At 45.2% G+C, this 66,086-nt stretch overlaps 1 protein-coding gene and 1 long non-coding RNA gene across 9 annotated transcripts; both read left to right on the top strand.

Annotated features, from left to right (window-relative positions):
- Positions 1-7,478: 7,478 nt before the first annotated feature.
- Positions 7,479-56,587, top strand: ILDR2 (immunoglobulin like domain containing receptor 2). 8 transcript variants are annotated; one of them, XM_043509933.1, is made up of 10 exons: positions 7,479-8,083; positions 26,625-26,957; positions 28,313-28,432; positions 40,109-40,165; positions 43,002-43,148; positions 43,928-44,104; positions 50,617-50,733; positions 52,975-53,182; positions 53,942-54,608; positions 55,661-56,587. In XM_043509933.1, the coding sequence occupies exons 1-10, from the start codon at positions 8,038-8,040 to the stop codon at positions 55,694-55,696; spliced, it is 1,908 nt and encodes a 635-aa protein (XP_043365868.1). In that variant the 5' UTR covers positions 7,479-8,037; the 3' UTR covers positions 55,697-56,587. The 8 variants fall into 8 exon arrangements, with proteins under 8 accessions (XP_043365868.1, XP_038243601.1, XP_038243603.1 ...); XM_038387673.2 differs by having other exon boundaries at positions 7,533-8,083; positions 50,620-50,733; XM_038387672.2 differs by having other exon boundaries at positions 7,681-8,083; positions 50,620-50,733; positions 53,942-54,661.
- Positions 21,578-22,695, top strand: LOC122459139. The gene is made up of 2 exons (XR_006279620.1): positions 21,578-21,888; positions 22,561-22,695. It is a non-coding gene; the product is annotated as an uncharacterized LOC122459139 (long non-coding RNA).
- Positions 56,588-66,086: the final 9,499 nt, after the last annotated feature.

Raw genomic sequence — 66,086 nt, 5'->3', positions numbered from 1 at the left:
AATGGACACAAATCAGACGTCAAGAATTATAACATTCAAGAACCAGTCGGAGAACACTTCAATCTCTCTGGTCACTCGATTACAGACCTAAAAGTTGCAATATTACAACAAAAAAACTTCAAAAACAGTCTCCACTGAGAGACTGCTGAATTGGAATTAATTTGCAAACTGGACACCTTTACATTAGGCTTGAATAAAGACTGGGAGTGGATGTGTCATTAGCCAATGTAAAACTATTTCCCCATGTTTATTCCCCCCACACACTGTTCCTCACACGTTCTTGTCAACTGCTGGAAATGGCCCATCTTGATTATCACTACAAAAGGTTTTTTTTTCTCTCCTGCTGGTAATAGCTCACCTTAACTGATCACTCTCCTTATAGTATGCATGGTAACACCCATTGTTTCATGTTCTCTGTGTATATAAAATTGTCCTACTGTATTTTCCACTGCATGCATCCGATGAAATGGGCTGGAGCCCACGAAAGCTTATGCTCAAATAAATTTGTTAGTCTCTAAGGTGCCACAAGTACTCCTGTTCTTTATACTCTTTCCTTGAAAGTCTCTGTACTCCCCCATTCACATTTTAACTCAGATTAAAATACAAAAACAATGCAATCAATATTGTTTTGATCAGTTTTCTCTCACATTGGAGGACAGAGTGAGCTGCTCCCACATTGTGCTACTAATTTCTTCCTCTGTCAAAAGCTTGTGCCCTCCATTTGCCAAATTAGAATGAAATCTCAGAGTCCTATTGGACTCATTGCTAATCCTAGACATGTATGTAACAACAATAAAAAACATTACCTCAACCACCTTGTCTCTCTAACAACGATAAATACTTTCTTCCACTTCCAGCTCACTAGGACGCTGTGCCTCTTTGTCTCAGTGGAGGATCTATCTAAGCACAATGATTCATTCATTCATCACCTGCAGATTGAATTATTGCAGCTTGCTATATTTTGAGGCTGAAGGTGGAGGCTACCACGTAGGGCCACATCTTTGTCCCGGTTAAGTATGCTTTGCCCTACTGCAGCCACTGGCATGGGTTGTGTGATCAGTGTGTCCTTGCCCAGTGATATGTGGCTGATTTCCTTTCGGGGGCCGTTGCAGGTGCCACAATTTAGAGCATCCTTGAGGCCTGGCTCTGCACTTGGCATTAGGGGCTATTCTATGTTGCTGTGGGCCCTTTTTAATGTATTGTTTGTTTTTATTTTATGTCAGGGACCCAGATATTTTTGTGATGAGCAGTGTTTGAGCACCTCAAAATCATTCTGTAAATTAAATTAAAACAGGCTTAATTTTGTATCTTTTTTAACCCTTTAACTGTTGTGGAAAACTACCTATATTCTGGTTTAGTCCCTGGTACATCAACACTAAAGAGCTAGGAGTACTTGTGGCACCTTAGAGACTAACTAATTTATTTGAGCATAAGCTTTTGTGAGCTACAGCTCACTTCATCGGATGCATCCGATGAAAACTACCTATATTCTGGTTTAGTCCCTGGTACATCAACACTAAAGAGCTAGGAGTACTTGTGGCACCTTAGAGACTAACTAATTTATTTGAGCATAAGCTTTTGTGAGCTACAGCTCACTTCATCGGATGCATCCGATGAAGTGAGCTGTAGCTCACGAAAGTTTATGCTCAAATATATTTGTTAGTCTCTAAGGTGCCACAAGTACTCCTTTTCTTTTTGCGAATACAGACTAACACGGTTGCTACTCTGAAAACTAAAGAGCTAGAGAGGGAGTAAAGGAAAGAGACCTGTGCACAGAGCACATATTTTCATCCAACAAGGCTATGTCTTTCACAGGATTCTGCTATATTATTGTAGTGTTGTTACTACCAGTGCATTTTTGCATGTTCATTTCACTTCCTCTCTGAGCACATACAGTTCTTCTGTGTGCAACCTTGCCTTGCCAACCTTGTTTCTAAGAGGACGACGCCTGTCAGAAATCTCATGGCAGGGAGTGCTAGCCACTCCTGGACAAACCTTCTTCCTAGGGACAAATTAAAAATAATATGATGTGGGTAATTAAAAAAGACAGGGCTCCAAAAATGACATTCTGAAGAATGAGGGTGTTCCTAGAGAAAAATTGGAGGCAGTGTATCATCTTCAGGGTGTCTGATCATCAGACATTTTCCCCAGTGTCCTGTATAGCTACCTTCAGGAATTCACACCATTTAACAACTCACTTCTTTGCCTGTTAATTTCAACTATACATAGATATGAACCTGCTCTGCCTGCAGTTCTTACTATACCTACACACTTTCATAAAACTCTTTCTGCTCCTCTGTTGCAATTACACATACACCAGGGTTTTTATGTCCTGTATTGATATTCTGTGTGGCTTGAGTACAATGAAAAATAGTTTAAATAAGTATTGCACTGGGAACAGCCATCTTATGTCCGTATGTCTGTAGAGAAAAACAACTCACAGCTGTATTGCTGATCTGCAGCTGGCGTGTTATTTTAAGTGATAATCTTAAATTCCCACCTGAACAGCAGCAAAGAATCACTATGACTCTGGCATCTGAGAGAGAACTACAGGAAGGGTGGGATGGGGACGTTTATACAGAAAGGTAACTAGTAATTTGAACTACCCACGAAAGAGAGTGAATTTAAAAAAAAATCATATTATAAAACCTACAGTCTATTGTGCTGAGAATGTAGAGGTTTTCCACTGAATATATTGAATGCTTTGTTACTGCAAATGGCATACTTGGGAAACAGATTCAGTGTATCCACAGTACCCTCTCTCCTGAGTTTGAAGAGAAGTAAAACTTACAACTATTATGCCATTAGATGCAGCCAGGCAGCCCAGGAACACAAACGTGTACAAAGATGGTTCATGTACTTGATTAACATTTTGCTGTGAAGCTACCAGTGATCAAGGAGAGATTTCAATTTAATAGAAGAAACGAAAGAAAAGGGAGAAAGTTTCACAGTTTATGGCTGTCTGAACAGTGTGAATCTGATGGTATATTAAATAACACCTTTCGTGACATGCCAGTCTCTCGTCTATGTACTGAAGCAATATAACATTGTCTATTGGCGGAATCTGACCTTACATCCCAGAAGACTGTTGAAATCACAGTTTCTATGGAAATTGCTGCAAGGAGAAACTGAAGGGTTGAATGGATGTGCAAAAGGACATAAGAAAACTGTGGAATTTCCAAGCAAAATGTCAAGTTACCAGGAATGTTACCAAAGTGGATCTTTCAGAAGTGAAGTGCTGGTGTAAAGATGTCAGATGCTAGCAATGTGTTAAAAAGAGCTATGTAGAATATGTCTGTAACCAGAAGAAATGACTGCTAGAAAGACTGGTATTGGAAAATGAGGAAGGGGAGCGGAGAAATGGCTAACGAGGGTTAGTACACCCTGGGACTCAGAAAATAAATGAGCTTGTATATAGTAATTAATGTTCACATGACCTTGGGTGACTCCATTACTGAAAGGATAGTCATTTCAGATAGAGTTGCAGTATATTTTTATATGATATGGTGTATCATAGCATGACATTCTTCCACCTAAGTTTATCAGAATTGTGCTGGGGACAGGCACGGGAGAATTAATTAGTGTTCAGTATGGGGGACTGGAGCAAGCAAGGGAGAATTCCCTGGCTTAAATTGCCACTGTTTGTAATGAATAGTGAGAAACCATATGTGCTGGGCTGGGCTTGAAAAGGTCCTGCTAATTGTTCAGAAATTCATATAATGATACAAGTGAAACAGGCCTAACTGCAATGTGGCAGAAACATGCTTCTGATTTAGAGTTACCAGGCATCCGGTTTTCGACCAGAATGCCCAGTTGAAAAGGGACTCTGGTGGCTGCAGTCAGCACTGCTAACTGGGTCGCTAAAAGTCCAGTCAGTGGGGCTAAAGCAGGCTCCCTGTCTGCCCTGGCTCTGCATAGCTCATGGAAGCAGCTGGCATGTCTGTCTCTTAGGCTCAGGGGCAGCTACAGGGGCTCTGCGTGCCCACACCCCAAGAGCCAACTCCACAACTGCTATTGGTCAGGAACCGCAGCCAATGGGAGTACGGGGTGCACGTGCAGGCAGTGCACAGAGGCCCCTGGCCACCCTTGCGCCTAGGAGTTGGACATGCCAACAGCTTCCGGGAACTGCCTGAAGTAAGCACCACCCAGCCAGAGACCGCACCCTGAACCCCCTCCCACACCCCAACCCCCTGCCCCAGGTCAGACCCCCTCCCACACCCTAACTCCCTCCCAGAGTCTGCACCCCACACCCTCTTCTGCACCCCAACCCCCTGCCCCAGCCCTGAGCCCCTTTCTGCACTCTGAACCCCTCATTTCCAGCCCCATCCCGGGGCTTGCACCCCCTCCCGCACCCCAACCCCCTGTCCCAGCCTGGTGAAAGTGAGTGAGGGTGGGGGAGAGTGAGCAACGGAGGGGGAGGGGGGATGGAGTAAGCAGGGGCGGAGCCTTGGAGCCTTGGAGAAAGGCCTCAGGGAAGGGGCGAGACAGAGGGTGGTGCAAGAGTGTTTGATTTTGTGCGATTAGAAAGTTGGCAACCCTATACTGTTTTTAGGAACTGGACAAAATCAAAGTCATCACTGAAAAGTTAACTATTAAGCCAGGAAGCTAGCCTAAAAGTTGCAAGGGGAAGATAATACCATAGACTGCCAGACCAAAGGTCTAAGCAGATATGGAACATTACCTAAAGCAGGAGTATTGTCATCTGTCATGCATAATGAATTAGCATTTCTTGTCTAGTGAAAAAGGATGGCACCATCCAAATATGTGGACATTTTAAAGTGACTATAAATCCAGTGTTGCATCCAGAACAATAACACTTCCTTGTATTGAAAATCTCTTTCCTTCCTTAGTCGAGAGTCAAAAGTTTATTTAAACTGACTTATGCCAAGCTTACTTGAAAATACTTGTGAAGGAAAAAAAATTCAGGAGTGGCTAACACCAGTGACGCATAAGTGTACTGATCCCAATGTTTATCATCAGAGAGAACATCAACCACAGCCTTGTTCCAAGAGGCTATGGATCTGGGGTGAAATCTTGGTCTCACAAAGTCAATGGGAGCTTTGCCATTTAATTCAATGGGGCCAGAATTTCACCACAGATTTTGAGTGGATTGTCAGGAGTACAGTGAATGGAAAGTGACTGGAAAAAAGCTGATGTCAGTCAACGTAGCTCCATTTACTTAAATGGAACTACAATAATTTACACTAGATGGGGTCTGGTCCTGAATGAAAAATTCCACTCCATTTCCTTCTGTGTGCCTGCACAGAGGCAACAGAACTCTGAGAGATAGCATACTTAAGGAGAAATTCTATTCAAAGTACAAAGAATTTACAACTCTGGGGCAGAGACTTTTTGTTATATGCATATGTACAATGCTTAGCACAACGGGCCACAATCATTAATGTAGGATTCTAGGCACTATTACGATAATTAATTAAATAATAATAAGACCATATAATTAATTAATCACAGGATAAAAACAAGCATACATGTGGAAAGTACATTTTTGAAATCCCTATAATTCAACCACCTCCAAAGGATTTCTAATGGACCATCAAAAGACATACCTGCTGCCTAGAGATTATCTCCCAGCCTAATTTCGCATCCCTACCACCTTAACTGAGGCACTAGAGCTGTTAAAATAAATATTACAAAACATTTTTCATCATGGCAAATGTGTATTTTTTTCATACTGAAAACTGACTGAACTATTTTTGTTCAAACTTTTTTTTTTTAAATAAAGAGTCCTCTTGCCAAGAATAAAGATAGAACATTTCAATCTGAAAGGCAAACAAACAGGTGGAGTTTATAAGCAATTAGAAAATGCCCTATAGAATGAAGTGCTAATGCAATCCTAACTATTGGCATTGCAATGCACTCTGCCTATAGTACAGTGTACATACAGTCCAGAACTGTCCCAAGTTTTGGACCTGATGTGGCATAGGAAAATCAGAATACTTTATGTTTGAAGATCCAGACTAGGACAAAGTTGAAGGCCACTCCCTCTCCGATGTGGTTCATCAGCATCTACAGAATCAAAGTCTTAATAAAAAAACCCTAGCCCTTATGATTATGAATAAAAACTTCCAAGTGTCAACAAAGTGCAAATTGAAACTGTGCTGACTTGGTTGCAAACAGTAAGTTGGTACAGTGCAAGGTGCTGAGCACCCATCCAGCAGAGCACTTAAGCCCACACTTAACTTCAAACATATAAGTGGTCCCACTGACTATATCATCCTCTTCAGCTGTCACAGAACGTTCAAGAGCCTTAGGTACTAAATGTGTGAATGGGGCATTTTTTTTTTTTAATTTTTGGCTAGAACTCTTCACTTTCATCTTCCGTCATCTTCTGCTTCCACACCAGTAATGAGTCCACTCAGAAGTCTTTTTCTCTACTATATCATGCTGTAATGAAAACCCAGAACCCCACAACCCAGATATCATGCAGTGAGGGCTAGAAGACCTCCTGATCATCTGAAATTATAGTTGCTAGTCACAATGCCATGTTTTGGGTCAGAATTCACAGGATTTTAGTACAGTAATCTACACTCATTTTCTAAAAAAGAAAAGGAGTACGTGTGGCACCTTAGAGACTAACAAATTTATTAGAGCATAAGCTTTCGTGAGCTACAGCTCACTTCATCGGAAGTGAGCTGTAGCTCACGAAAGCTTATGCTCTAATAAATTTGTTAGTCTCTAAGGTGCCACACGTACTCCTTTTCTTTTTGCGAATACAGACTAACACGGCTGCTACTCTGAAACTCATTTTCTAGTTTATAAATTTTGTTAATTAAGGGGAGAAATATGTGTAGGGTTGGTATTTTGTGTGGCTTGGTATAGCATAAGGTGTGCAATTGAATGAGCCGATTTTCAAAGTTGTGCACGTAGCAAATGCAAGCACACTTAATTTTGTGTGCACAATTATCATAACTGTGAATGTAACATGAATAATTAACCATACAAGCCGCAAGTTGGGTGCATAGTAGGCCTGTTGCACATGCTGCTGAATTGCAGCAATTGCACACCCACATTAAATGTGCCTGATTGTTTGCAGACCTTTTTTGAAAACCAAACCAGCGTCTACCTTAAAATCTACCTTCAATTGGTGGCAGCCAACTTACATCTGTCTCTGTGTATGGGAAGATAGCTGAATGAAACAACAGCTTTCTTACGGATGTCCAGCTGGCATGTTACTGAATTTTATTTATTTTAGAGTCTACTTAAGTTTGGAAGTTAGCACATTTCAATTACACACATACAGACCATACAACATTGTGTGTGTGCGCTCCTCTGTTCTAGTCATACACACATAATGCTGTTTGCATGCTCCTCTGTTCTAGCTCTGTTCACACATACACAATGCTGTGCCTCTCCATGGTGTGTAGGCAGGCACAATGCTCCTTGATTCCTGTTATATACACATGCATTTTGTGCTGCTCAGTTCTATTTTCATGCATGCATTCTCTGCCCCTTAGATCTAGTTTGTCGCACACACACAGCCTCTCTCCTCAGCTTGCTCTTCTCTGTCTCTCACCCACTGTCTCGCTCCCTACCACTAGACACTAGATTGCTCAGTGGTGAACTCTTTTTTGCTCCTAGACAGCTTCAATGGACAGCCATGTGATTTAGAAACTCAGTTACCACAGGAGCCTGCAGTACGGGGGGGGGTGGTAAAAGGAGGAGGAGTGGAGCAAAAAGAAAAAAAAGAGCTTTCCTTCTGTTTGGGCTCAGTCTGTTGAAATTCAGCTTGCTAAGCAGAGGTTTCCAATCTCATCTGAGATTGATCTGGAGGTCACTGGGGGAGTGGAAACCTGGGACCTAAAAGTACCTTTCCTTTCGTCCCCAACACAGTGGTAGCTTCCATTCAGAAGTCTCTCCGATTCACACACTGGGTGGCTGCTGAGCCCCGCAGATAACGGTGAAGGGAACACTTAGGTGCCAGTTGATTCGTACCAGGAGGGCTCTTGATTTTTCTTTGTGGTTCCAGTTTTTTCTCCCCCTGTCTGTCTTTCTTTTCTGCATGGAAAGACAAGGACGATGGATGGATTCTTGGTAGGATGGATCGTTCTGCTGTGGGTAACAGGTAAGCCTTTGCCTACCACAAAGATGAATAACTTTTTGGATTCCATAGGGTGCCGCTTGTGTCTTTGCCTGGAGCCTGTGTGTGAAAGTCCTTGGCGACGCGGTGCAGTGGTGGGGGGAGGATTACATCTTGTGATGATGTGAGTGAGAGACATGCAGAGAAATGCAGGGTGAATGTGTGTTTGTCTCAGTTAGCAAAGTCTGGTGTGTTGTTTATCAGGGTCATGGAAGTTAGAGGCAGGAATGCATTGTTAGGTCACAGCAGTGCTGCTCCCTGCCAGCATTCCCTCTTTTACATATTCCGTCCCACCCCTAGCCTTCTCCCTCCCAATTTCAACATGGAATTCAAATGCAGCTGGGCTTTGGGTGTCGGGTGTTGAGGACGAATCAGGAAAATGGGGGTGATCACCTCCCGCTGGGAGGAAGGAGAAACCTGGGGGAGTCCTCACTGATATTTTCACAGTGGTTTGTATTCTTTGGCCAAAATCCAAGGTTTGAGAAGTCCCGTGGGGGCCTACAGGAGGTGATAGAGGTGAGAGTGATCTGGCAATATCTATGGGGAGAAGGCTTCTGATATCCTGAAAGCCCCACTGCATGCCTCCAAAAGACAGTGTTCACAGAGATTTGGGGCTTAAGGGTTAGACAGTGGTCCTAACACTGAAATGGTGCATGGCTAATGGGTCAGGGTGGCAGCTCTCTGCCTTCCAGGTGAGTGGGCCAGGGAGGTATTGCTCTCTTTCTGTTTCTTCCTGGCTAGGGGGCATCAGTTGCTCCCCACTTCCTCCTTCCCCTCAGGTTGGTATTGCTTCTGCTGCATCCCTCTCCCCTCCTCACTTTGAGCTGAGAGAATAAGAGGGAGATTGCTCCCTACCAGACAGTGTCAGATTGAGAAATTCCCTCTGAGGTTCCCTGTCTGGTAACTTTGGTCTGATGTGTCTGGCTGGGACCAGAGCAACACTCAGGCACTTCTGTCCTAGGGTGCTGAGGATGGTGCCACTGCGGATGACTGTTAACTGGGATGAGCAGGAATTGGGGTGTTTGGTGGCGAAGGATCGCCTCAGGGGGTTGGTGTGTGGGAGTATGAAAGGGAGGTACTGGGCCTGGGGGAGGAGACAGTGTGAACCCAGAGGAACAGATTGTCCTTGGCTGCTTCCCAGCAGACATGCCCACACTAGGGCCAGGAACAATTGTAGGAACTTTGGCAGTACACACCAGTCCAAAAGGGTGTGAAGGAGGCAAGGCTGCATCCACCTTCTGCACTGGTTCACAGAGGGGGCCAGGCCTGGTGTAGGGAGCACCCAAAGATGGGGCAGCCGGCATGTTTCCCCAGTGAACTGGGGAGGGACTATGACTGTGCAAGCCCTCTCCCAGCTTCACATGGGATGGGTGGCTCTTGCTTGTCCTCCTCAGGGAAGTGCTCAGTTGGCACAGTCTAGCCTACATAGAGCCAGTGGGAAACAGAACCTGAGAGCAATGGGGGAACGGGGCTCGAGAAGGGGCAGGGGAATGGGCAAGGGGAGAAACAGATAAAGAACAGACTGAAAATGGGGCTAGGAGCGAAGGCTAGTCAGGGAAGGAAAGGAGAAGGGAGAAACAGCAAGATGAGACTAACCGAATAGTCACATAACAAGCCATGAAAAAATAGCAGCCCCTTGTCAGTCACAGGGAGACGGTGCTGCCTCTGAAGGAGCCAGTGCAGGGAAAGGCAACTGCAGGAGCAGTAGGGAAAGGCCACCGTTGCCTGACCTAATCAGGGAAACTGAAGTAAAAAGAAAGACAAGAAAATTAGGTCAGAGAGAGAGGAGTCACATTTTTTTAATTTAAAATGCTTCTAGGTGGTTTCTGGTTTTCCAAAGTTTTCCCATGAAAGGGTCCTCAGACTTCCCACTACTACCCAGATTCATGATTCAGACAGCAAAATCAGCTTCACCTTACATCACCTCTGTCTCCCATAGCCTCCTATCTTCCCTCCCTTCCCCCTCCTTTTTCATTCTGAGTCACTTTAGTGCCAGTGCTTCCTACAGCTCCCTACCACGTCTCCATTGCATCAGTTGGGGCTCAGGCAGCTTCCAATCCTCCCCCTCCCCCTCTCTGGCTGCTGCCATAGTTTAACATTTCAATATGTGGGTTTAGAGCTCCTGCACTTCCAAAATTACCACTACACTAGTGCCTGTCTGCTTACAGTGGAGTACTTAAATCTGGCCCCACCATGCCCTGTCTAAAGGAGCCCCGACCTGGTAGTTAACAACATGGTATTAAATTTCCTCCCTTCTAGAAGAGCTTCCTATCTGGGCACGATCTGCTGGCTAACACCATGGAATAGATACATTTCCCCTTTCTAAAGGACCTGCAGATCAGGATATTCCAGCTGCTACCGTAAGAGTTTGCTGATATTTTTTCCTTCTCAAGGAGCTCCAGATCAGGACATTCCCAATGATCTAACACTGGGCCATTGACAAGTTCCCTTTTTTAAAGGAGCTTTTAAAGGGCACTGACTGCAGTTTGGAGCAAGTAAGACTGGTATGAAACAAGAGTTACTACTGCAGTAAGACAGCCTTCCCAGCTTGTCTGGTGCTTGATTTTCAGGATGTTACTGATTGGCGATGACTGCCAGTAGACAAAGGCCTTAAAACAGGCAACAGGTTAGCAGTTGCTGAGTGTGCCGATGGATATGAGGGCATCCTTTGTTGCTAAGAGAAAAGGAGTACTTGTGGCACCTTAGAGACTAACAAATTTATTAGAGCATAAGCTTTCGTGAGCTACAGCTCACTTCATCGGATGCATCCGATGAAGTGAGCTGTAGCTCACGAAAGCTTATGCTCTAATAAATTTGTTAGTCTCTAAGGTGCCACAAGTACTCCTTTTCTTTTTGCGAATACAGACTAACACGGCTGCTACTCTGAAATTTGTTGCTAAGCTCGACTCTGTGAATGAGTTTAATATCAGCTTTCTTCTCTCCTGCCGTCCATCCACTGTCTCCCAGTGCTTGTTCAGGTCCTCTGTGTCTCCTCTCAGTGGGGAGAAAGCAAAGGGATGTGTGTGAGAGTGTGTGGAGGAGAGAGACTCACTGATTGACAAACATGGATGCAGGCTTTAGTTCTCCCCACTGGCCAAGCGGAGGAATTAAAGGTCTGTATCAAGATAATGAATTCCAATTCAGCCAAATCAGCAAATTCATTCTCTGGAAAAAGAGAGTGGGAGTGGGGGAAGGAGAGAGAAGGGCAAAAGAAAGAGGGGGTGAGACAGAGAGGAAGCAGAGAGACAAACATAAGAGAGAAACAGATTCTCGCCCCCTCTACTCTCCACCTCCTTCCTTTAGGTGGGCTGAGAAATTTCAAATCAGTACTCACAGTTCCTTTCCTCCCAGCAGCTAATTCCTCTCTGTCCTTTGTTTGCCTTTCATTTTCGGCCCCTGCATTTATCTTTTGTTTGGTTCTGTGCATTGTGATTTCTTACTGCAATTTCAAAAAATCCTGTGTCAATTCCAGTGGGTTTGGTTGGCTTTTTCCTCCCCCCTAAGTGCCTGACAGCTGGTGTTTTAGTGACAGCACTGAAAGAATAAAGTTTCTTGTTTATTCTTTGACTGAAGGTGGTACTGAGGATATTCTCCCCACATTCTGGAAGGACAAGTACAATTTGTTGAACACCTGTGAGCTCATTAGCAAAGTTTGGCCCAGGGACTGTAAACCGGTTGGCTGTCACTGGGTTATGGAGTTAGCATCCTGCAGTCAGATTTGTTTCTTTTATTATTTTAAGTGAATTTGGTGCCGGTGAAAGGTGCAGCCTTGGAGACTGAGGTCCTCCATTGATCTATGGAACAGGCATGACATAGGCAGCAGCAGAGCAAAGGGACTACGTCTAGGAGGGCGTCCAAACTAAGTACTTGATCTTCAGCTCCCTGTAAGATCATGGCACTGCTGTCCCTTAATGCTACCCTACAAGGACAGTGGAGGATTCACCTAACATGGAGGAATCCTTGGATGGTATAAAGCCACTATTAGCTGGCTTTACTTTCTCCGCTTCTCCAACTCCAACTGGGTGGGTGTGCTACGGCTCCTTGAGAGTGGGCAGTGCTGGATTGGCCCCAAGGGAACTGCTCTAGCTGCTGTAAGTTAGAGCAGCACTCTAGCCAGCTTTGCCTTCCCCCACTCAGCTGTGCCAAGCATGAGCTAGGTGCAGCTGGGTACTGACCTGTGTGCGTTTTCTTACCTATTATTCCCAGCAGGTTGCATGTGAGTAGTGCTAGCACTGATGGATGTACTAATGCACTTAAGAACTCAGTCAGAATAGCAGTCATGGATGGCCATTCAGTTCTAGGGCTCCTGGTTGGGACTGACATTTATTGGCAATTCTGAAAGTGGTTTCTGTGATGTAGGGTTGCCAACATTGTATTTCAAAAATAAGGGACTGTTTTCTTAGCACCCTCGCCTCTCCCTCTTCCCGATATTATTATTATCATTATTAGTATCATAAGCACCACTCATCTACATTCACCAAAGGTATTTCTTGCTCCTTTTTGCAGCACTCAGCAACTCCCAATCTTGCTGCACAGAGAAGAAAAAATAAAGGACATCCCTTGTAATAAATGACTGTTGGCAACCCTACTGTGATGGTGAGCTGAGACCACATAGCAGATGCCATGAAACTATTATAAGATGGTAGTGACTTTCAGTCAGTAATGGGATGGGTGATATTTGATCTCGTGAGTAAAACTGTATTAAAGTTTCACTTGAACATATACCCATGGGTTTGAGGAATATAACAAAGGGGCAGCAGTGTGAAGTTGTTAGGAGTGAATGTCATGTGATCCGGAGAGTTTAATGAGGTGGGTGGGTTATTGATGAGAGGGTGACCTCTGATGGATCCCTGACTCTTGTAAAAGGCCTGGGGTAATCCTGAACATTGCAGGGATTGTTCAAGCTCGTGCTGCAGTGCAGCCCACCAGTGAAGTCAGGAGCATGGAGTATCCATGGAGCCACATCAGAGTGAATGGGAAAGATCAAGGAAAAGGCCAGTGTCTACTGCCATTTGTTAGGTTGAAGAATCAAGATTAGATTCTAGGCCAAATGTTTTCATAGTGGGGATCCATGGCCTGGGACTCATGGTTTACACAGTTTGTGCCTTCTTCTTCCCATTTTCCTTCTTTTTCTTTTGAGTTTAGTGGTGATTTGGCTGTGGCTCTCGCTTTGTCCATGGAATAGGTATAGCAGCAGTACATGCTTCCCCACACTACTCCACCAATGTACCTCAGATCTGGCCTGGAAGATCACCTCTAGAGCTAAAAGTATTGTTCAGTCTCTATGACCTATTCAAACTTTGGTCTCTTGCTAACTAACAAGGTTGACACTTATTGCCCATAGTAAGGACACCAGTCCACTGGGCATGGACTGAGGCCACAGTTCATTTCCCCTAAGTCACTTACCAGCCATCAATCAGATAGTAATGACTTTTGGAAGGTTCTTAATTGGACTGGATTCAAACCAGCAATCAAGAGGTGAAAGTCTCTATATGACATTCCAAATCCCTTTACTTATGTACTCACTGGCTCTCATCTTCTTTACTCATGGAATTTTAGGGCCAGAAGGGACCATCGTGCTCATCTAGTCTGATTGCAGGCCATAGAAACTCACCCACTCACTCACCTGTAATACATCTCTAGCCTCTGGCTGAGTTACTGAAGGCCTCAAGTCATGATTTAAAGATGTCAAGTTACAGAGAATTCACCATTTACACTAGTTCAAACCAGTAAGTGACCCATGCCCCAGGCTGCAGAGGAAGGTGAAAAAAAACCCCAGGGTCTTTGTCAAGCTGACCTGGGAAAAAATTCTTCCTAACTCCAAATATGGTGGTCAGTTACCAGATACCTAGGAAAAAATTCTTCTAGTAACTCAGAGCCCTCCCCATCTAGTGTCTCATCTGCAGCCATTGAAGATATTTGCTACTGCCCAGTTGCAGGCCATATGCCATTGTAAGTAATCTCATTATACTATCCCCTCCATTAACGCTATCAAGCTCAGTCTTGAAACAAGTTAAGTTTTTTACCCCCACTGCTCCCTTGCGAGGCTGTTCTAGAACTTCGCTCCTCGGATGATTAGCAACTCTTATCTAATTTCAAATCTAAAGTTATTGATGGCCATTTGTTCTTGTGCCAACATGGGCCCTTACCTTAAATAAATCCTCTTCCTCCCTGGTGTTTATCCCTCTGATGTATTTGTAGAGAGCAATTATATCTCCCCCCAGCCTTCGTTCTGTTAGGCTAAATAAGCCAAGCTCCTTAAGTCTCCTCTCATAAGGTAGGTTTTCCATTCCTCTGAACATCCTAGTAGCTCTTCTCTGTACCAGTTCCAGTTTGAATTTATCTTTCTTAAACACGGGATACCAAAATTGCAAACATTATTCCAGATGAGGTCTCACCAGTGCCTTGTATAAAGGTAATAATGCTCCCCTATTTCTACTGGAAATACATCCTAATGCATCTTGGACTTACATTAGCCCTTTTCATGGCTCATAATCATTCTGCGATCAACCAATCCACCAAGGTCTTTCTTGTTGTCTGTTGCTTCAAAATGAATTGTCCCCTACTTATAGCAAAAATTCTTATTGTTGGTCCCTAAATGCATGATCTTGCACTTTGCACTATTAAATTTCATCCCATTTCTATTACTCTAATTTTCAAGATTGTTCAAATCTTCTTACATGATATTCTAATATTCTATATTCTAATATCCATGGTCCTCCTCTGTGTTGGCAATACCTCCCAACTTTACGCTATCTGCAAATTTTATTTGCTCACTCCCACTTTTTGTGCCAAGGTCAGTAATGACAATGTTAAATAAAATTGGTCCCAAGACTGATCTTTGAGGAACTCCACTAGTAATCTCCCTTCCACCTGACAGTTCACCTTTCAGCATGACCCATTGTCGTCTCCCCTTCAACCAGTTCCTTAACCACCTTTTGAATCTCATATTCATCTGCATCTTCTCCAATGTAACTAATATTTCCCATGTGGAGCTGTATCAAATGCTTTATTAAGATACAGGTTATCTTCTCAAAGAAAGAGCTCAGGTTGTCTGGCATAATCTGCCTTTTGTAACACCATGTTGTATATGATCCCAATTAATGTTTACCTCTATGTCCTTAACCACTTTCTCTTTCAAAATTTGTTGTAAGACCTTGCATACAGTTGAGATCAAACTAACAGGCCTATAATTTCCTAGTTCACTTTTTTCCTCTTTCTTAAATATAGTTACTATATTTGCAAACCTCCAGTCATAGGGTATGACAGATGCCTTAAAAATCCTTGCTGTTGAGCTTGCAATTTAATGTGCCAATTCCTTTAATATTGTTGGATGCAGATTATCCGGGCCCCTGATTTGGTCCCATTAAGCAGTTTGAGTTTGGCTTCCACCTTAGATATGGTAGTTTGTACTTCCATATCCTTTTTCCCATTATCCACCCTGCCACTGTCCATAAGCTCCTCATTACTATTATTACAAACGGAGGCAAAGTATTTGTTTAGGTGTTAGGACACACTGAGATTCTCTTTAATGTCCACGCCATCCTCAGTGCTTAGCGTCCTGCTTCCTCTTTCCTTGTTTTCTTTGTATTTATGTCTAAAGAACCATTTACTATTGGTTTGAATTTCCTTTGCAAGGTCCAACTCTGCTTGGCTTTTGGCAAGTCTCACATTTTCCCTATACTTTCTGACCTCCAAAAGGTAGCTTTCCTTGCTGATCCCTCCCTTCTTCCATTCCTTGTAGGCTTTCTCATAACCTCTTTGAGATGCTTGTTTTATCCAGTTTGGTCTGCATTTCTTCCCTACAAAATCCCCCTTTGCTTGGGAATGCAAGCTCCAGATAGTTTCTGCAGTTTTGACTTAAAATAATTTCAAGCCTCTGCCACCTTTGCATTCAGATCCTTAAGTGTTTCAGTCTAGTCCACTTCCCTAATTAATTCCCTTAATTTTGTAAAGTTTGCCCTTTGAAATCAAGGACCCTAGTTGCAGACTTATTTTTGTTTATCCTTCTATTTAGTTTAAACTGAATTAACTCATGCTCACTCAGACCAAGGCTGCCCTTTACAACCAGTTCTTCTATGAGATCCTCGCTACTTACCAACACCAAATCTAAAATGACATCACCTTTTGTTGGTTTGGTGACTATTTGATGAAGAAATCTGATGACTTTAACATACAGGAATACTGGGGCCTTACCATTATTAGTCGCAGTTGTCCTCCAGTCTGTACAGGGAAATTAAAGTTTCCCATAATCACACAATCCCCAGTAGTATTTATTTCATTAGAAATATTAAAGAGGTCTCTATCTATATCCAAATCAGATCTATAAGATTTGTAGCAGGCCCCAAGCACTATCCTAGTGGAGCCTCTGTTTCCTTTCTTCCCCAAAGTGATTTTGACCAAACAGATTCCATTTTATTCATTCCATCACATCCTCTGTTGTTCCTTTCTCCATTGTTGTATCCTCTCTTAATTGATTTTCCTCCTGCTCAATATTAGAATCTGGCATGGAGATTTCTTGAGCCTCTCCCCCAAATTACTAGTTTAAAGCTCTTTTAATCAGTGGTGCCAACCTCCTGGAAGTCTGTTTCCCCCTATTCACGCAGAGTCCATCCCATGAGAAACAGTCCTCTGTCTGTGAATGCCTCCCAGTGGTCGAACATCCCATAGCCTTCCTTATAGCACCATTGCCTGAGCCAGCTGTTGGTCATCATAAACGTTCATATACTCCACTTTCCTTCTCTCAGAACCCAGGTTCCTGGGCCTCCTGATTTAAATTTTTATAGAGATTTTCCTAAGCCGTTTAGTTCAGAGTCCAAGGACTCCTGATTTCATACATACATAATCATCTTTCTCTCATATGCACAAAGTTATGTAAAACCGAGGAATGCTGGTTCTATGGTTTCATAGCATTAGCCATACTAATCAGACAATTGGTGGTGTGGGCCCTATAAGTACCTTGACAGACCTCTGTGCATGGTCACCTGGTGACCTTAAGAATAAAGTTCATTTTATTCTTTAATCAGTTTGGACTAATCGCCTCTCTTACAATAAATGACTGCTAAACGGATGCAGCCAGGACCCTCTTAAATTCTACTGATGTGTTTGATTCAGACATTGCTTGCAAATGTAAGTGCCTCAGCTTACCTTTACATTATGTAATCACTTCCTGTAAATTTTCTTTAATCACTATTAAAGTGATTGGTTATCTCTTGTGTCTATTGCAGATTGCATAGTACAGGAGTGAGTACATGCAGTTCATAATTTAGAACCCTAGAGGGAGTTTAGAAAGGAATCAGCGGGAAAAGAGGAATACTGTACAGTATTGCAAGCCCCAAACATAGAAAAATTCATTCCCTCTCTAGACACAATCAGTTGCTCATGACTAAACCTTTCATCATTTTTAAAACCTCCATCATGTTTCTTTTTCCTCTTCTCTCTAAACAGCCCAGGTTTCTGTACTTCACCTTCATACACACATGAACTGCTTTCTGTCCTCATGATTCTTTCAAATTCAGCCACATTTCTTGGAGGTGAGGAAACTTAAACTGGTAGCTGCATCTGGATTATTGCTGCACCATTGATGTAGCCACCATCATGTTTTCACTGTGTTTTAATGGAACCTAGCAATCAGATATCTTTTTTTAGATGGCTACTGCTGAAGCAGAAGCAGCATAATCAGTGAACAGATTCAGACTTTTTAGCAAAAGAAATAACAGGTTCATAATTTCCCAGTTCCACACTCTGGGTGTGTGTGTGTGTGTGCATTAGGGCTTAACTAGAACTAGGATTTCCATTGCTCCAGCTTCTCAGCCTCAGATGCTACATTGCTCTTGCTGAATGTCATCACTGGACACTGAATCTTAAAGAATATCAAAAAGCAAGTGGATAAGAGAAGAGTTGGGATGTTGCATGGAAGATGCCAAGTTGCTCATCATCTGCTTCCTATACACTGTCTGATGGAAACAGAACCCCTATACTGTATTGTCCCACATATTCCCACTCTTTTTCCCCTATGTGGATCTTCAGAAGGGAATGCGGGTGGCTGATCAGATGAGTTTGCTAAAGCTCTGCTAATCATTTATTAAAGCAGTCCCTAGCTTGCCCAAGCCGTTAATCTCATTAACAGGAAAGTGGGCTGTGCAGGGAAGGGACTTTACCGAGTAGAATTCACTGAAAGTAACTGTTTGCTAAGCAAATACTTAGTTCACAAGGGAAAGATTTAAATACTCACCATGTCTGCAGAGTCACTGTTTTATCAGCTGAGCTGCAGCAAGATGATGGGTCATCTGGTCAGCTAATTTCACACACTGTGTTGGGTGCAGATAGCGTGGAGTCATGCATATTATTTCCTACGCAGTTTTGTTACAAAGCATGGGGATGGGGGAAGGTATTGAGAAAGGAAAATGGTGCCTTTACTCAGTAGGTGACAGGTTCAAATCCAGCCCAAGGCAGAAGTAGTTGCTATTTGTTACCTGTTCTCATGCGTTTTGGTATCCAAGTGAAATAAGTTGTGGGTCTCCATCCCAGTTCTTAGTGGACAAGTATCTCTGTCCCCCCAAACTGGCATTAATAGGCTTCTTTGTTGCAATCTCTTCACAATCCAGTGACTGAATTTGTTCTAGAGTAGCAGCCATGTTAGTCTGTATTTGCAAAAAGGAAAGGAGGACTTGTGGCACTTTAGAGACTAACAAATTTATTTGCGCATAAGCTTTCGTGAGCTACATGCATCCGATGAAGTGAGCTGTAGCTCACGAAAGCTTATGCTCAAATAAATGAATTGGTTCTGTACACTGTGCCTTGCTAACTTCTTCAGAAAGAAAAGGCACGTTAGTCCAAGACTCTTCATTCCCTAATCCCTTTGCTTCTGCTCCAAATTCTGAGATCTCTGCGTATTTTCTGCTTCTAACCCTTCAAACTGCCTCCTGCGGCTACATCCCTTCACACCTACCATGTCCCTGGCTGACTCTCTTTTATCTTTAACTGGTCTTTCCTCTGCTTTCATTGTCCTCTCTCTTCAAGCACACTCTTATTTCTCCATCTTAAAGAAACCTTCCTTCATTCTAATTTCATTCTATAACTACTACCCTAGCTCCCATCTCCAAGATCTTTGAGTACCCTTGCTGACTTCATTCTTCTCCATATCTCTCCTTGATTTCTTACAGTTTGGCTTCTACCCTCTTCACACTGTTAAATATACTATACCTTAATTGGGGTCACTAAAGACTACCTTCCAGCTAAATTTAACCCTTCTGTACCTTAGATCTCATTTCCTCTTACTCACCCTTACACTTCCTATGTTCATCCCAATGTTTTTCCTTCCTTTGCCTCCTTTTCCCCAAGTCATGGGCGGCAGGTGAACCGGACATTGGGGGAGGCTAGCCCCCGGCCCCTCCCCTTCTGCCTGAGGCCCCACCCTCTCCATCCCCTTCTGTCCCTCCTGGAGCCCAAAGCACCCTTACTGCGGCTGCCAGCCCCCGCCCCCAGTTCTGGGCCGCCTGAGCACCCCTAGAACCAGAGTGCTGGGTGAGTGGCCCCAGCACCCTAGCCCTGGAGCACTGCCCCCAGCCCGAGCCACGGAGTGCCATATGGGCAGCGTGGCCACAGCACCCCAACCCCAGAGCGCCTGGCAGGCAGCGCATGGGCAAGGCTACGCCAGGCTGTTTGGGGAGGCTCAGCCTCCCCCAGCCTATGATACCTGTCGCCCATGCCCCCAGTCATGCCATTAGCCCTTCTTCCATACTGCCCCTTGTGCCTGGAACACTCTCCCTGTTCTCTCTGTCTGTCAAGCACCCACTCTCTCTTTCAAATCCCTCTTTACAACCCATCTCTGCAATCAGTCCCTCCTGCTTTTCTCTAATCAGCAACAATATCCTAACCCTTCCTCTCCTGAAATGTTGTCATATGTCTTTGGGCTTATCTACATCAGAAAGCTTTGCCACTTTAACTATACCAGTAAAGTTAAAATGGCAGCTCCTTCCCCATAAGTCTGGATACGTTTACACCAGTATAAAAGCACATAAAGTGGTATAGTTTATTATGGTTTGGGAACTAAAAGGTACCTTAATACCAGTTTACCTGTCTCGACACTAGGGTTTTTACCAGAATAACTCTATGTATGTCTACACTAGGTGACAATTCCAGCTCAGGAAGATATGCCTGTGCAAGCTCTGATTGAGCTACTGTGCTGAAAATAGAAGTGTAGTTGCTGCTGCAGCAGTGGCTAACTGCCCAAAGTACATACCTATGGTCTCAGACAGGATTATACTCCGGGTGGCTAGCCCCTCCCGCTGCTAGTTCTATGACAGCTACACTGCTATTTTTAGCGCACTAGCTCAATCAGAGCTAGTGTAGGCATGTCTCCTGGAGCTGGAATTTACACCTTCCAGCTCCAGTGCAGACATAACCTATGTCAGCAAAAATAAGAGTACGCCCTTAACTTATATAAAGAAAAGGAGTACTTGTGGCACCTTAGAGACTAACAAATTTATTAGAGCATAAGCTTTCGTGAGCTACAGCTCACTTCATCGGATGAGCTGTAGCTCACGAAAGCTTATGCTCTAATAAATTTGTTAGTCTCTAAGGTGCCACAAGTACTCCTTTTCTTTTTGCGAATACAGACTAACACGGCTGCTACTCTGAAACTTAACTTATATAGTTATACAGGTAAAACGTTTTAAGTGTAGGCCAGCCCTTCTACCCTCCTGTTTGTCTTAATTAGAGTGTGAGGTGTTAGGGGCAGGGGATATCCCTTATATGTGCTTTTAAAGAGGCATGTACATTAATAGGACTGTGATAATGCTTTTTAAACAATAACTCCTAGAAGTGGTTCCTGCAATGCAGGAATGAGACCCCTGCATGGGAAGCTTGCACTGAGGTCTTGGCTACACTTGTGCGTTATAGCACAATAAAGCCGCCAAGAGCGCTCTACCTTACTACCCATCCACACTGGCAAGGCACATAGAGCGCTCTGACTCCGTGGCTGGAGCGCTCCTGGTACTCCACCTCCCCGAGAGGAATAATGTTTGTTGCGCTCTTGCTGGAGCGCAACAGTACCAGTGTGAACACCTAATACGCTCTGATTGGCCTCCGGAAGTGTCCCACAATGCCTGTTTTAGCCCCTCTGGTCATCACTTTTGAACTCTGCTGCCCTGTCCTTGGGTGACCAACCGTCAGACCTGCTCTTTAAATTCCCTGGGAATTTTGAAAATCTCCTTCCTGTTTGCTCAACCAGGCATGGAGTGCTCTCAGCGAATCTTTCCAGGTGACCACACCTCCACGCGCCAGGCAAGTCCCAGTATAGAGCAATGGCGAGGTGCTGGACCTCATCAGTGTTTGGGGGGAGGAAGCTGTCCAGTCCCAGCTGCGCTCCAGCCGTAGGAATTACGATACCTTTGGGCAGATATCAAGGGACATGATGGAAAGGGGCCATGACTGGGACGCACTGCAGTGCAGGATTAAAGTGAAGGAGCTGCGGAGTGCCTACCACAAAGCCCACGAGGCAAACTGCCGCTCCGGTGCTGCCCCTGCGACCTGCCGTTTCTACAAAGAGCTGGACGCGATACTTGGGAGCGACCCCACCTCCACTCCAACGAGCACCATGGATGCTTCTGAGCCCAGCACAGCAAGGGGGGAGGAGGAGGAAAACACGAGCAAGGGTGCTGAGGTGGGGGGAGATACCCTGGAATCCTTAGATGCATGCAGCCCGGAGCTCTTCTCGAGCCAGGAGGAAGGCAGCCAGTCACGGCGTCTGGTGCTTGGGGAAGGATAAACACCAGAGGAGGTTCCCGGTAAGCGGCTTTTTTTTTCAGGAATGAAGTTCTTTGGTGCGGGCTCTTTGGGTGAGGAGGGTTAGGGCTGCATGCATGCCTAGATGCGGAATAGCGCATTGATGTGGTCTGTCACATCATGGTAATCGGCATCGGTGATCTCTTCAAAAGTCTCAGACAGAACATGGGCAATGCGCCTGCACAGGTTTATTGGGAGAGCCAGCGTGGTTCCTGTGCCAGTCAGGCTAACGTGTCCGCGCCCGTGTGCCAGGAGGGGTGGGGGGACCATAGCTGCACACAGGCAAGCTGTGTATGGGCCAGGGAGGAAGTCGCACTGTAGTAGAAGACCCTCTCTTGCTTCTCTGGTCACCCTTACCAGCGAGATATCTTCCACGACGATCTCCTGTGGAGAATGTTGTGACAGTGTTCAATGTAGGTTTCCCCTGCAGCTGTTGACTCTCCCCAAGGCACAGAAACCCAGAGGACAGTACATCCATGAAACAATCAGTCCTCCTGGACCCTGTGCTTACTCACCATTTCTGGGGCTCCCATGGGTTATGCGTGCTCGCTTTGGGACAGGCAAAGTATGGTTTTGTATGGACTGTGATTGCCCTCCTTAAGTGCAGGGGAATCATTGCTCTGTCTGTTGTGTACAGTGCTTCCTCTGTTAAGTGTTGCATTTTGCCTGTATAGGTGCAACCTTGAGATCTCAGCCGCCAGTGTTACCACTGGCCGACAGACTGAGAGCACTCAGGAAGAGGCCCTGTAAAAGCAAAGACAACATGCTGCAGGAAGTGATGCGGCAGTCTGTGGAAGAGAATCAAAAGGCACACAAGCAGAGGGAGAGCGAAAGGAGGATCCACCAGAAGAATGAGGATCGCCAGCAGCAAACACAGTGCTCCGGCCGCAAAGTACGGATCGGCCAATTAGCATAACGGAGCACTAAGCGGACTCTATCCAGGCGCTTGTCGCCATGCAGACGGAGCACTACCACGCTTGCCCCCTGCAGCCCTTGTCCCCAAACTCTTTCCCTTGTGCCCCCATGTCCCGTCCAACCTACTTTCCCCAACATCTGGGTTCTTACCTCCCACAGCTGCCTCCTACACCCCTAGCTTCACCATGCACCCATGAAAACTACGACCCTTATCTACTGCACTCAACCCCCCTCAACATGCTTTATAGGCATCCTGAAGTGCAGCACTCAGTGCACAGCACTCCAGACAGGATTCCAGAATATGAAATCAGGACATACTCAAGTCTGTGAGTGAACCACTCCCCACCCCACCCCCTTGCCTTTGTGGTGTAGCTGTGTTACTTTGTTTTTATTTCATTAAATGAATTTTCTTTTCAATAAATGGAGTTTTTCACTTTGAAAACATACTGTATTAGTGCCTAAAGCAAAATATACCTTAGCCCAGGAAAGCAACAAGCACTATAATTCAGTGTACCAAACACAGCCACTGCAATTAACACCTGTGCAGAGCAACAGACATTATTGGTGGCTTTCAGCCTCAGATTGCTTCCTCAAGGCATCCCTAATCCTTGCAGCCCCACGCTGGGCCCTTCTAATAGCCCTGCTCTCTAGCTGTGCAAATTCAGCCTCCAGGTGTTGAACCTCCGAGGCCCATGCATGAGTGAAGCTTTCACTCTTCCCTTCACAAATATTATGGAGGGTACAGCATGTGATATAACTGCGGGGATGCTGGCTTCGGCCAAGTCCAGCTTCCCATAAAGAGAGCGCCAGTGGCCCTTCAAACGGCCAAAAGCACTTTCCACAGTCATTCGGCACCAGCTCAGCCTGTAGTTGAAGTGTTCCTGGCTCCTGTCCAGGGTTTCATGAGCCACGGCATTAAAGGGTAAGTGGGGTCTCCAATGATCACAATGGACATTTCGACTTCCCCTACAGTCATCCTCTGGTCTGGGAAAAAAGTCCCGGCTTGCAGCTTCCTGAACAGGCCAGTGTTCCGAAAGATGTGTGGGCCATGCATCTTTCCGGGCCAGCCTGCGTTAATGTCAATGAAATGCCCACGGTGATCCACAAGCGCCTGGAGAACCATGGAGAAATACCCCTTTCGGTTAACATACTCGGAGGCTAGGTGGTCTGGAGCAAGAATAGGAATATGCATCCCATCTATCGCCCTGCCGCTGTTAGGGAAACCCATTTGTTCAAAGCCAGCCACAATGTCAAGCGTGTTACCCAGAGTCACAGTTCTTCTGAGAAGGATGCGATTAATGGCCCTGAAAACTTGCATCAACACAATTCCAACAGTTGACTTTCCCACTCCAAACTGGTTAGCAACCGATTGGTAGCTGTCTGGAGTTGCCAGCTTCCAGATTGCAATAGCCACCCGCTTCTCCACCAGCAGGGCAGCTCTCAATCTTATGTCGTTGCGCCGCAGGGTGGGGGCGAGTTCAGCACACTGTCCCATGAAAGTGGCTTTTCTCATCCGAAAGTTCTGCAGCCACTGCTTATCAGACTTGCAGAACAATGTGATCCCACTACTCAGTGCTTGTTTCCCGAGCCCAAAAGCGGTGTTCCACGGTGGAAAGCATGTCCATGAATGAGACAAGCAATTTTGTGTTGTATGCGTTGCTCAAGTCGATATCATCGTCAGACTCCTCACTGTCGCTTTGGATCTTAAGGAGTAGCTCGAATGCTAAACATGACGTGCTGGCGAAATTCGTCAGCATCCTCTTCAGCAGTTCGGGCTCCATTCCCGCAGACCGAAAGGGAAGACAGAGTGTGCCGCACAGAAACCGTTGAAAGATGGCACCAAATGTGGATAGAAACACAGGGATGGGAAGCGATGCATCATGGTGCATTGGAACGGGATCCCTTCCCACAAGCGACAGTGCCAGAATGGGAAGAGGTGCTCTGTGGGATAGCTGTCCATAATACACAGCTCCCAATGCCACTGCAAGTGCTGCGAATGTGGCCACACCAGTGTGCTTGCAGCTGTCAGTGTGGACATACTGGAGCGCATTCGCTGGTGCGCTTTCCGAAGGCTGATTTAACCCACAGTGCTCTACAGCTGCAAGCATAGCCAAACCGTTAATTTGCTGCTCCCCATGCGATGGATAAATAGAGCATTTCACTCTCTGGGGCTGTCAATTGACACCTGGACTCAATTGATTCAAACTCACCTTAAACTACCAAAAAAGAAGGGTGCATCAGCAGTCACACATGTAACTCATTCCCATGTGTCTGCTGTGAGGTCCAATACGTCAGGCGGGGATGCAGCTCTCCTGTGAGCTGGCAGATAAATCGAATGTTAGATATTGAACGACCCCGATTTCCATGACATGTAAAAGCCTAAGAATTCTGGCCACTATCCTTTGCTCCTCCCACATGGAGAGAATTTGCTTAGTGCCAGACTGCACTCCATTTGCAGCAAGGGTAGTGTGATCTGGATTCACATCTATTGTGTCTCATTTTGGGTGCGGGACAGTGTTAATGCACATTACAAGGAGCCAGATTCTACTGTGAGTTATGCTGGAGTTAAATTTGGGTAATTCCATTGAAATCAATGGAGTTACTCTGGATTTGCACTGATATGAGTGAGATCAGAATCTGGCCCACTTATTGAATGTCTTTAGTGCATGGAGTACCCTTATCCATAAAGTGCCTAGTCCTTTACAAGTGCCTAATATGCCTTCCCCTCTCATCCACTTTCTTTTTTAATATCAAAACTAAACTCACACAATCCTAATGTTCACTCGTACTTGGATCATCCTCAATGGGTGGACAGAAACTGCTTGTAAGTTCACCTACAATACTAAAGGCAGTTGTCCCAGTGTGGCTGTTGTTATTATTTGTATAAGCTGTAGTGCCTAGGGACCCCAGTCCTGGGCAAGGACCCCACTGTACTAGGCACTGTACAAACATAGAACAAAAATGTGGTTCCTGCCCCAAAGATGTGCATGCGAGAATGACACCATCGTGAAGCATCTAATCCAGTGGTTCCCAAACTGGGGTTCGTGAACACTTGGGGGTTTGTGAAATGTTACAGGGGGTTCTCGGGGAAAAATTCCCTAATGGGAGACAGAGCTGTCTCTAGGGACCCTGGGCAGCACGGGGCTAGCAGCCAGGAGCCCCTGGACTTCCAAGAGCTAAGCAGATCAAAGCAAGCATGTCTATCACACTGAGGAGATTTTAACTTCAAGACTCCTTATAAGAAATGGAAAGGGAGGTGAATATTTTTTGTTGTTTTTAAAATTAAATAGGCAGCTAGTATTGTTTTTAAATTATTATGAAGAACAAGTTTAAGCTTTGTTGTAACGTGCGTTGTTTGCCTGGACTGCTCAAGACCTGAATGCTTGTGTAGAAGGAACTCTTTGAGTTGGCTTCTTAAATCCCTTCTTGCTGTTTCACATCTGATACTCCTTGATGAAACATAGGAGCCTTGTCTTATAACAGGCTTCTTCAAAGTGATACAAGTTATGAAAGTGAGATCCTGGAAGAGTGTTGCCGTTTTCATAATGTAATAAAAATACTGTAATGATAAATAATAATTAATAATAGTGTGTAATAAGCATATCACAAAACAAATTTGATATTTCCAAGAGCACTGCTTTTATAATTTATACAAAGAGAAAATCCCTGGAAATATTCATTTTTAGGAGGGGGTTTGCGAGACTTGACAATTTAGTGAAAGGAGTTCACAGGTTGTTAAAGTTCAGAAACCATTGATCTAATCCCATCAGAGCATGTTGTGCATACCATGCTGTAGGATGACACCAATGTTTTTGTTTTGTAGCACTGGCTGAGGGACTGCAGGTCACGGTGCCTGAAAAGAAGAAGGTTGCTATGCTGTTTCAGCCTGCCCTGCTTCGCTGTCACTTTTCTACTTCCTCCACCCAGCCAGCTGTGGTGCAATGGAGGTTTAAATCCTATTGCCAGGACCGCACAGGAGAAGCTTTGGGTCTGGCCACCTCGGGGTTACAAGCAGTGAGCAAAAGGAACCTGGAGTGGGATCCCTACCTGGATTGTGTGGACAGCAGAAGGACGGTCCGTGTCGTAGCCTCCAAGCAGGGATCCGCGGTCACAATAGGGGACTTCTATAAGGAAAGAGATGTCACCATTGTCCATGGTAATGCCCCCCTAGCTGCTTTAGTATTGTTTAGAATCATTCCTTGGCAGTTATGAATAGTGAAGGCTATTGGAAATTGTTCAGTTAACTGCACCTGGGGCAGGGGTATTAATTATTATTTTTTGCGTAATTCTAGTGCCTAGGGACCCCAGTCATGTTCCAGGACCCAATGGTACAAGTTCATTCTTATACAATGGACTCTACCAACTAAATCTGAACAAGAGCGGGGAGTTTAAACTCATTCCTCCTGGACTGTCAATCTGCTCCACAAAGGGGCTCCAATTCTGACCTGGAGGGGTTACATTCTCCTGGGTCAACAGGGGTGTTCGGTTTCCATGTTCATTTAGTTCTGGGTTTCTCCACACTGCTCCCACTGATGGGCCCAAACGCTGACTTGGAGGTGCCAGCTTCTCCTGTGGTAGAGAATAGGGAGTGCAGTCTCCACGGCTGGGCTTTCCCCCTCACAAACTCTTCCTATCCTTTTGAACAGACCTCCTCTCCTCCTGCCCTGCCAACATGAAGGAGTAATTCTGCATCTCATGTTCATTCAACGCTGGGCTTCATCACCTACTCCAGTAGGGACCTAAACCCACTCCTGCTTCAGGAAGGAGAAAAAGAAGAGATTTAAGCTGTGTGAACTCAGCTGGGGGGGGCTGAGGCTTCCCTCAATCTTTTGCGGGAAGAGGTCATGTGAGACTAGGACTCCTCAATACATTTCATCTGCTCTAATTCAACAAGCCAGCTAGCTGGTAGGGATTACTAGCCCCTTGCTCTCTGGCGTGGAGGAAACACACTCACCTCTTGGAGGAGAGAGAATGTTTTACTTTGTTTTCTAGTGATGCCTTTGGTAGACGGTTGATGTGTTCCAGAAGAAGTAGCATCTAAACCCCATTTGCCCAGCAGGAGTACTGTAAAGTCACTGGGCCATTGCCAGTAGGGAGGGCAAAAGGAAGGGGAGTTAGTGGTTTGTCCAAGGGCTCCATCCTCTGCCTTGCACTCTCCTTGTGGGCCTTGCCTGTGGTGTTACTCCAACTCCCCATTCAACACCACAGCTTACTGAACTACATCTGTTTTCAGAGTAATGGGCTTGTGTTACTCTCTTAGGATCCAATTCCACCTCCCTCTGGAATTAATGGGGAGTTAGACTGGTCTCTTAATCTACATCTAGAGGCTTGACCTGTCACACAGCACTAGCTAGGGATGTAATCCCCACAAACTACCAGGGAACAAACATCTGCTCCCGTCAGTGACAGCTCCCAGGGGGCTGCACTTGGAGTTGGAGCCAGTGTTTTCAATCCTTCACTTCTAGAGGAGGCTGGGGGATGGCCCCACCCTCTACATTTTTTGTTTTTCAGATGCAGACCTCCGTATTGGGAAGCTGATGTGGGGAGACAGTGGGCTCTATTACTGTCTCATCATCACCCCTGACGACTTGGAGGGCAAGAATGAGGAGTCAGTGGAGCTGCTGGTTCTGGGTGAGCCACATTTCACAATTTGCTTCTTCCTCAGTGGAAAGTTCTAATGCTTTGTCTACTCTGCCTATGTTTATGCAGTATATTGCGAGTGTAGCCTATATATCTCTCTCTCTATATTATATTTCCTGGGTCCGATTCTCCACTGCCCCGAACCTTGGGCAGTCATTTGCATCTGGGAAAGTGGGTGTCAAACACTGCCAAACCAGAACAGGAATGTTTCACATCCACATAGCTCTCACTTAACACATGTGCAAGTGGCTATCTAAGGGGCAGGGCAGTGGAGAATCTGGCCCCCTATTTAAGATTTAAACAGATAAAATGCCAGCAAATAAAAAATCTGAGATTGTGTCTTTTAAAAATATACACTAAAGAGATCCAGAATGCACTGGTTTTTGCTGCATTGAGATCTGTAATGCGGGCAGGCAGCCCCTAATGTTCTCGCAGATTATCTGGAGGCTCATCCCTGAAGAGGAATTGAGACGGCACCAGTTTTTGTTATAAGAGCTTGTCTATATGGGAGATTTTTCCAGTTATACCAATATAATTATATCAGTATAGTTCAACTTCTATAGTTACACTTGGTACACTTCCTCATGTGGTAACACTTATTCTGGAATAAGAATGGCCTTTTCTGTTTTAACTGAAACTGCTTCCAAAGCAACATAAACTAAACTGGGAAAAGGCCCCTGTAGTTTGTCATTCTTATAGCCAGCCAGTATAGTGCTCAGGCAGTGGCTCAGACCTTTTCGTTCTACAACAGGCCCCAGCTAGGAAGGCCACTCGTCTGGTTTTATACTGGACAGTCCTCCTTTTAGCTGGTTTGTCCCCTGTTCAGTACTGGGACAATATCGGACATGTTTTTGTCTGGTATCAGACAGGAGACTCTATTTTGAAGAGCGTGCCACTCTGCCCTCAGCAGCATAAGGCGCTCTTGAAAATGGCATCCCCTGTGCAATGTGACCTCTCACGCACCATGTGTACAAGGTCACCAAGCAAGGGTGGACACACACCATTCCCGGAAGCGCCAGTATGTCCAGTATTCCAGGAACATGTGAGTGCATAGGCGCCAACTTCTCTTCTGCCTGGTGGGTGCTCGATTCCTCTGGCCCCACCTCTGCCCCACCTCTTCCTGCCCCAGCCCCACCCTCTTCTCACCCCAATTCCACCCCCTTCCCCCAAGTCCCCGCCCCCATCCTGCCTCTTCTCCGCCTCCTCCTCTGTGCGCGCGGCGTCCTCACTCCTCCCCCTCCCTCCTGGAAAGTCCTAAGCGCCGCCAAACAGCTATTAGGCGGCGGGGGAGAGGAGGTGGGAAGCGCTGGGAGGGAGGGGGAGGAGCGTGGATGCGGCATGCTGGGGAGCTTTGCTGCCGGTGGGTGCAAAGCACTCACTAATTTTTCCCCTTGGGTGCTCCAGCCCCGCAGGACCCACGGAATCGGCGCCTATGTGTGAGTGGCCAAATTAGCCCCAATTGGGTTGCATGTGGCAGGCCTCAATCTCTCTCTGGAATGTCCCTTCCACTCCCCTTAGGGTTTTGTCATCTGAGAGGTGCAGAGGAGCCAGGTAAAGAGACTCAGGCCCATCCACTCCACCAGGTCCTGACTCAAGAGGGGCATTACAGTGTCCAGACCACTGTTTGATCCACGTCCAGATATACTCCCCATAGGTCGCTTCTGCTTAGTCTGCCAGTGGAACATTGCCTAGTTCTTCACAGTCTCTTGTGAGTTTTCAACTCCCAAAGAGAAGGGGGATCTGGATCACTGTTTCCAGAGTGGCCTTAACAGTGCTGGAGCCACCCTTCTCATAGCTCCAGGCATCAGCCTCACTTCCTGATACAGCCTGTATCTCCTTTCTCTGGCCCACTCCTGTCCTTTTAAACTATCTGTCCACCAGGAGCATGCCCTACAGCTGCTGAGGGGTGGGGCCTCTCTAGCCCAGTACTGTCCTGTCCCTTCCCCTGGTTTAGTAAACTCCAGCATAGCCGCTCTGGTACCTTAATAAGAATGTCCACATGGGTGGTATAATCAAGGAAAACAATATTTTAAACATCAGCCAAAACCAACTTTTTTCTCCTAAAGCATGAGCCATAGTTTGCCGTAAATTAATCCCCTAGAAATCAGAAGATAAAACCTGAAATCAGAGAAGTGGCAGGTGACGAGGGCATGGTCCCTCTGGAGAAATATGACCTTCCTTACTGTTGTATATTGATATATTGCGACTGTGGTGAAGGTCATATTAAAGCACATGAATAGCCTTGTGTAGAGGCTGTACATGCATACACTGGAACATATATGTTGGCCTCCTGGGTCAGATGAGTATTTAGATGACATCTAAAGAGAGGAGTACAGTGCATCAAGTGGTAGTGCTGGAGGAAAAACACTCAACCAATATGGAAGATAAGCACATTGATGTATTTTAATGCACTGCCAAAGCCCACTTACAGACATGAGGTTGACAGTGGGCCCTTGGGCAAGGGAAATCACCATTAACCACTGGAATATCCGTGTCCAGTTCCATGGCCCTATCTTGCACTAGACACAAGCCTGAACCCCAGATCTGAACACCTCTGAACTTCGGTTTGCTCTAAATCCAGGTCTGGATCCAGACTTTTCAGTTTAGGCCCATCTCTCCCAGATACTAGCTATGGGCCTTGTTATGTGATGCCAGCACGGATATTGCTATGTGGTAATAGGCTATTTAACTGTGCCTCATCCTCACACCCAAAGGCACCTAGCTGGCCACTAAATCTCAGTATCATAATAAATAATAATAATATAATTAAGAATACCTAGCTCTTATATAGCACTTTTCATCAGTAGATCTCAAAGCACTTTGCCAAGAAGGTCAGTATCATTAGTCCCATTTTACAAATGAGGAAACTGAGGCACAGAGAGGGGAAGTGACTTGCCCAAGGTCACAAAGCAGGACTATGGCAGAGTCTATAATAAAACCCAGTCTCCTGAGTCCAAGTCCAGTGGTCTATCCACCTGGTTGCACTGCTTCTCAGATACCATGGTGAGGCAATGTGCTACCATGGAGACATGAGAAGCCTAGATAAATGGATGTTGTTTCAAATCTTGGAACCTGTGTATAAAAGATTATATGGGGGAAAGAGCCTTGCCCTGCTTTATGTTGTACTGGCTGTTGGGGGGTGCCTGTGTGCCCCAGACTGGCAGTATTGTCCCACAGCGAGAGTCTACAGCTCCTCTGCCTAGTAGCTCTAGTCCCCAAGGGGGGGTAGGGGAACCTGGTCCCACCCTACTCCACTGAGTTCTGACCCAGTGTCTTTCAAAACCATAGGCCATATATATGGCCTAGGGGTCTGCTATCACTATGTGCTCCCTGGGTCATTTCCTACCACTGTTTCCGGAACCTCTGTCAGTGTCACAGCTCTGTCTTGGGATCCCTTCTGGCTTTCTCCCAGGTTCATCTCTGGGGCCCCTTCCCCTGTTGGTAGCAAGTCGTCATCCTCAGTTCCTGCGGTCAGTGTGCTTCCAGTGGTTTGGCTAGGAGGCCCAGTCCCGGCAGCTTCTTGGCAGAATGCTGCTGCACCCAACTGCTCTCCTCCTTGGTCAGCCCAGACTGGGCTGAGCTGCTCTCTTTTGAATGCTCCCGTCACTGGGAGTCTGCCCAGCAAAGGCCAGGGAGCTGAATTCCTGCGTCCAGACCAGCTGTTTAACCCTCAGCTCATCAGTGTGGAGTTGATACGACCCATCACGCTGCCCTAGTCCTTTGTGCTTTTACTGTGAGGAACTTGCAGCTCAGGCAGCCTGTTTTCTGTAGTTGCACATTGTCTGTTTGTCTAGGTGCAGCACTTGCACAGCAGGAAAGTGCACTTCAATGGGTTTTCCAAGAGCAAGAGAGCAGTCTTGTTCCGGGTGTACTTTGCTCTGCTTCATAGGCTGGTTGGAGCAGCTTGCATTTGCTTCCTCTCCTGGGTGTTGGTCATCAGGCAGAATGATCAAGCCCGTTATATATGTGTATCAGTGACATCCCAATTACCTTCCCTTCCTCCCTGTCTCCTTGTCCTTCCAACTCTTCTTATTCTTTTTCCTGCCTCTCCTTCTCTCTCTCTCTCTCTCTCAATGTGGTGATGATTGAAAGCAAGACAGTGCCTTTTGATGCAGGAGATAGGCAGCCAGCAATAAAGAAATATAATTTTTTTAATATTCTGGAACTTTCTGGGATATTCTGATACCATTCTACTTCTCTTCTCGATATTAGTGAATTGCAAGGATAGACTGAATATAAATGTAGATTTGAGAACTTCTGTGATCCTAGGGGATGCTCAATGCATTTTGTTTGCTGTTTGCTGATCAGATGAAAGGCTGACTCCCTATTGGGAGCAGCTGAAACAGTAAAGGGATGATGTCTGAGAGAGTTTGGGTTTCCCATCATGCACAGTATCTACTCCCTATTGACATTTCCTTTTAAAATACACTGTACATTGCTTATTTTGGGGGTTGCTGCATCTTTTAAAACATTGGCTGGAGGTTGTGAGGGGAGCAGGAGTTCTCTTTATCATATCAGTTGACGAAAATGGAAATTGGGGAGGGCAGAATAAGAGAGGAGACCAATGAGTGCTTAAGAGGAAATAGGAAAAATTTCTCAGATTTGAACCTCAGAAGCATAGGAAGTATGCAGGTTAAAGGGAGGATGCAGCTCAACAAGATCATTTGACATCAGTAACAACATGAGGAAGATTTGGGAGGCGGCAAAAATACAGTGATATTTACATAGTTAAGGGCAGAAGGTCCCAAACTTTGCCCAACCAAGGGCTTCATTAGCAACCTCAGGAGCTCAGGAGCTGCTTCTACTATAATTTTGAATAAAATGAAGTAGATTGCAGCTGTGCATGTCTTTATATGGACATATACAGCTCATGGAGACTGCAGGTTGCATCTGCAATCTTCCATCTTGATCTGAGCAGCCAGGCTGGGATTTTTAGTGTCCCTGGGTCACACTTCGATATCAAAGATAAGGATAACTCCTTGTTGCACTGTAGAATTCCACTGGCTGTTCTCACTTTGGTCCCAATTCAGCAAAGCATTTAAGCATGTGCTTAAATCCATCCCCTGTTCAGCAAAGCCAGTGGGATTTAAGCATGTGCCTAAAATTCAGCAAAGCACTTACGGGCATGGACTGCTGAATCAGGGCCTTTGTCTACCCTGTCTAAGGAAATCAGTGGGAAAAAAGTGTTTTGCTATAGAGGCAGGAATGAGATTGGGAGCAAGTGAACCCACTCTAGAATAAGGACAGGATGCTATTCAAAGAGTATTAGTACAAATTATTATTAAATATTTGTATTATGATAGCACCCAGAATCCCCAATCAGAGATCAGAGTCCCAGTGTGCTAGGCACTGTACATACTGCTGTGTCAGGACTAATATAGTGCATCACAATGACATCCTGGGGTTTTGGTGATGCTAGTTTAATTCATGTTCTTTCCTTGGAGATCAGGACCCGTTAGCTAGGCTAAGTGACTTCTGTAGCTCAATCCTACTGTCTCTATTAAACATACACAATGTACTACACTTGTAATAAAATTATTATTATTTATAGCCCTTTTCATCTGAGGACCTCAAAGTTCTTTACCCAGGTTATTAAATATGATCCCTATTTTACAGCTGGGGAAATTTAGGCACAGATTAGGTTAAAATGTCTAGTTCTCAGACATATAGTGAGTTTCTGGAAGAGTCAGGGGTAGAGCCCAGGAATCCTAACTAGCAGTCTGGTGTTCTAGCTAATGGACCACACTGCTTTGCTAAACAGCTGTTGACTTCTTTTATTCTCTGTTCCATCTGGCAGGTCAATTAACACAACATGAATTACATAATTATCAGATAGTATTTTATTAATTAATCTCATAGAAGCCTAGACTTTTCCAGTTGTTACTTTTTAAATTAAACAATTAGCATCTGGGGTTTTCTTAATCCCATGTTAATAAGCAAACATTTAAAGTTCATAAACTAAAAATTTGGTAGGTTATGTTACCTGTCAAAATTCATAAAGCATAAAAATCAGATGCTTCCTAGCCTAATATACACAGAGAGGCATAGTTGTAGATATATATACCTACTTATATACTTACCCACATTGTAATAATAGCTACCTATCTGTCCAATGTATTTGTTGTTTAAATCAATGCATGCTGCTGTGTGTGTGTGGTTGGACCTTTGTGCTATGTTCTTAGTCAATAAGGTGACTTATTTTACCTGTTATAAACAGTGCCAGCTTTAGTCTCTTCTGCCCCAAGAGAGATTGAGCCCACATCAGCGTCTATAATCTAGGGAGGGGAGAGTTCACGGCGGGAAATTGCCCTAACAGGATGACAGCTGTAGCATTTAATTTTATTCCATTGAAGAGCTGCCAATAACTTCCCAGCCTACTTGTCACAGTAGTTGGCAGATGTGTTAGTGTCACTGGCATGCACAGGAGGCTAGAGGCCCAGAATTTAGCCCAGGAAGGCCCACAAACAGCTTTATAACCAAGACTTTCTTACCCATAGCTCTGCCTCAGCCAGAGAACTATAAAGTGGGCAGGAAAAAGGAGTAAATTATTTTACAAAGGACAAGACAAACGAGACCAGTTTGTACTCGCATCTGTGAGTGCTGTGGTGCCAGGAGAGGGCACCAAGGGTGTCTTCTCCTGCTAAACTCCCATGTGATGTAGCTTTCCCATAGATCCTTCTGCTGAGCATCCATGCAGCATTGTTGCCTCTCTCCTGAAACTCTGTCCACCCCCCCCATTACTTATTTCATGCCATTTAGAAATGCTACTTGTTGCCAAGGATTCCCCCCCCCATCTTATTTGTCAGCCCCAGCCACACGCTGCTAACAAAGGAGAATGGCACGATTAAAAGGCCTCAGCTACTAAGGTTTCCATGGCAACAGCCTCTTTGGAGGTCTTTGTTGCCTGCTAAAGCTTTGATCTCCAAGAACGGCTGCCTCTGTTTCTCCCTCTGCCTGACAAACAGAGAAAAGAGGGACGGGGGAAAAAAGAAAAGTTTACTGCTCGCAGAGGGAGCAAGGAGGAACTCATTACAAGGCCACACTCTCCCAATAAATCTCCCAGCAGCTGCCTTGGAAGAGCCTCCGATTTATGAGAGTCACGCTTTCTCCACTCTTCTTTCTGATGCCCCTACTGGGTCAGTCTTCAAGTGCCAGGGCCCCTTGAGTGTAACACAGGTTGACAACAATAGTATGTTCGTCCGCTACTAGGAAGGAAATAGTGAGGCACTGCTACTGGGGGGGACCAGAGCATCAATCCCCCCGAAGGGAACATATTGCCACTCAATTCCATCTCTGATTCCTCCTGCTCTTCAAAGTACTTAACCTTGTGTTCCCTCATTATTTTCTCCAATTCTATTTTTTTTACCCTCTTCTCTATAGACCCCATTCCATTCAGCTATTTGTCTCCTCTGTCTCCAGGACAGACCTAACTTCTTGCTCCTCTCCTGGGTGTATCATCTACCCTGCATATTAAGAAAAGGAGTACTTGTGGCACCTTACAGACTAACATATTTATTTGAGCATAAGCTTTCATGAGCTACAGCTCACTTCATCGGGTGCATTCCAATGAAGTGAGCTGTAGCTCACGAAAGCTTATGCTCAAATAAATTTATTAGTCTCTAAGGTGCCACAAGTCCTACAGACTAACACGCCTGCTACTCTGAAACCTGCATATTAAGTTCTTAAGTTCTTTCGTTTTCTCTCTCCCTCCTCCCTCTGGTTTTAGGACTCCTCTCTCCTTCCCTTTTACTTCCCCACCTTCCAGGTCTGCGCTGCTTTCTCTTGGCTTATCCCCATTTCCAATTTTCCTCTCCCTCCCAGGTTCTTCTACACCAGAGCCTGTCTACAGGGCTAAAGATCCTCCTCCCACTTGGTGATGGCCCTTGCTGTGCTTGTGCTGCCATTCTAGTCTTTGTGCCTCTCAGCTGCAGTTGAGTGGCCACAACTTCGGCTTGTGCCTGAGGGGCAGCAGGTGCATGCTGAGGGAACAACTGAGAGGCAGCTGCTGGAGTTGCTTGTGTGGAAAGCATAATCAGCAGTGTGGTGGGAATAGAGACGGTGCCAACACATCCCAGATTTTTATTGACACAAGGACAAACTCCTATTCTGAATAAAACCATCCGGGATAATTCTGGAAAATGGGGCCATCTAGCCATAGAGGTGTCTGCTGGGATTCACTATGTGGTACTAGCATAAGAAGTTACAGTCCTTGTGGATATAGAGGCATTTACAGAAGAGACATTGAAACTAGACAGCCATTTCAATCCATTTATCAAAATGCCCACAGTCTGCTTTCCGAGACAGGCCACGCAATAATAAATAGGCAACAAAAATGGACGACCTCTTAGCAGAGTATTTGAATGAACTGTTTTCTCCTTGACAGCTCCTTTCTAGCCGCCACTCTCCCTCTTCCAAGCTTACTTTTAAAAAAATGAGTTTGGTGCCAATGGAAGGAGTCAGCGTGATATGGAGCGCTGGCGTTTATTCATGGGACAGGGACAGGTCAGGGACTGTGAGCTTTCTCCTCACTGACCTGTGCCAGACTGACCACCTAGTCTAGGGGGGCAGAGGGGAGTACAGCTCTGTGGCCCATTCAGTCCTTGGTTTTTCTATTGAGACTTCAGAGCATGGGAGCAGCAGGCAGCTACTCCCAATTGGGGTGGCCTGCTAGGGCACCTGTTCTCTAGGAACTAGGCTGATGCCCCCAATTCATTTCCTGCATGACACTTTTTGTCAGTATTATCCTGGGCCTGAATCAAGCTAAACCTAGAGGTGAAAGAATCTTATACCTCACTCCCTGCCACCTTGAGCCATCTAATCCCTCCCTCCCTCTTGCTGTATATTTTTGCTTCACTTGTTGCTCATCACTGTGGGAGGAAAGTCGGCCTTCAATTAGCGAGCATTCACGACAAGCCTGTGTGCTACCTCCCCCAGCCGTTGCTGTGGTAACCATTGGTATGAACAAGAGCGGCTGGGTCAGCTGAAATGTTTCTCTGCAGCCTAGCCTACTTAACAGCCGTTATTAAAAACGAGGAGCAGGGGGAGGGTCTGTGAAGGGGGGAAGTTACATGGCATTGAGGGGACGGGTTATCAGTGAATTAACTCAGCCCGGGGAAAGAATCAAAGTGCTGAAAGTTAGTTGAGGCACAGTCACTCAATGTATTGTTTTCTGGTAGCCGGCTGGGCTATTCACATCAACAGGTTTAGGTTCAGATGTGGCCTCTGCCCTGGGTTTCACTGAATTGGCCTCTCCTGAGAGGGCTTTGTGAATTCCTTCACAGACTGAATCCCTCACACAGACAGGGAGGAGTGGGGAGAAAGCCTTGAGTGCAGAGATAATGCAGAACCTGCTGATGTGAAGGTGGGAATTTTGCTGAATTCTCAAGATTCCAGCTTTATTTGCCCTTCTGGCATGGTGAAGCGATCCACACTCTCTCTCCTCCTAAATCCAGACACATCACATTGTGCTTATTGAAGGGGTCTAACTGAGTAAACTGTTGCACAGATTGCATGGAATGGTTGTCCTGCTTGTCCTCACAACAATTTAGGATTTCCAACAGCAGCATGGTTTCTGACATTTGCCTCCTCTCACATCGTACAGCTGTGGTTTTACCAGGACATTCTTGGAACCATGAAGCACCTATCCATAAAACCCAGAACTACTGCAGGGAGCTCGGGTTTTAGAGTGGGATTCAAATGAGAGGCACTACATTGTGAAATGGAGTTACCCAGGCCAGTGCCTGCTCTCAACTGGTGTATCGCCCTCTTATCTCTTCATATTTTACCATTCTTGTACCTCTGATGTCACTGCAAGGGACACAGTCTGCCTGCATGCAGAGTAAACAAACAGGAGACAGAGATGCTTTCTGCAGCCGTGCAATGTAAATGTGTGTTTGTACCTGCAAATACATTTTGCATGCATGTGATTCTTGTATGTAAATAAGGCATATATTTGATGAGCATGTGGAGCATGTATGAGTATAACATACTTGTGTTGGGAGCCATATATCCAATATACATGTGTAGAGCATGCTTGTGACATGCAAGAGTTATCTGGCACACATCTGACATATACAATGCATGGCCCATGTCTTGTGTACAATACACAGATATATGTGTATGCTGACTGAGAGTAGTCTGGACATTTGGTACTTCCAGGGAATGGACTACCTGGATTCCATGAAATTCTTTGGACACATTGATGAAAATGTTGCCATAGACTGATGGATAGAACCCTATTTTAAAATAATAAATAAGGAACACTTTATCTGAAGGATCATCTTTACATCTTCTGCTAAGACTCTGAGAGCTCGTTGGAACTGATGGTTTTACAGTGAGTACCAGAACAGCTTTGATGGGTTGCAAAGCACTGCCTGAATTTAGAATGTTCCCTTTGGCTCCAGCAACCATTTGTGTGGATTTTTGCTCTCTAGACACTCTGCTGAAGCAATGAAAAAGTGGAGAGTGAGATTCTAGTTGATTTTAACATGCTTCCGGGAGAGACTAGAAACCAAGGATTTTGGGTCCAGTTAAACACTGTGTTTGAGCTCTGTTCAGTGCAAAACCTGGGGGCGTGGGTGTTAAAGATGACTTTATACCACCTTTAACTGACTTACACTTGGTTGCTTGCCTTACTTTCCATCCCCCATATGTGTCTGTTCAGATTGCAAGTTCTTCTCCTTCCTGCATATCTGTAAATAACCTAGCAAATTGTTGGTGCTATATAAATATACACACAGCACAGATGCATGCAGGGGCATTCTGTATATGTACTGGCATATACATATATGTCTGTAGTATACTTTACCTACATTCAGGACATATGCTGTGCATTAGCTACATTTCATACATGCAGTTCCAAAACAAAGAGGTACCAAGTTGCCCTTAGCGCTTGGATTTTGGTTGTCACATTCACTGTAAATTCAAATGGAAAAAGCAAGAGGTCCAGTTAGGTTTTACAGAAATCCTTTCCTGGTTGGTTTGCTTCACTTTGATATTGGCTCCACATCTCAAAGCATCTCCAGGTTATACAGACATCTCATCATACCCCCACCCCATATAGTTATTATGACATCTCTTGTGAACCTATTTGTGCAGCTGCAGTGTCCCATATGGAAAAACATCACATGTGCACGTGCTGTATGCATGTGGATTACTTGTAGTAGGCACGGGGGTCAACCCTTTTCTAATCCAGCCAGTTGGTCTTTTGCACGCTCTCTCTTTTTTATTCCAGTAAAATGATTCTTTAAAAATTGAATCACTCAAGCCCCCAGATGAATGTGTTTGTGTGTGAGTGTGCATGCCTACGTGTAGTGTGTGTAAGTGTAGAACAATACCCTGCAGGCATCACCTTGTAATCATGCTGCACGGACCCCCTTCTTGCAAGCCTCTGCCTAGATTGGAGTGTTCCATTCCTGACTCTCTCCCTACCCCCCAGCCCCGTTGGTCAAATCAAGGCCAGACAGATACATAGACCGCCACCAGGCATTGAGCAGGGCCAATTACTATGGAGGTGATGAAATCCCTCAACCATATAGTTCACTTCACAGAGCATATGTGGGTCAATCCCATGATGAGGAAGGGGGCTGAAAGCTAAGGCAGGGGCTGGGGAGCGTGTTTTTCCTGCAGTAACCTCTCTCCCTGTTCTCCTCCTTCTGTCTTTTCTAGGCAGGACAGGGCTGCTTGCTGATCTCTTGCCAAGTTTTGCTGTGGAGATTATGCCAGGTATTCAGTCATTTAACCCTTTATTGACCCACCCTTCCTCTCGCCTTGTTTGCCCATCCCTCCGCTGCACTGCACATTAATTTCCTTCTTACTTGTGTGCGTCTTCTGTGATAAACTGTCGCTTGTTGGAAGTGCATATCGCACTGAGAAATATCAAACCTCATGCTGGGGATAGGGCGGGGCTGTAACACAGGGATGCAAAAGACAGAAATAGCTAAGAGACAGGCCCTGCACTAGAGTGGAAAAGTCTATTTACAAGAGGTTTTATATCAAGTTGTATACCTGTGATCATGCCACACCACCATGATCGTGGCAACTCCGTTTATCCATACCGTAATATCTTGGCACTCTTGTATGTCTACAAAGTACAGTGTGGATGCACCCCTGTATACCCTCAAGAAGAAGTACTCCTCAAAGGCCTAACTTTATGTTATGGGATACTGCTATGAAAATCAGCCACCGAAGGCTGCACATATGTAAAGGAGGGATACGAGGCCAAACCAAGCTGTGGGAGCTGTTCTTCTGTGTGGTAATGCTACATTATCAGGGGATCTAGCTACAGCCAGATACTTGAGATGGGGCCTGGGGATTTTCTGGACTGCGCAAATCCCTTACTATCCAAATTAATGGGATCCCACTTTTAAGCAATTCCCAACCCCATAGAGGATCTAGTCCAAGATTCTACATCAGATGGTCTTTCAGAGGGAAGAGATGAGAAAGCATTCAGCTCTGGGTACGTCTGAAATGACTGAAGCCTGAGGGCACTAAACCAAAGTGTGTCTCTTCCCCCAAAATAGATTTCTCATACCCACTTTCATATACAAGAGCCGCTCTAAGTGCACATGAAGGGGGAATAATCTGTCCCAGACACACACATGGAAAGGAGGGCAAAGACCCCTAATGTTAGCCATAACATTAGAGCCAGCAGAGGATTCAATGTAGTAGGAAAAAAAGAAAAGGAGGACTTGTGGCACCTTAGAGACTAACAAATTTATTTGAGCATAAGCTTTCGTGAGCTACAGCTCACTTCATTGAAATGAAAGCTTACGAAATCAGCTCATGAAAGCTTATGCTCAAATAAATTTGTTAGTCTCTAAGGTGCCACAAGTACTCCTTTTCTTTTTTGCGAATACAGACCAACACGGCTGCTACTCTGAAAAATGTAGTAGGAGGAGTCTTTTCAACAAATATACTCAACAAGGCTTGATTCTCCAATTTCTTGCACCTTTTGTCACCATTTACACCTGTGCAAAGTAGATGTAAAATGCTAGTATATTCATCAGGTAGCTTTTTATACCTGTTTTGCACAGGTTTAAGTGACAATAAGCAACTCAGAAATGGTAACCACAGTAACCTTAGTGTTTGTATGAATTTGATCATATTCAGCACTGCTGTGTGAGGAAATAACAATGGCTGTATCAGGAAAAGGAGTATGGAATCACACTTTTAACTGGATAAACACCTTGATTTGTGTCTGTAATGGATCCAGCAGCATCTTTTGCTGTTTCCTTATACTCATTACTTAAGCAAGACCCTAACTTAATACACACCAAAGATCTCCCTATAACTCCAAGGCCCCTGTGACGGGAGCACTGACTCAAAAAATCCACTTGCTAGGGCTGAGTTGCAACCTATAATGTACTTCATGACTCTAGCCTCTTTTGGAATGTCTGCTGGCAGATCTCAGTCTTCTCTCATTGATTTGGTGAGTTTTTTCCCCCACAGGCTTTTTTCCCTTTATTGATGGATTGTGAAACACTGAGGGCAACTGCTGCTATAGATTTTAAATTTGAGTTGTATTGCTGAGCTGCGATTGGTTGCCTGCGTCGTGATATTGTTTCTTTTCCTTGACTGGATGAATGTCATTCCTTTAAAAGAGATGAGGACTTGGAAAAAACCCACTGGGCCTTTAAGTTTCTTAGAGCGGAATGGATCAGGGAGATTAGGGAATGTTAGCACATTTTTAGTCTCTTCCTTTCTGAGCCACATGGAGCTCTCTTGAGGCATCAGTGGTAGAAAAATGTGGCTGCTGTCAGATTTCCTGGCTGGATGCAGCACTGACTGTAATATTCTCCAAGTACATTCACAAGAATAATGGTGTGCGTGGGCTTAGTAGTGAAGGGGCAGGCAAAGCCTTGTTTGGCTCATTTACCAGGCTATTTATAGTGTGTTTTCTGCCACCATTTGTGTACTTAAAACTAGAGTGCTGGCATAGAGCATGCACAAACAGGGCACAGCTGGAGAAAACAAATGTTTGTGTAGCATGTTTTATGATGTTTGTCTTGCTCTGCCTCTAACCCTTCAAAGGGGATTCTGTCCCACAAGAACAGAGTTGGGCTAGTGCCTCCATACTGTTCACCCCACAGCACCTCCTCTGTCCAGCACAGTGAGAGGGAGCCTGTCTCTATGCCTCTCACACTCTGTCTCTGAGATGTGACTGCAGGACATGTAGATGTACCCAACCTAGGTTTGATCTAGCTAGCTTGAATAACAACAGCAGTGAAGCTGTGACAGCACGGGCTGGCCACTCAAGTACATACCCATGGTCCTGGTTGGGCTTGTACAGCCCTGCTGCCACACCTTCACTGCTGCTGTTCTTTGAGCTAGCTAGATGACAGCCAGCTCGGGTGTATCTACACATATTGTAATCACACCTCTGATTGCAGTGTAGAGAGTAGGAGGGACCTATTGTCTCCTTACTTCTCACCAGGAGAGATCCTGCTCCTTCTATTAGCCCACATGCCTGTTCTGTCTCTACCCCTCTGGCTAGAGTCCTTGCCCTTGCCTTTCACTGTTTGTTGTGTCCTTTGACGATTTGTTCTCATTTGGTTTCCAGAGTGGGTGTTTGTTGGCCTGGTGATCCTGGGGGCTTTCCTGTTTTTCCTCCTGGTTGGGATCTGCTGGTGCCAGTGCTGCCCACATAGCTGCTGCTGCTATGTCCGCTGCCCCTGCTGTCCAGATTCCTGCTGCTGTCCACGGGCATGTGAGTGATCAGGGACCAAAGTGCGAAGCCTCCTTCCATATCCCTTTTGCTATGTGTGAGGGAAATCTGCTCATACCCTTCCCCATCCTGAGTGCCCCACTTGACTAAAGATTGCCTGTAACTAAGAATGAAGCACCCAACCTATAGTTTAATGGTCGAATGCTCTGAGTTAATTGAGAATGTAATTCCCAGAAGTCTCCTGCCAACGAGGTGCTGGCAACTGGGCCTGCTCCTCTGGTGTCACATTCCCATCCTGAAGCTGCAGTCCTGTCAGCTATGTCTGTGCTGTGGCTGCAGAGCAGAGAGCATTCTGGTATGTGTCCTTCCCACGTTGCAAAGCAACTGCCTACTAGAGTCAAGCAAAACACCTGAAACAAGGCCAGGTTCCATTGCAAACCCAAATCTCAGGCCAGGTTTGCTGAGGTTCATGAGCCTCTGGAGTAAGCTTGCCTCTTGAGAGTCCCATTCTGGTCTTCAGGGTGAATTGCTACAAACCCAAACAAGAAATTGAGTGGAGCCTAGATTTATGTGCTGAATGCCCTTGACTAACCATGCTTTGAGGGCCTTCAGCAGAGAATAAGCTGTCCCTTACCATTTTTGGAACTCCTTTTAAGCTCAGAGACATCCACTGGTTCTTGAGTTCCATTCATAACACACCAGACCCCTCCTGCTGGGCAGTCACCAAAATCCAAAGCAGGAGCAGCAGCAGGAGTGCTGTTGTGGAGCACCTTGGAGGGGAAGGGCTGGCACTTCGTTGCTAATTATTGCTCTCTTTTCAGTGTATGAAGCGGGCAAGGCGGCAAAAGCTGGATATCCATCTGCTGTCACCTCCATCCCAGGTCCTTACTACATCCCCACTGTTCCGGGAGCTGGCGTGCCATCTCCTGCTGTGCTGATGGAGAAGTCGCATCCCCCGCCCCTAGCACCAAGTGACTCCAGTGGAGGAAGCCAAAATGGTAATCTGCACCCAGTCTCTCCTGTCAGCTTGTCAGAGCATTCTGAGTCAGCAGAGTCCTCAAAGGAAGTGGGGCTGGAGAAGGAGGGTTAGCTCCATGGAGAGAGTGGTGTGATCTAAGCACAGGACTGAGAGCCTGAATTTTAATCATGAATTTTAATTATTTTAAGCAAGTCATTTTGTACCTCAGCTTCCCCATCTATAAAATGTGGGTAATGATGATCTTCTGTGGTAGGAAGTTCTGTGGCTAGGGACAGGGACCCTCCCCCTGGATGGACACAGATACACACAGAGCCTGTCCCATGCCCCAACACATCAGAACCTGAGCTCTCTCAGCCACAGCTTCCTAGATTGACATGGTGGAGAGCACAGTGACAGGCATTCTGACATAGCCAAACCATAGACCATTGTGGGCTTTAAAGGTGTGGAACGTAACTTGGAAATGAGATCTGGGACTGGACTGATAGCAAGTTTACAATATCTGTGCGGTGTGTCTACCCCACCTACTTCAGCCACCACTGAGAAACAAAAAGAAAAGGAGTACTTGTGGCACCTTAGAGACTAACAAATTTATTTGAGCATAAGCTTTCGTGAGCTACAGCTCACTTCATCGGATGCATTTGGTGGAAAATATTTTCCACCAAATGCATCTGACACTGAGAAACAGCCACCCTTGGGGAGGAACACAACATTTATTTAACAGGACACAGCCACATTACAAAACAATTTAGGGTGAGAAGTGGGAAAGAGCACTATTGCCATATGAAACTGCACGGGCAATTTGAGGAGGAGGAATGTAATCATTAATAATCAAAAGTTGAATTTTATCACAGCACCACATTGATATGAGAAGGCAATTAGATAGCTTAAGCAGGAAATTAGGCTTTTGAAATAATCTTCCACCTCCCTTATCAGCATATTCGCTTATTTTTTTAAAAAATTTTTTTTTGAACTACTAAAAAATTCATCAGAAGCAGGAAGCCTACCAAACAATCATGGGACCACTAGATGATCAAGGTGCTAAAGGAGCACTCAAGGAAGACAAGCCTGTGATATGGTCCCTCACCAAAAGTTCTTAAGCAAAATAATTAGTCAGGGATAAGATAAATGCTCTCATGGATCATTAACTGGTTGAAAGATAGGAAGCAAACGATAAGAATAAATGGTCAATTTTCACAGTGGAAAAAGGTAGATAGCAAGGTCCTGCAATGATCTGTACTGGAACCAATGCTATTAAACATATTCATAAGTGGTCTGGAAAAAGGGGTGAACTGGTGCATAGTTTACAGATGATACAAAATTACTGAAGCTAGTTAAGTCCAAAGTTGACTCAAAGAGTTACAAAGGGAATCTCACAAAATTGGGTGACTTGGCAAGAAAATGGCAGATGAAATTCAATTTTGATAAATGCAAGGTAATGCACATTGGAATATATAATCCCAACTATACAAGTTAACTGTTACCACTCAAGAATGATCTTAGAGTCATCGTGGGTAGTTCTCTGAAAACATCTGCTCAATGTGCAGCGGCAGCAAAAAAGCTAACAGGATGTTAGAAACCATTACGAAAGTGATAGATAATAAGACAGAAAATATCATAATGCCACTATATAAATCCATCGTACAGCCATACTGAATACAGCATGCAGGTCAGGTCACCCCATTTTGAAAAAGATATATTAGAACTGGAAAAGATGCAAAGAAGGGCAACACAAATTTTTAGGAGTATGGAACAGCTGCCATATGAAGAGAGTTTTAAAAGACTGACTGTTCAGCTTAAAAAAGAGACAGCCCAGGGGGGGATATGACAGAAGTCTATAAAATCATGACTGGTGTGGAGAAAGTGAATACAAAAGTGCTATTGACCCCTTCACATAATACAAGAACCAGGAGTCACCCAATGAAATTAATAGGCAGTGGGTTTAAAACAAACATAAGGAAGTGCTTCTTCACGCAATGCACAGTCATGTGTGGAACTTGTTGCCAGAGGATGTTGTGAAGGCCAGAGGTATAACTGCGTTCAAAAAAGAATTATATAGGTTCATGGAGGATAGGTCCATCGATGGCTATTAGCCAAGATGGTCAGGGACACAACCCCATGCTCTGGGTGTCCCTAAATCTCTGACTGACAGAAGCTGGGACTGGACGATATGGACCGTAGGTCAGACCCATTCTTATGTTCAGCTTCAACAATCTGTATATTTCTTTGCTTTTCCACTGAAATCAGAATGGGTGAACTAATGAGCTGGTGGAACAAACTTTCATCATCAAAGGAAAGATCTGGAACAGAGTGTTTAGAAATAGGAAAGAAATCAGCCATTGACCCAAAGCAGAAACATATCCAATGAAAAAATCATCTTCAGAACATGTTGGACTCCAGCCCAGTGCTTAATATTATTTTTTTGTAAAATGTCACTGCACATAGAATGAAGCACTGGACGTAGGCTGTGGACTTCGGCACATCAGGGGATTGTTGAATAGTTCAGGAGCATAGCTTCCCCCCAAAAAGTCAATGCATGCTTTCAAAAATTTCACTGCCTGTCACCGTGCCAGAGCACCTGGTTTCAGGCCTTGTTCCAGGTGCTTCAAAAGAAATAGGAATCTGCTGGTTGAGATCCCAGCTCATTAGCACAACACAAATGTAAATTAAAATTTATGACTCAGGTCCAATTTAAAGCTGAATGGAAAGGCTCTTTACTTGCCAAGACCCCAGTTTATATGGACTTTTCACTTTTAAAATAATAAAAAGACAGCTGAGGATCTTAAAAAGCTTTATTATTTATATTACCATCGCCTCAGACATAGTCCAGGACTCCATTGTGCTAGGTGCCGTACAAACTGAGGACAAAAAGACAGTCCCTGTTGCAAACAGCTTAGATGTTTAGAAAACATTAATCATGAGATCCCTGCAAGGTGAGTTAATATGATTATCCCCATTTTATAGATGAGAAAGCTGAGGCCTACAGAGACTAAGTGGCTTACCCAGTATCACACAGTGAGCCAGTGACAGAGCCAGGAATAGAACCAAAGTCAGGATCCCCAGTTTGTCATTCTGAGTAGGGAGAACAGATCCCTAAACTCAAGGCTTGACAGGCAAATAAACAATAAATAGACTTTCAGCTGTTCTGTTGGTATTTGTAGTTTTTAAGGCAATGCGTCCATTTTAAACTCACTTGTTACTAGTGAGGCTCTAGCATGGTTTTCCTGACCAATGAAGTCAAGGATTTTTTTGTCCAAGAGGTATATTACGGACCTCATGGTGTGTGAGCTGTTCGGGATGGGGGAGGGAAGATGGGCAGTCATTTCATTTGCAAGCACAGTGCTCAGAAAAAGCAATCCTTCTCCATTCTGGTGAGGGAAACACTTCAAGATCTTTATGAACACAGTCTAAACTTGTAGCCAGCATGGTTCTGCTGCCACTGTGGACATGGTCTTTTAGAAGGCTCAAAAAGCAATGCCCCATGGGACACAGTTAACACCTAAGAACACATTAATAGTTCATGAGGATGGAGTACAGTCTAACAATTAGGAAGGGCTCTGTTTCCACTGATTTGGCGTATGATCTTGGACAAGTTACTTAACTTCTCTGTGCCTTAGTTTCCCTATCTGTAAAACAGGAATAAAAATATTTATTCCACTGTTAAAAAGGGCCTGGCAATCTTCAGATGAAGAGTGCGAGTGTGAATTACTATTATTTTGGGACCATACAGAGGCATAAGAAAAAGGTTCAGTAAGTGGAGCATTTTGCATTGTTGTAGTAAGATCTGATAAGTCAAACCACAGACACTAGGCTTCACCTGTAATAGAAAATATTTTCCATGCACTTCCCACGATTGTCTTAACAGGCATAATGCCAATATCAGTTTCTAGATGCTTCCAGAATTAGCCAGGAAATTAGTTTTCCTTCTGATATACAGCAGCAATAGCAAGCCAAGCATGAAGTTTATTAAGCCTAACTAATTTTCTGTCAGTTCCAGGAGCTATAGATGTAACCAATATAGATATTTGGCACAACCTCAAAATGAATAATGGCTCAAGGGACTGGAATGTGAGATGGAGCCTATAATCACCGGTTCAAATTTCACAAAGGTTGCTATGGACTCACAGTCATTCCCACTTGATGGTTGTTCAGTGTAAAACAAGGTGGGGGATGTCATGCTGTCTGGAGTGGCTCATAACTGTGAGTGGTTCCGTGAAGGCAGACATCCCAAACTGGTGGCAAGTTCTATAAGTGCACCAAACGAGTAACAAATGTGAACTCCTGTATCACTCTAACAGTCTTACCATGGAGTCACAGACAATCCCCTTAGACTCTCCAAAAAGAAAAGGAGTACTTGTGGCACCTTAGAGACTAACAAATTTATTTGAGCATAAGCTTTCGTGAGCTTATAAATTTGTTAGTCTCTAAGGTGCCACAAGTACTCCTTTTCTCTTTGCGAATACAGACTAACACGGCTGCTACTCTGAAACCTGTCATTAGACTCTCCAGTCTATCTTGCCACCCAGACAAACTGGACTTAGTGATAAGTGTCACTTACTAAAAGTCTAAAAGACTAAAAGTCACACCGCATTCAGGTTGCTTCCAGTCCCATGAGACCAGTCACTTACATCAGATCAATTGGTACTCTAGATCCTACACCAAAGACAATGCCTGTAGTCAATCCTCTAATAAACTATCAAAAGGTTTATTAACTAGAACAAAAGAATAAGAGAGTTATTTAGAGGTTAAAGCAAGCAAACATATACACACCAACGAGTTACCATCTAAATCCTAAGAGTGACAAAGTTGTAGTGATCTGGGCCTGCCTGAAGTATCTTTCAGGGCAGACCCAAGGGGCAACCCCTGGGGATCTCTGGCTGCAGTTTAGAATCTCTGGTCCTTCAGAGTTCAAACAGCCAACAGATACAGTTTCTTCCTGTCAGGGATTTTTATTCCCTTCCTGCAGAGTTTAAGATGATCCACATGCATGTCTCCTCTTCATGGGTGGTGTGGGGTGGGGGGTAATCAACAAAATCTTTTGTCCTCTGATGTCCCACAATGATTTGTCTGGTGTCTGTGGGCCTTCTGTTGAGCAGGAGATAACACCCTCTGTGGCAAACTAGTATTTCACACTTGGTAATGTTTCTCTCCTGACTCTGGGGGCTTGCAGTTTCAGAGTAAACACTTCTATAGTTACAGAGCAAACATGTAAATATCACCTATGGGATACAGCTATTATCAATGAGATTAATGCACACAGCAACATTTAAGCATTTCATAGAGTCTAAACACTAAATATCTTCCTATAAGACCAATACCTATTTTGAGCAAAACTAACATACTGGTGACCTGGTTCAGTCTCCAGCTACGAGGTTGTCAGTTCTGAGCTAATGCCTGTAGCCTGGGCAAGAGGTGACATCTGGCCTGCCAGCATCACAGGGGGTTAATCCAGTCCTAGTAGATATCGGGGTGCTGGAACAATTTTTATTGTAGGGTTGCTGATGATGGAAACTATGTATTTGGTATTTGTTATTACTACTGCCAGCCAGCGGTGCTGCAGTGTCCCCATCACCCCTAGTTCCAGCACTACTGAGTAGATATGTCAGAAAAAATATCCATAAATTGGCACTTTTGTTGGCAGTGTCCAGGCTAGAGTTCAGGCACATTGGCAAGGCAAAGTGGGGAAGTGCGCACTGCAGTGCTTGCTCTGTCAGTGCAGTGGAAGAATTTAGTTTCCAGATTTGTCAATCCAGCACCTTTCACTGGCACAAAATTCACTTATAGAGATATAATGTAGTAAGCTTTGTAGGGTAGGAATAGTACCTCTGTGTGTTCTGCACATTTGTAGGGCTTATATGCACATAATTGTAACAATAAAGGTCTTAAATCTGAAGACATTTCGTGGGCTTCCCTCTGTATTCCCTGGAATTTCCGATACCCCATGGAATATACTCTTCATCACCTCTGAGCAGAGCTCAGGTAGAGTAGGGGAGCGGGAGAGTGCAGCAGGCCAGTTGCAGCTCCCTGATTCTAAGCCACCTGACTTCAGTGCAAGATAGTGCTGCTCAGGAGCGTATGCCACTGCCCCTGTGCTAGTAGAGGGCCAAGCATAGCAGGACTCCACTCTGCCATGCCCCCTCTCACCCCATTGCTGCCCTGACAAATCCTTTCCTGAGGGTTTGAAATGGGGGTGTTCTCCTGAGGTTGAAAAGGGTGTTTTTGCCAGTCCCTGGGTGGGGTAGATTCACCCTGTCACAATTACACTACATCAGTGTATTTTTGTTGTATGTAGTGGTCTCTTCCAAACCCATTTTGCTATTGCTTCAAACTTTATAAACAATGTAGCTGTTCAACTTCATATCATGTTGCTCTTGAATTTCACCTGAAGCAACAACAAAATGACCAATCCACAGGCTGTGGGAGTTGTAGGCCACCTGCCTGAGGATGTGGGCTCAACTAGCTACAGAAGTTGTGTAGACCAAAAGCCACTTCTTGGTTTGAAAGTGCCATCCTCTGAATGTTTTCTTCTCCCAGCAGTGCGCAAGGGGTACAGGATCCAGGCCGACAAGGAGAGGGACTCCATGAAGGTGTTGTACTACGTCGAGAAAGAACTGGCACAATTTGACCCAGCCAGGAGGATGCGAGAGCGATGTGAGAAACAGATATTGTTTGATTCTTCTCAGAGAGACCTGCACTAGATGACCTCTCGAGGTCCCTTCCAGTCCTATGATTCTATGATTAATAGTCTGGAAATTCATAGTGAAGGTTCCACAAACAAATTGAACTTAGACCCTCTGGCCTAGCTCTTCAAGAATGTATGATGCCTAGAGTTAGGCTTAGAACATAAATAGGCACCAAAATATGTGGCATGATTTTCAACGTCAGTAGGAGCCGTTGGATGTTCAACACTTTTAAAAATCAGCCCTGTTTATGTAGGAATGTAAATAAGGAGTTAGGACTCTAACTTTTGACCCCAATGTTTGAAAATCTAGGCCCACATTCCTGCCTTCTCTGTCATATTGCTATGGTGTAACTGTGGGTATATGAGACAGTGTGGTGTCTGTATACTTTTAGGAGGAAATGTGGGTCTGCAATAAGTCTTTTAAGGAATATGTTATGTTATTAGTATAACAGCCTCAATATGCTTTGGGAGACGGAGAGGTAGTTTGTACTGGCCACCTCAGTGAAATGATGGATCTGAAACAATATGGTTGTTTCTTTCATTTACCAGGAGAAGAGATGTCAGGGATTCTAGCTGTCAGTGTGTGAACAGTTACAGTGAAGGAAGGTTTGTGACACTGGGCAATAGGGGATGGGTCAGAGGCCCGTTGTAGTATTTACAGAGGTGTTTAGAGTCTAGTGGGTGCGGGACAGAGTTCACACAGGCAGTATGGAGGAGGTATCTTGGCATGGCAGTATACTGACTGGGGGTGAAGGGGCTGGTTGTGGATAGGTAGAGGACAGAGGCTGATGAATTAAGATTATTTGTGGACCTTTAACTCTACATTTCCAAACTTTAAAACTTCATCTTTTTAAACTTGACCCTTAGCCTATGATTAAGGAAGGCAGAATCAGGTGCCTAGTGATTATCTGTTCAGGTCAGGGGGTTGAGGCACATGGGTGGGGCAGCGTGTGTGAATGGGGAAAGAAGCTTGCAGTGCTGCTCTGTGTACTGTACCTGTTCCATGTACAGAGGATATCAGTCTGTGGGGCTGGCAAACATCAAGGCAGAGTTCCTCTGAGTGGCCTCCACTGACTTCCAGGACTCCTTCTTGAAGTGGTGAGGGCTATGCAGGGTTCTCTTCTCCATGGCCCCATGAGGATTCCTCATTTTGACCCGAAAACCTGCACACTCATCCCTGTTTTTTCATTCCTTGTACCTCATAATCTGTGGATTATCTGGTCCCTCCCTCATCTGAAAGGCCGGGTCTTTCATTGTTTTGCTGGGCTCTACCCACCAAGCCAGGGTTTACAGGCTTGGCTGCTGATGCCTTCTGCCAGCACACTTAAAAATAAACAAACGAACAGACCTAAAAACATTGCTGGTGAAGAAGACAAGAGAGATCAAATGCCTGAAGTAGCCTAGTGACTGACTCATCCAACCCAATAAGGGGTCTTGACATTCATATGTGGTGGATACAGATCATTTTCCAAAAAACTTGTGCCCGTGATCATTAGCCTGTGCATCCAATAGGTCCACCGAGTAGGTGTCTGTATAGAGATGCCTTTAGATCCTGGCAGTCACAGATGCATGAGCTCCCTCAATCAATGACGATAAAGGTTTAGGGAATGGCATTAATCATTGCTCTGTATTGATTAGGAGAAACTAACAAATTACATGTAGTTCTAAAACAGTCATCACGGAGTGCATTGCCATTTACACCCACCAGATCTACTATAAAAAGACTCTTTCCAGATTGGAACGTCTGGAATCCAGATGTCATTGTGCTTGACAGGGTAGTGATTGACAGCAATTCAGCAGACGAGAGATGGCAGGGAGCGTGCAGATCGTTTTTTGAAGGGGTTAATCTTGTTTTAGCTTGGCTAGTCAGGCCAAACCCACGGCCAGTTTGACACCAGGGGAGGTGCATGTGTGCCTATGTATACAAAACAGAACACCAATATAAGGCTGAAATTGGACAGGGCTGCACACCAGAAGCATTCTCCAAATGTGTTGTGAATTGAGATCTAAAATTCACAGGGAGTCCGGGGTGGGAGGAGCCCAGGCCAGGATTCTGAGAATGGGTTTGGATTCTGTTTCTGATTATTTTTAATAGAGCGGGGCTTGGCTTCTGTCTGAATGTATCAGAACTAGTCCCACCATGGTCTCACTGTCCCTTCTCACACACACATCTCCTCTGCAGTGTCTGTTTCTCTCCCGTGTCCTAGCAGATAACAACACCATCTCTGAACTCAGCTCCCTGCACGAGGACTCGAACTTCCGTCAGCCTTACCGGCAGGTGCGAAGGAAACCCCTGCCTCCTGCGGGGGACCTGGATGGCGATGCGGAGTACTGGGCAGGGGTGATTAGCGGAGGTGGTGCATCAAGGACACAGGCAGTTTCTGATTACAGGGAGGAGAGGGACAGCTTTAGGCATAGGTGAGTGCAGTGCTCAGGAGACAGCTGTACCTGGCCAGGGAATAGTGAAGGAAGAAAGGTCACAGCTGTCCTCACTTCCCTGATGATCTGTTCCCAGCTGGCAGAGCAGAGGGGTTACAGAATGGGGGAAGATGGAAACAAGGCCTGCCTTGGACAAAAATAGAATTGATCTATTCCCACAGTTCTCCCTAGCCCATCCACTCAGGAAAAGCCAGACCCCTCTCCCATTCCATGTCTGATAATGTGAGATATTTGATAGTCATTTATAAGGCCAAGAAACCCAAATGCCTCCCCTGTGTGCAATGGGACTCCTGGAAATTGCACCCCAGTCTCTCTGATGCATTAAGAGATACAGTGCACTCTAGCAGGAACCACACTCCAGTCTCTCTGTGCAATGCGGTCTGCAGTGCTGGCCCAAGAAAATGGCACTCCACTCCTTAGAGCACACTAATCCACACCTTCATCCCCTGGGAATCTCACCCTAGTGTTTCTGGTGGAGCAGCCTGTAGGAAGTGCAGTTCAGTCCCTTAAAAGCAATAGCAGGGTTTCTCCTCTCCAGATGGTCTGTTGGTACAATGCATATTGTTCACTCAAAGCTTGCTGGTGACAGCAACATTGCAGGCTGCTTCTTGGTTTCCCCATCAAGGCATATGTGTGCCAACTGTCTTCAGTGCTAGGGAGTAGCCCTTGCTTCCTCCTCCCAGCTCCAATGGGAGGCACACACTGTATCTCACAATTCTGCCCTCCTCTGTCCTGCAGCCAGCAGAGATCGAAATCAGAAATGCTGTCGAGGAAGAACTTCTCTGTGGGTGTGCCGGCTGTCTCCATGGACGAGCTGGCGGCTTTCGCAGAGTCCTACAGCCAGCGCGCCCGCCGGACAGATGGCGGCCAGGAGCCCCGGCGTTTCGAGAGGTCGGAGTCGCGAGGGGGACGTGGCGGGGTGGTGCAGCACCAGGACAGCTCCTCGGAGGAGTACTATGGCAAGCGCAGGGGGAACCGCGAGCCACTGACAGACTCGGATCGGGGCTGGTCATACAGCCCGCCCAGGAGACGGGCCCACGATGAGAAGCACTTGCCCAGGCTGGTGAGCCGGACGCCTGGAGGGAGTCAGAAGTATGACCACTCCTGCCTCAGCAGTGTCCTAGAGAGGAAATCCCGGAGCTATGAGGAGAGCGGCGAACGCAGTGAGACGCCCTCGAAGCTGAGCTCGCAGCCCAGCCAGCGAGGGGGAACGTATTATGCCTGGTCACCGCCATCCACCTACAAAGCAGGGCAGCAGCAGCAGCCACCGAAGCCAGAGGAAGGAGAAGACACCCTGCCTCCATACAGCGAGAGGGAGCTGAGCCGCGGCCCTTCATACAGGACCAGGGAGCAGGCTTACCTCAATGCCTCAGAGAAGAAGAGGAAAAAGGAGCCCAAGAAAACAGTGAGGCCGTGTCTGGCACTCCTGATCCAAATGGGATGAGCGGGGAACACCAGGCAGGGGATGCTATCTAGGGTTTGGGGGATCACCAGGCAAGAGATGGAGTTTAGGGTCTTGGTGGAGGAACCCCAGGCAAGGGGTGGAGTGTGAGGGGCCTTGCCAGAAGTGGTACATGTAGATTTAGGAGATCCTGAGGGTGAGGTAGCTATGGTGAATTTTAGGTGTTCATGATGGGGAGAGGCAGGGGTTGTGATCTTTGCATTGAGCCAATCATCTTGGAGTGGGTGAAGCAGGGAGGGGAGGTTATCTGGAATAGAGCAGTCAGAGTGGAGTGACTGTGGAGGGGAGGTTATATTTGGGCCTAAGTGGATCAGATGGAGTAGGTAAGGAGGGAAGATTAGAGGCATAGGAGGATCAGGATGGAGTGATGGGGAGGGGAGGTTATCAGGGTCAGGGGAACATGGTAGGGATGAGACATTATCTGGGGCATAGAGGAATTACTGGCCATATCCATGGCAACCATGCTAGATGTGGGGTGGGGTATCCATTTTGTGGGCTGGGATGCATTTAGTGGCGAATGCTTGTGTAACAGCCCTAAGAGGAATGGTTTTGGAAAGGTGTGTCTATGTGGAGATGAACTGCTCTGTGTTGTGAGTGCATGCATATGCCCATTGCGCCCCTCCTCAGACTGGTTAGTGGGGAGGAGCAAATTCCTGCTTCAGTCTGGTTTGTGGGGTCGCTGAATCTATTCAAATGCCTTTGTAGGTCAGGGTGTTGAATGTCCCCTCATGTCCACTTAGTGGGATACATCCCTCAACTTGTGTAGTGTGATCAATACCCTCCCTTAGAACGTAGTTAATGTGTGTGAGAGAACAGGGGGCACTGCAGCTTAATGTGGAGATGCAGGCTGCCCCCTTGGCAGCAGGTGCATTCAGCACACTCTGGTGAAGCTAATGCCATTCATTCTGTTGTGCAGGCCCACCCGCCCAAGCTGTCTCTTTCTCCTGATTTCACATGTGATTTTATGTTAACATTTCTTCTTCTCTCTTCCTCAGAATGATTTCCCAACCAGGATGTCCCTTGTGGTTTGATGTTGTCACAGAAGAGTCGTGTTGATGGGCTGGGTACCATGAGGTGGCCGTGAGGCTGAGATACAGAGCCCTAAGCAAACAGGTCCCAATGAACCTTTGCAGCCACCAGCCATGGATATTCTCTTTCAACTGTCTGTTTCACCACGGGAGTGGAGGCCATCTGCAGAGGCAGACTCCAACCAATAGCTCTCATCCCACTTGCTGTGGGAGAGTCCTCCAGGAAAATCAATGATAGGGCTCTCTTTGGAACTCTGTTCCACATTGCAAGGCAGCTGTCGCCATATTCCATGTCCCAAGGATCTCAAACCCAAAGAGGGGCTGGCTTCTAGCCTCTCACCCCAGAATGCCTCATCCCACATTAGGAGAGGCCTGTCTCCATACTGCTTGCTCTCACTGTTTCTAGACTTGGAAGGAAGTTGTCTTCATGCCTCTCGCACTCAGAGCCTTAGGAGGTGGGGACTGCCTCTCACACTCATCACACCGAGATGTCTCCATGTCCCATCTCTTCCATGCTTGGAGGAGGCCTCATTCTAAGAACTGCAAGTTTCCTCAAGATGGCAAGGTCCCCTACCCCTGAAAGTTCTGAAAGAAAATCTCTAACAAAATACTGCTGAGCGTGGCACTATGCTAAGGGCTGAGCAGGGAGAGAAACAAGCATGGGTTGGTTGGTTTGATATTTTTAGTCCTGTTCATTCAGTGATGGGAACTGCAAGTGAGATTTTATGTACTGTTTTAAAAGTGGATCTAAGTAGATTTTATTGTAATGAGAACATAACATGGTTCTTCTCACTGTTGTTTGTCTTGATATGTGTGCATTTCCTTGAGGCTGAGATATGACAATATAAAGCTTCAGATGGGAATCTGTTTGATCATATGACAAACACAGCACAACCTTGTCACTGTTCTGCTTGTTGTGTCATCACACTGCTCTGGACAGTGGGTTTTTTGTTTTAAAGAAACAAGAAGGAGAAAATCATGGGGTGAGAGAGAAGCAATGGCTCTTCCTTCTGCAAGGATCAGCATTATTCCTTTCTGGTTACCAATCCCGGACAGCCAAAAGAGAAACAACAGAAACTGAAAAAAATAATATCTTGGCCGAAACACACACTTAAAAATCACCTCATTCCAGTTACTTCCAGGTCACCCACTTCCATCTTGACATGATTTTAGTGGCTGATGTCTCAGGAACAGCTGAATTTAGAAATGTGTGCTTCACACCATCTGGAAGCATGACATTTCTGCTTTCAAAGAGTATAATACAGTCATTTCTCACTCTAATTTAATTTCTAGCTGCTAAAATCATGTTGGAATTCATGTGGAGGGGAAAAAAAAGTAAGATGCTGATCAGACATGGTTTTAACTTTCACCTGTGAGGGCTAGAAATCAATGGGAACCTTATATCAGTGGGAAGAAGAAAAGGAGTACTTGTGGCACCTTAGAGATAACAAATTTATTTGAGCATAAGCTTTTGTGAGCTACAGCTCACTTCATCGGATGCATTCAGTGAAAAATACAGTGGGGAGATTTATATACACAGAGAACATGAAACAATGGGTGTTACCATACACACTGTAACGAGAGGTTTCAGAGTAGCAGCCGTGTTAGTCTGTATTCGCAAAAAGAAAAGGAGTACTTGTGGCACTTTAGAGACTAACAAATTTATTTGAGCATAAGCTTTCGTGAGCTACAGCTCACTTCATCGGATGCATTTAACGAGAGTGATCAGGTAAGGTGAGCTATTACCAACAGGAGAGCTGGGGGGGGAGGGGGACCTTTTGTAGTGATAATCAAGGTGGGCCATTTCCAGCAGTTGACAAGAACGTCTAAGGAAAGGTGGTGGTGGGGAATATCAGTGGGATGGCCAGCATTCCCCTGTGACATACAGCCTTTCTTTCTATTGCGAAAGTTAGTAAAGTATCTGGTCTTAAATCTTTTGCTAAGTGCTCTAGCAGTGCTATTTTGGGCACTGGTGCAGGATTGGACCTTGCAGCAGTGTGATTCTCTGTCCCTATTTATTAACATAGATGCAGTGCTCCATGACTGTTACAAACTTCTCTTTGGATTTGCATTGAACTTGGCACTTTCCTTGCCATATAATTACTCAGCATCCTATTTTTGCTTCAGATTTTACCCAGAATGGTGGGGGACAATCCCCAAGGATCTGATGTTGTCACTTCGAGTCACAGTGGGAGATGGGGATTATGGACCATGTGTTAGATTAGTGGTTCTCAAGTAGGAGTCCGGGGCCCTCTGGGGAGCCGTGAGCAGGTTTCAGGGGGGCCACCAAAATAAACCAGAGAGCAGGGCCAGCATTAGACTACCTGAGGCCCGGGGCTGAAGCACAAGCTCTACCGCCCTGGCCTGAAGCTAAAGCCCGAGCAACTTAGCTTTGTGGGGCCCCCTGTGGGTGGAGCCCCAGGCAGTTGCCCTGCATGCTACCCCCTAATGCTGGCCCTGGCTTTTAATCTACTAGATATGCAGAAAAAGTTGTGGCAGAGGCAGGCTGTGGAGTTTTTATGGCATGTTGGGGGGGCTTAGAAAGAAAAAGGTTGAGAACCCCTGTGTTAGAGGAAGGATCTGCTCCCATTCTCCCTCACCACTCTAGTGAGTGTATCTTTGTAAATCCGAGAGAGAGATCACCCTGTGAGCACACACCATCCTTCTGGGTTTGTTCTGTGTTATTGTTAGACAAAGAGAATACATTTAAAGTAATTCAAACTCTGCTCCTCATTAGTGTGTGATCCTAGAAAGTTCTAGCACCGGAGCCCGCCAAAGAAGAGCTAAGGAGGTTGAAGGAACTCATCCCATTGTGTCCTTTCTACCTGGCATCAACAACCCCAGAGACCATTATATGTGGAGATCTGAAAGAGCTCTGTCAGCCAGTACCATAGCATGAGGGAGGAAAGAGAGGGATTTAAAATTGTCTTGGAAATCTATTTCCCAAAGCATTCTGGAAATTGTAACAGAGTTGTGCCTCCTCCTTCAATCAGTCACTGATTCATTTGATCAAACCCTCAGGAATCTAATCTATATATTAAAAATAACACACCTCTCACAATGTGTTTGATTCACTGTTACTCATTCGAGGCTGATGCTTTAGGACATTTGAATACTGGCTGTATAAGGTTGCCATTTAGTTAACGAGGATGAAGCCACAGTTGTGAATGGGATAAATGCAGATTTGTAGACTATTTCTCTTAGATTTAGGATATCCTGGTAACACACTTATATCCTCTCTGTCTGACCCTCCATATGTCTTACATTACACTCAAACTTAAATGACTGGGAAAGAGTTGAAAGTAAAAAAAAAAGTGTTGATGTTTCTGATCAGGATAATTTTACCTGGAAATGCACCAGGGCTAGAGTCCAAGCACATTTTTTCCTGGGTGCCACACATAACATTCCAGTCTCAGAAAAGGACCATGCTTCCCAAAGCCACATCAGGACACTGTACAGTCCATGCTGTTCCACTCTTAATCTAGAATCTCCCAGTTCCTCAATAATTCACTCTTCCTCGCCCCTCTGCCTGGCTGTTTAATATTCTCTGTATACAAATGAAGTTCTATACACCTAGTGACTGGGACAAGCTGTAGACTGGATTATTTCTCCAACAGGGAGGGGGATCTCTGCACCAGCTCCAAATGGACCAGTTCATCAAATGGAGGGGGGAGGGGGATGAGAACTGTTGTTTCTATAGCTACAAGAATCTATTGTCCCATAAACTCTGAAAAGCAGCACCACCAGTGCTATTCTAGCCCATGGTCTGGGAAGATTCACTTGTCATTGTTTCAGATGAGGAAAAATGGCAAGTGTTTATCCACTTAATCTGTCAGAACATCTGTAAAGTGACCAGCACTATAAAATAAACCAACCTAAGTATTCCACTTAATCTGGGAGTGACAAGGATCTAAAATTCTAAATTCTCTATTGATCAATTTTATAGCTAGCATAAAATTAAGATCCTTTTCCTTCAGGATGTCAATATCTGAGTCACATCAAAGACACATATTTTATAATCACAACATGAAATGTAATCCCCCCTTTTCTGTCTAGATTATTTGGGAGCAGGCAACGCTCACCTGTGTGTTCAGGTACCTGATGATGTCAATAGTAAAGGAGATCCTGAGTAGCCGAGTGGTGATATTGGACAGGTGGGAATCCTCTATCCACCCCTTTGTTGCAGTAATTTTACTTGTAAAGGAAATTAATCTTGGCAGTGCCTCCACCTGGCTAGGCCCTGTACACCATCAAGGGTGTGCCTTGGGAGCTTCCAGAAGTAACCCTGAGCTAATCTATGCAAAGGGTCTAACTCAAAAGTACCAATTATAAATAATATACATCCAATACGCACTTAGATTAGAGTTAACAAACTTTACTCAACAATTTAGAAACATACAACACTTGAGAATGAAAATGCCACAACCACTTTAAATCAGAGGGACACTTCAATAAATCAGTTAAGTGCAGTTTACAGCAGTAAATGAAACTTCACCAATTTACATTTACACTGCCACCATTTCCCCACTCCCTGAGTGTGCACTCCTCTGAATTTCAGAGTTCTAGACGCTTGTATGGGTGTACTTGCTGTCGAAACCTAGGACAGCCCTCTGTTTGTCCAGTAAAGCAGTCCAGCCTTGGCAACATGGGGAGAGCAATTCTAACTTGGGATCATTTCAAGCTGCATGACAGTTCGGAAGATGGGAGTTGTTATAGCCACAGGTCAGTAACCCCAGATCCTGGTTAGACAATACGAGCACTTCATATCTTTTCAGACTCAGGGAAACCCCTTAAAGCCTCTTTGCTATCCCCCTTCCCCTGCAAGCACTTTCCCAAACAGCAAAGGGTTACTCATACTGCCTTCACTGAAGGTCAACCTCAGTCAGTTTTGGGCACTGGACTGTTGCTGTGAAGCCCAGCAGTTGCCTCCATGAGCCTCCCTGCTTGATCAAAGAGCCAGCAGCTTCTGGTTTTCACAAAGCAGCTCCTGGTTTGGATAGAGCTTCACAAAACAATCTCAGCTCCCCTGACCAGTATCCCAGCTCCTCATCAAGATATAGCCTAGCACATGTTCCCCCTGCATCCCCTGGAAAAGGCAGTCTCTTTCTCTTCCCTATGAAAGTGTAGTATCCAAGGCTGGCTTGTAGTCTCCAAGGCTGGCTTGCACTACTCAGGATCTTCCTGACTGAACACTCCCAATTAAGCTGAGAGGCCCCTCTACAGAAGCATCACTATGTTGACTAGCTAAGACAAGTGACACAATAAAAGAATACTTTTAAACTGTATCAACTTGTAGAGCAGCAGCTGGATCAACTGGAGGAGGTCCATCCACTCATGCTGACAGAGATGAGGCCTGGGCTGCTGAGAGAGACTGATGCAATGGAATGAGAAAATATACTTTAGCTAGCGATGAAAATGACTTCTCAGTGATCTTCAGCATTTCTCTGTGATACATTGTAAACCTGTCCAGGGATGATTTATGAGTAACCTCCCAGACAACTGAAATTGAAAATTAACGGATCAAGCATTTGAATATCTACAAACTTTGGGAAACAATTGCAAGTGTCTCCTGAAAGATGGAGGGGCAGATTGTGGCAGGCCCTATGCTGGCACTGTAACTGAGGGAGAGGGGCTGGCATTTTAAAATAAACCTCCTGTCCCTTGTTAATCTCTGTGGAGGCCAATCATGGCCCTTAGTGCAAGGGCCAGACAATCCAGTGCCACGGCTCCACTCCCCCTTCTGTACCAGTCAGCGGAACCATGGTGCATGCTGCATCCTTTTAAAAGCTATCAGAGCTCCCACTCTGGCCTGTGCTTTCCCAGTGACCCAAGGAGTTCTGGCTGTGAATCAGCCAAATGCCTCTGGGGACACCTGCTGGCATGGGATATGTCCACAGCCCCAGCTTAATGTTCACACATAGCCCTGGGGTGGTGCTTTGTAGAGGCCTATTTTGCTTACATTTTACTTTCCTTTTCCAACCAATATATTATAGATTTGAGAAAACCTTGATCCCCACCCCTAAAGCAACTGAAGAAATACAGCTTCTGTCCCACGCTGGACAAGGGCACCAGCGCAAGACTGACAGTCAGTTATGCTTAAACTAGTGGACTTTCCCATTGCTTGAACTTGTAGGACAGATAATAGCAAGGTTGAGCTGAGTTGTTCCATTTTCAAAAGCTGCATCAGCTTTATGAGTTTCCCAGGCACCACAATGGGCTGGGGTTCTTTCCTTAATGGAGGTGTATTAGAACTTAAGAACTAGCCCACTGGTGCTTGTCCTGGACTACTTGAGTCAATGGAGAGGGTAGCATGACCCTTCCTTTTATTATTTTCTACCCCTCTTCAAATATCTTCCCTAATAAGGGCCCAATCATGCTAGAGCTGAACACCCTCAATTCCCACTGATTTCAATTGGTGTTGATGTCACTCAGTATTAGGCTGAAAGTGTTTGGCACTTTGTCCCATCCATTTGGCCTTCCAGGCTCAAAATTTTACTTTTGTCAGTGGGAGTCTGGGGTACTCTCAGCAGCTCACAGGATCAAGCCCTTGATCAGTAGTAAGTCAAACCCAGCACCACAACAAAATTTAACACAGCCTGTTACTAAAAGAAATAGTAAAATTGGTTTCAAGATCTTTCTGGTGGAAGCTGGTAATATCAGCAGGTTGCTAAGTCACAGACAGAATGATAGAGGGATGGCAGGAGCACAAAAAGTTTACAGTCACTGCAATGGAGATCTGGACTTTAACAGCTCATCCCTTTCGGGGGGACATTTTTCAAGAACTTTGAGCAAAAGCCCTTTGGTCACTAACGTTTTGGGGAGTTACATGCAAACACACACATGCTTTCCCCACTGGGTATGTGAACAGACAATGAAAGTTTGTACGAATGGTGTAATGCTTATATTTGATATCCTGCTGAAGAGTTTTGGTGGGTGAAGTTTCCCTGCAGCTGGAATTCTCCCTTTCTAGCTTTCTCCTGCAGTTCCAGTTGGTCCCAGACAAATTAATTTTTTGTGTGTCAAACTCAGTGGTGATTATTGTTCTAGCACCCCTTTGAACTCTAAAAACCTTTTTCTCCAAGGAGGCACAGCATAGCTCAGGGGTGGACAAAGTTTTTGGCCTGAGGGCCACATTGGGTTTCGGAAATTGTATGGAGGGCCAGTTAGGGGAGGCTGTGCCTCCCCAAACAGCCAGGCGTGACCATGACCCCAAACTCTTCTGCCCACTATCCAACCCCCCCTACCCCTTTACCATGCTGCCTGGAGCACTGGTGGCTGGCAGAGCTACAGCCGTGCCACCCAGAGCACCAGGGCAGGCAGACGTGCCACCCAGCCGGAGCCAGCTACGCCACCGCACAGCACAGAGCACTGGGTCAGGCTGCGGCTCTGCAGGTGCGCTGCCTGGCAAGAGCTCGCAGCCCCGCCACCCAGAGCATTGCGTTGGTGGCATAGTGAGCTGAGGCTGTGGCGGAAGGGCCTAGCCTCCCAGGCCATGAGCTCAGGGGCCAGGCAGAAGAGTCCCACGGGCCGGATGTGGCCCATGGGCCATTGTTTGCCCACCTCTGACATAGCTTCTGGGCTATCAAAATCAAACCATCTGATAAGTGGTGACCATTGATATTTTAAAATCAAATATTATCAATTTTGTTATATTATTTTTAAATCTACCAATAAAGTGTATTTTCCCTACATATGTTATGCTGAAAATTCATGAAGGGGAAAATCAAACACATAGCATGAAGATTATTTTTCTGAGAAACAACCACCTGGATGAATATTCCTTTTTCTCCTCCAAGATTTCATGGGTGAAATTCTGCTCTGTGCCTCTAAGAGGTGCAGCACAGAACTCATAACTTAGGAGGAGGCTGGGGGCTAAAATGATTTTAAGTCACTTTTGAATCCTCCCAATTCTGGATTGCTCCATGGGGTCAGAGAGGCCCCTGGCATAATTTAGACAGCTGGGGGGTGGTGGTGGGGGGAGTGAATGTGGAAATTACAGCAGCCACCCCATTGCTCCAGATTTGAGAGGTGTGTGTACCCCAGAATTTGATTAAGCTAATTGTAAACATATTATGTGCATTCACCCATCATGAAGTAATAAAATAGAACACCACATAGTTAAGGGTTCATTTGAACAAGTAGGGCTTTTGGAGGCAAGGTCAAATGCTAGCTGCATGCCTGCTGTTTCTGCTAATCAGAATAGGAGAAGGGGAGAAAAAGAGTCAACAAATTGAGACTGAAAGAAAATAGGTGGATTGAAACCTTGAGTTTTGGGTGCCTTTGATATAGAAGCTTATTATGACTAAGATTGTGAGGCATGTTTGTTGATCAGTAGTTTATTGAAGTTAGGAGAAGTGATGACTCAGTAGGGGTCACAACTGAGCTATGTGTTTCATAAAAGTTAGTTACAAAAGATTAGATAATAGAGTGTACTTTGGAGCAGTTCTCTGAAGCTATCCTGAGAATCGTTTTCCTGACATTATACTCTCCGGCCCGGAGGCGAACAGCCATCATGGACCTGCTGTAAATTACTCAATACCATCTCAGATTCTAGGTAATTATTTGGGATGTTCTAAACCTATTGCTTATGTCTGTGTGTCCTTGAATCTAATAAATTGTAGTTTTAACTCACTTACTTGTGTTAATCTTTCATCAGAGGGAATTGCTGTGTTCCCACTGATTTATTCCTGACACTGCCTGGAATGAAATAGTTAAGTTACCACTGCTTTGGGTTCTGAAAACCCTGGGTAACAATCCCAGCTGGCTACAGCATGACCCAGAATCTCTGCAGTGCTGAGGTTCTGGTAGGCCAGGACATCTGAGTGGGGCTTTGAAGGACAGACTTATGGCTGACTTCTGCAGTGGCTGGGCCAGGAGAATCTTCTCTCAGCTGGATATGGGGTTTTTAGGGCCCCTTACCACTGTTCTGATTCTTTTACCTTGTAGTAAACAATAGAACGGGGGGTGAAATGTCTCTCTCAAATGTCCCTCATTCTGGGGGACAGTTCAAAGCTCCCTACATGCCACACACATCTTATGTTCTCTCCTCTTTATTATTTAAAATGACTGGAATCAGATATAAAGGATCATGTTGAGGTTATAGAAAGTGTTGCTGACCCTAAAGGAATCAATCCCACATCCTTTCAAGTTTCCTGCATAAATAATTTTGTGTGACTCTCATTCTAGGTCTTTGTTATGCTTGGCAGCCCATGTTGGGGCCTTGAGAGGCATTCATCTACATCCCTCCTCTACCATTCTAGCCTTTTGTTCAATCTCTTCTTTGGCTCCTGTCTTCTCTGTTCCCACTCCCCTCTATTCTTTGCTATCCTTAGTTAAACCTTCAATCTTCCATTTAAGGGAACACTGTCAGCTTAGATTTGCCCCCAAAACATTAAAAAAAAGAGACCAAAATAGGAAAGTTTCCATTAATATTTTAAAAATCCATGCAGAACATAGTTTTGGAACATATAAGCATTCCACAGCAGCATTTGCAACCCCAGTCTTGTTGCACTAAGAACCTTGAAGTGGAAATAACTAAAAACAAAAAAAAGGAAATTCACTTCATAGATTTTCATCACCCGCACAGAGATATATTAAAAAGAAACCTAATGATGTATGCCATGGAAAGGCCCTAGAATCTAAGGTGTTATTAATAACAAAGAGAAGGCAATGGGTTTAAAAGGATGAACTTTAAATTAACAGGTTCCTTTTAGAAGTACTAGTCTAAAGTACTGGTCTAAAAAAGCATCTCTGCAGGGGACTTAATGTTTATTGTCTCTAAAGAATTTTAGGTCAAATCTGCCCACTTTATAAGTAAAAATTTGTTTTCCCTTAGCTACCACATCTGTAAACTCTTCATGCATTCTCAAAGTCATGCACCATGCTCCTTCCCCATCATAAAGATCCTGCAAGCCAAATCAGGCCCTTAGTAACAGTCAAGCTAGCTCATTATCTCTCATTTATACACTCAATCACAGCTGTGCAATCCAATCAGCTCCAAATTGTCTCCTCCCTCACACCGGTACAGCCCAACCGGCTTCAAATTGGGCCCTCAGTTACATCTGTACAACTGCATTGTGCTTAGGAAGAACTCATACTTCAAGCAAGCCACCATAGTGAATGCAGAGTATGGGCTGGGGCTTCAAAGGGACCTTAGGGTGAGATCCAAAAAGGGACATGGCATCGCAGTGCTGAGTGTCATGATGCCTAACTTTTAGGTTTCTAGAAAATCACAGTAACAACATTGGGATCTATAAAGCCTAAGTTAGGCACCTAGGTTCCCTGTGCAGTGAATGAGAGAGGTAGGTGCCTTACAATGCAATCCACAAAGCCAGCATGCTAGGAGCGGAGCCCCCTAAGCTAGCCAATGGGAGATGGTAATGAGAGAGGTGTG

The sequence above is a fragment of the Dermochelys coriacea genome, chromosome 1 (assembly GCF_009764565.3).
Source record: "Dermochelys coriacea isolate rDerCor1 chromosome 1, rDerCor1.pri.v4, whole genome shotgun sequence".
Lineage (NCBI taxonomy): Eukaryota > Metazoa > Chordata > Testudines > Dermochelyidae > Dermochelys > Dermochelys coriacea.
The sequence above is the reverse complement of the archived record's forward strand: the minus strand, read 5'-3'. Positions and strand labels throughout refer to the sequence as shown.

Coding starts and splice junctions, on each gene's coding strand:
- ILDR2 (XM_038387670.2), top strand. CDS start 8,038: ATGGATGGATTCTTGGTAGGATGGATCGTTCTGCTGTGGGTAACAG. Junction 28,433..40,108: donor AGTGGAGCTGCTGGTTCTGG/GTGAGCCACATT, acceptor TGTCTTTTCTAG/GCAGGACAGGGCTGCTTGCT. Junction 40,166..43,001: donor TGCTGTGGAGATTATGCCAG/GTATTCAGTCAT, acceptor TTTGGTTTCCAG/AGTGGGTGTTTGTTGGCCTG.